The 72,089-nt window shown below is 42.0% G+C and overlaps 1 protein-coding gene, 1 long non-coding RNA gene and 1 pseudogene across 2 annotated transcripts; 2 read left to right on the top strand and 1 right to left on the bottom strand.

Annotated features, from left to right (window-relative positions):
• Positions 1-19,382: 19,382 nt before the first annotated feature.
• On the bottom strand, positions 19,383-36,882 carry LOC139537401 (uncharacterized). Its single transcript, XR_011667524.1, has 4 exons — positions 36,763-36,882; positions 31,483-31,521; positions 31,146-31,260; positions 19,383-19,594 (listed from the first exon to the last, which is right to left on the bottom strand). It is a non-coding gene; the product is annotated as an uncharacterized lncRNA (long non-coding RNA).
• Positions 36,883-37,292: 410 nt separating this feature from the next.
• LOC139537400 (non-histone chromosomal protein HMG-14-like) lies at positions 37,293-40,542 on the top strand. Its single transcript, XM_071338645.1, has 6 exons — positions 37,293-37,512; positions 38,822-38,848; positions 39,038-39,067; positions 39,157-39,192; positions 39,291-39,398; positions 39,570-40,542. Exons 1-6 carry the CDS (start codon positions 37,495-37,497, stop codon positions 39,615-39,617), a joined length of 267 nt encoding a protein of 88 aa, XP_071194746.1. The 5' UTR covers positions 37,293-37,494; the 3' UTR covers positions 39,618-40,542.
• Positions 40,543-50,350: 9,808 nt separating this feature from the next.
• Positions 50,351-71,153, top strand: LOC139536719 (mitochondrial intermediate peptidase-like; annotated as a pseudogene).
• The last annotated feature ends 936 nt before the right edge of the window (positions 71,154-72,089 follow it).

The following is a 72,089-nucleotide window of genomic DNA, read 5'->3' as shown; positions in this document are numbered from 1 at the left end:
ACGGCTGGAATCCGGTGTTGTAGTGGAGAAAAACTGTCCGATATGCTCAGGGTTGATAATGCGCTGTGCAGACTGGCAAGTATTATCCAGGCTAAAAGTGGCTGGTGTCTGTGCTAAAAGGTTAAGGCCTCTAGCAGTGGCTAACAATGACTAAATAGCTAGTAGCTAATTAGCTGGTTAGTTTCTGGTGGCTAGCTTCTGATGGAGGTTCTGGCTATTAGGTCTAAAAATAGAAGATCCGTATCACATTGGGTGAGGCGGGTTGCCGGAAGGTATATTTAATTTACAAATGGAAAAAGAGATTGAAAATATTTTGAAATATATACAAAAAAGACGAAAAATAAAAAATTTACACGGGAGAACGACAAACAACGTCTGCACTGCTACGCCATCTTGGAAAACATGGTCCACATACAACCGCACAGTCGTGAAGAGAGCACGGCAGCACCTCTTTCCCTTCAGGAGGCTGAAAAGACTTGGCATGTGCCCTCAGATCCTCAAAAGGTTCTACAGCTGCACAATCGAGAGCATCTTGACTGGCTGCATTACAGCTTGGTTTGGCAATTGCACCGCCCTTGACCGCAAAGCGCTACAAAGGGTGGTGTGGACAGCCCTGTACATCATTGGGTCCAAGCTCCCTGCCATCCAGGGCCTCTATATCAGGCAGTGTCAGAGGAAGGCCCGGAGAATTGCCAGACTCCAGCCACTCAAGCCATAGTCTGCTACAGTCCGGCAGATGGTACCGAAGCATCGGTTCTCGGAACAACAGGCCCTGAGACAGCTTCTACAGACAAGCCATAAGACCTCTAAATGGCCAGACTGCTAAATAGTCAATTAATGGTCCCCAAACTATCTGCACTGACACTACACACAACCACTATACTTTATTTACACACCATATACACACTCACTTACACACACACACACACACAACACAAACACACACATACACTATTACACTCCTCATTTGCTGCTAATACTCTGTTCTTTATTTTACTCGTATTATTCTATCCAGATGCCTAGTCACTTCACCCTACCTTCTTGTACCTTTACCTCAAGTACCTCGTCCTCTGCACATTTATCTGGTATTAGTACTCCCTGTATATAGCTCCATTCTTGTGTATTTTATTTTATTTCATTTCTTTGGTGTTATTTACTTATTTTAATGTAAAACAATGTACTCTGCATCATTGGGAAAGGTTTGTAAGCAAGCATTTCCCTGTAAAGTCTACACCAGTTGTATTCGCCGCATGTGATAAATAAAATTAGATTTGAACACAACTCAATATCACTTTTACAATACAGTAAAAAGCCTATTAACTTGTCAACAAAATACATGTTGGACTCACGCCTCCAACTAAACCAAAAATAAAAGTTAAACAATAGGATAAATTCAGTGGCTCAGATGAAACTATCCAAGCATTAGATACAACTCTTTTAAATTTTAATATTTGGTTGCGCTGTCAACCAAACACAATTCATTATTACTTTTGTAATAGAGTAAATAGTCTAAAGTTAAGGCTATAGTGTCTTCAGAAAGTATTCAAACCCCTTGACTTTTTCCAATATTTTGTTGTGTTACAAAGTGGTATTAAAATGGATTTAATTATAATTTTTGGTCAACGATCTACACAAAACTCTGTAATGTCAACAACAAAAAATTGTCAACAAATTATAAAAAATATTACACTAACATCTTGATTAGATAAGCATTCAACCCCCTGAGTCAATGCATGTTAAAATTCACCTTTGGCAGCGATTACAGCTGTGAGTCTTTCTGGTTAAGTCTCTAAGATCTTTCCATACCTGGATTGTGCAAGAGTAGCCAATTATTATTTTAAAAAATTGTCAAGCTCTGTCAAATTGGTTGTTGATCATTGCTAGACAACCATTTTCAGGTCTTGACATATTTTCAAGCAGATTTAGGTCAAAACTGTAACACGGCCACTCAGGAATATTTACTGTCTTCATAGTAAACAACTCCAGTGTAGATTTTGACTTCTGTTTTAGGTTAATTTCCTGCTGAAATGTGAATTCATCTCCCAGTGTCTGGTGGAAAGCAGACTGAATTAGATTTTCCTCTATGATTTTGCCTGTGCTTTGCTCCATTCCAATTATTTTTATCCTGAAATTCTCCCCAATCCTTAACGATTACAAGCATACCCATAACATGATGCAGCCACCACTATGCTTGAAAATATGGAGAGTGGTACTCAATAATGTGTTGTATTGAATTTGCCTCAAACATAACACTTTGTATTCAGGACAAAAAGTGAATTGGTTTACCATTTTTTTTTGCAGTATTATTTTAGTGCCTTGTTGCAATCATGTTTATTCTGTACAGGCTGTCAATTAGGTTAATATTGTGGAGTAACTACAATGTTGTTCACCCATTTTCAGTTTTCCCCTACCACAGCCATTAAACTCTGTAACTGTTTTAAAGTCACCATTGGCATCATAGTGAAATCCCTGAGCGGTTTCCTTCCTCTCCAGCAACTGAATTAGGAAGGGCGCCTGTATCGTTGTAGTGACTGGGTGCATCGATACTCAATCCAAAGTGTAATTAATAACTTCACCATGCTCAAAGGGATATTCAATGTATGCTTTTTTAATGTTTACCCATCTACCAATAGGTGCCCTTCTTTGCGAGGCATTGGAAAACCTCCCTGATCTTTGTGGTTGAATCTGTGTTTGAAATTCACTGCTCGACTGAGGGACATTACATATAATTGTATGTGTGGGGTACAGAGATGAGGTAGTCAATCATATAAACACAACCATGTAAACACTATATTATTGAGTCCATGCAACTCATTAAGCAAATCTGTACTCCTTAATATATTTAGGCTTACCATTACAAAGGTGTGGAATACTTATTGACTCAAGACATTTCAACTTTTCATTTTTTATTAATTAGAAAAAGAATCACACTTTGACATTATGGGGTATATTGTTGTGTGTTGGCCATTGACCAACAAATCTCAATGTAATCAATTTTAAATTTAAGCTGTAACATAACAAAATGTTGAAAAAGTCAAGGAGTACTTTCTGAAGGCACTGTACCTTACAAACTAATGTAACAGTATTTATTCAACCTTAAAATTAGTTTCACATTCATGGATGCATTTTGCAATCCAGGTACAGTAATTGGGTTATTAGATGAAGCACAGTAATAACACATTAATTTGTTGTATAAATACAAAATATTTGACATTGTATTGCCATTTTGTTTTGTGTGCATTTAAATGGTTGAAAGTGCAGTGCTAACACATTTAGATGACAACTAAACCAATAATCAGACATTGTGCTTTTAGATGGTTGAAAGCATAATAATAACACATTGGGAATTAAACACACTTCTGTCTGTCCTTTTTGAGTGGGTGAATAAATGACCAAATTTTACCCACATTTCCACGTTGAAATGACGTTGTGTGCCCAGTGGGCAGATTGTTATCCCTCTCTATGCTCTGAGTTTACAGTGTTACCACTTATCTACTCTCTGAGCTTACAGATAGATAAGTGGTTTACAGTGTGTACTACTGCTCTGCAGAGCACAAGCCAGTCATTACACTACTGTCAACCATAGTGATATACAGTGCCTTCGGAAAGTATTCAGACCCTTTGACTTTTTCCATGTCCTCAGCAATCTACACACAATACCCCGTAATGACAAAGTGAAAACAGGGTTTTAGCATTTTTTGTAAATGTATTAAAAATAGATACCTTATTTACATAAGTATTCAGACCCTTTGCTATGAGACTCTAAATTTAGCTCAGGTGCATCCTGTTTCCATTGATCATCCTTGAGATGTTTCCACAACTTGGAGTCCATCAGTGGGTAATTTAATTGATTGGACATGATTTGGAAAGGCACACATCTGTCTATATAAGGTCCCACAGTGCATGTCAGAGCAAAAACCAAGCCATGTGTCGAGGGAGAGATCTGGGGAAGGGCAACAAAAAATCTCTCCAGCATTGAATGTCCTCAAGAACACAGTGGCCTCCATCATTCTTAAATGGAAGAAGTTTGGAACCACCAAGACTCTTCCAAAAGCTGGCCACCCGGCCAAACTGAGCCATCGGGGGAGAAGGGCCTTGGTCAGGGAGGTGACTAGAACCCGATGGTCACTCTGACAGAGCTCCAGAGTTCCTCTGTGGAGATGGGAGAACCTTCCAGAAGGACAACCATCTCTGCAGCACTCCACCAATCAGGCCTTTATGGTAGAGTGGCCAGAGGAAGCCACTCCACAGTAAAAGGCACATGACAGCCCACTTGGAGTATGCCAAAAGGCACCTAAAGGACTCTCAGACCATGAGAAACAAAATGCTCTGGTCTGATGAAAACAAGATTATTATTATAAATTATAAATAACGTTCACTCCCTAAGGTATCTTTTAAGTCTGAGTTTTTCCAACATGTGGCCTGACCCATAAAGACATTTTCCTTTTTCTTACTATATGCTCACCAATTACAAGCCTACATAACCAAAACCCTCTTACAGAAAGAATTCATGCACAAACATACCATTGTTTGTCCAAGCATGGATTTGTGTGTATGCGGGCCTGCATGTGTGTCTGTTCTTCTGGCCTTTTGACTACTCTTAGAAAAAAAAGTGCTATCTAGAACCTAAAAGGGTTCTTCAGCTGTCCCATAGGAGAACCCTTTGAAGAACCCTTTTTGGTTTTGGGTAGAACCCTTTATTTTTGGTTCTGGGTAGAACCCTTTTTGGTTCTGGGTAGCACTACCTGGAACCATATAGGGTTCTCCTATGGGTACAGCCAAATAACCCTTTTTTGGAACCCTTTTTTCTAAGAGTGTAGGTTGTGAAAAAAATTCCCTCACCTGGAGCTTTTGACAATAACCTAGGCAGATGAGAGCCTCCACCGTCAGATGTAGGGAATCACACAGAACAATAGGAAAGAATTACAGAAACTGTCACGATCGTCTATGGGTGAGAGAGAGGACCCAGGCGCAGCGTGTGCAAAATACATTCTCTTTTATTTAGAGAAGGGAAAAACACGAAACGAACACTGAATACAAACTAAACAAAACAACAAACGACCGTGAAGCTAACGACGTAAGTGCATAGACAAGCAACAAACGTTCAACATAGACAATTACCCACAAAACCCAAATGCCTATGGCTGCCTTAAATATGGCTCTCAATCAGAGACAATAAACCACAGCTGCCTCTAATTGAGAACCAATCTAGGCAGCCATAGACATACAAACACCTAGACAAGTCACTGACCCATTAAACGTACAAACCCCTAGACAAACCAAAACACATACATTCCCCATGTCACACCCTGACCTAACTAAAATAATAATGAAAACAAAGATAACTAAGGCCAGGGTGTGACAGTACCCCCCCCCAAAGGTGCGGACTCCGACCGCACAACCTGACATTGAAGGGGAGGGTCCGGGGTGGGCCTTATTATGGCGGCGGCTCGGGTGCGGGACGTGGCCCCCACTCCACCATTGTCAATACCCGCTTTGGTGGCTCTGATAGATCCTGGCTGACTGGCGGCTTTGGAAGATCCTGGCTGGCTGGCGACTCTGGCTGCTCATGGCTGGCTGGCGGCTCTGGCTGCTCATGGCTGGCTGGCGGCTCTGGCTGCTCATGGCTGGCTGGCGGCTCTGGCTGCTCATGGCTGGCTGGCGGCTCTGGCTGCTCATGGCTGGCTGGCGGCTCTGGCTGCTCATGGCTGGCTGGCGGCTCTGGCTGCTCATGGCTGGCGGACGGCTCTGGCTGATCCTGTCTGGCGGACGGCTCTGGCTGATCCTGCCTGGCGGACGGCTCTGGCTGATCCTGTCTGGCGGACGGCTCTGGCTGATCTTGTCTGGCGGACGGCTCTGGCTGATCCTGTCTGGCGGACGGCTCTAGCGGCTCGGGACAGACGGGCAGCTCTGACGGCTCGGGACAGACGGGCAGCTCTGACGGTGCTTGGCAGACGGGCAGCTCAGACGGTGCTTGGCAGACGGGCAGCTCAGACGGTGCTTGGCAGACGGGCAGCTCAGACGGTGCTTGGCAGACGGGCAGCTCTGCGGTGCTTGGCAGACGGGCAGCTCTGACGGTGCTTGGCAGACGGGCAGCTCTGACGGTGCTTGGCAGACGGGCAGCTCTGACGGTGCTTGGCAGACGGGCAGCTCTGGCCGGCTGAGGCACACTGTATGCCTGGTGCGTGGTGTCGGAACTGGAGGTACCGGGCTAAGGACACGCACCTTCAGGCTAGTGCGGGGAGAAGGAACAGGGCATACTGGACCCTGGAGACGCACATTAGGCCTAGTGCGTGGTGCCGGCACTGGTGGTACCGGGCTGGGGACACGCACCTCAGGGCTAGTGCGGGGAGAAGGAACAGGGCATACTGGACCCTGGAGACGCACATTAGGCCTAGTGCGTGGTGCCGGCACTGGTGGTACCAGGCTGGGGACACGCATCTCAGGGCTAGTGCGGGGAGCAGCAACAGGACGCACAGGACTCTGGGGACACACAGGAGGCTTGGTGCGTGGTGTAGGCACTGGTGGTAATGGGCTGGAGACACGCACCATAGGGCTAGTGCGTGGAGGAGGAACAGGGCTCTGGAGACGCATAGGAAGCTTGGTGCGTGGTGCCGGAACTGGTGGTACCGGGCTGGAGACACGCACCACAGGGTTAGTGCGTGGAGGAGGAACAGGGCTCTGGAGACGCACAGGAAGCCTGGTGCGTGGTGTAGAAACTGGTGGTACTGGGCTGGGGCGGGGAGGTGGCGCCGGAAATACCGGACCGTGCAGGCGTACTGGCTCCCTTGAGCACTGAGCCTGCCCAACCTTACCTGGTTGTATGCTCCCCGTCGCCCGACCAGTACGGGGAGGTGGAATAACCCGCACCGGGCTATGTAGGCGAACCGGGGACACCATGCGTAAGGCTGGTACCATGTATGCCGGCCCGAGGAGACGCACTGGAGACCAGACGCGTTGAGCCGGCTTCATGGCACCTGGCTCAATGCCCAATCTAGCCCTGCCAGTGCGGGGAGGTAGAATAACCCACACCGGGCTATGAACACGTACAGGAGACACCATGCGCTCTACTGCGTAACACGGTGTCTGCCCGTACTCTCGCTCTCCACGGTAAGTACAGGGAGTAGGCGCAGGTCTCCTACCTGACTTCGCCACACTCCCTTTTAGCCACCCCCCCAAGACATTTTTGGGGCTGACTCACAGGCTTCCTACCGCCTGGGTCTACCGCCCACCTGTCGATCTCCTCCCACGTAGTGTAGTCCAGTCTTTGCTCCTGTTTCCCTGCTACCTCCTCATACCGCCGCCTCTCGGCTTTAGCTGCCTCCAGCTCTTCACGAGGGCGGCGATATTCTCCAGGTTGAGCCCAAGGTCCCTTTCCATCCAATATCTCCTCCCATGTCCATGAATCCTTTATGCGCTGCTCCCGTTGCTGCTTTACACGCTGCTTGGTCCCGTTATGGTGGGTAATTCTGTCACGATCGTCTATGGGTGAGAGAGAGGACCAAGGCGCAGCGTGTGCAAAATACATTCTCTTTTATTTAGAGAAGGGAAAAACACGAAATGAACACTGAATACAAACTAAACAAAACAACAAACGACCGTGAAGCTAACGACGTAAGTGCATAGACAAGCAACAAACGTTCAACATAGACAATTACCCACAAAACCCAAATGCCTATGGCTGCCTTAAATATGGCTCTCAATCAGAGACAATAAACCACAGCTGCCTCTAATTGAGAACCAATCTAGGCAGCCATAGACATACAAACACCTAGACAAGACGCTGACCCATTAAACGTACAAACCCCTAGACAAACCAAAACACATACATTCCCCATGTCACACCCTGACCTAACTAAAATAATAATGAAAACAAAGATAACTAAGGCCAGGGTGTGACAGAAACAACATATCTTATAAAATACAGAGTTCAAATCAAGAGTATTAAGACAGAGAAAAATGTTAAACATAAAAAATTATATATCAGTAAATGCAGTAGGTACAGTCAATTATATCTTCAACCAGCAGTCAGCAACATGTATGGTAAAACAACAAGTATAAACACCACGTAAGTCAATATCACACTGGACAGGTGTCCCCCCCCCAGTGCAGGTGTCATCATAACCAGAGGCCATCTGAAGAGGTCACACTCCTACTGGGGTGGCATGTGGAGCACTGACGGACAATTGATGAGTGTTGATGGGAGGGATCTGGTCAAGTTTAAAGACAAGCTCAACTAGATACTGTTCTATGTCTCAGGAGCTGTCTGTTACTATAGGGTCATTACACAGCAAAGTAGCACACTATTTATTCCCTGACAAGTTACCTAAGCATTTATAGTCCATGTCCTGGCTGGTACAAATGGAAAGTCAAACACAGATCATTTGTATTTTGAATCCCTACATGCTGTTCACAATGTCTAGGAAAGCTAACTACATCCTAATAATTATCATATATACCACAGTATTTCACAACATTTTTCCAAAAGTAAAATCACTGAGATGTTCCTGGTGATTTTACAGAACTTTATGCAAATAAAGTCACCCACAGGCCAACGTTTGGTGGATCCTGCCTCTGTGGGCAGGAGAAACAAGAACCCCATCTGTCTGTTATTGTAAATCTGTGGCGCCACGCTTTGGCAGGAAAGTGTACTACAGATTTTACGTAATGTAGAAGTAGGGGAGTTTCTCCTTGAGGGAACCTACTAGAGAAATACTAAAAATACTTTCCATAACATGTAGGTAGGTATGCATGTATGTATGTCTGTCTGTAGGTAGGATTGGGTTCTGAACAGAGTTCAGAGCCTGTACTATTTCATATAACCATAGATAACATAATATATGGTCTATACTTGGCATGTAGGTCTCTCACTTATGGGTGGCACAAATTGGGATATGGGGGAAGGGAATGGGCAGGGTATATGCAGGTAGCCTAGTGGTTAGAGCGTTGGGCCAGTAACCGAAAGGTTGCTAGATTGAATCCCCGAGCTGACAAGGTAAAAGAAAAACGTTGTTCTTCCCCTGAACAAAGCAGTTAACCCACTGTTCCTAGGCCGTCATTGTAAATAAGAATTTGTTCTTAACTGACTTGCCTAGTTAAATAAAGGTTTAATTAAAAAATGCAAATTAGTAGTAATTACTATAGTTTAAAAAGGTTTTTGTGGTGTGTAGTGTTTTTGCAGACATTTCTGTAGTATTTACCAGTGTTCTTTTGTGTGTGGATAATATGTTAGTACTTACTACAACTTACTACAAAATTCTATACTAACTACGACACGAGAGGGATACAGTGTATAGTATTCTACAGTTTACAACATAATTCTATAGTAAGTACTGTAGTATTCTATAGTAAACTGTAGCATTTTTGTGGGTAGCCTCTCCCTAAAGTGTAAAGTGAGAAGAAGATTTGCATAGTGAGTTCAGAAAGTATTCAGACCCCTTCTTTTTCCAAGTTTTGTTACGTTACAGCCTTATTCTAAAATGGATTAACTTATTTCCCCCCCTCATCAATCTACACACAATACACCATAACGACAAATCAAAAACAGGTTTTTAGAAATGTTTGCAAATGTATTCAAAATAAAAAACTGAAATATCACATTTACATAAGTATTCAGATCCTTTACTCAGTACTTTGCTGAAGCACCTCTGGCAGTGATTACAGCCTCGAGTCTTCTTGGGCATGACACTACAAGCTTGGCACACCTGTATTTGGGGAGTTTCTGCCGTTCATCTCTGCAGATCCTCTCAAGCTCTTGTCAGGTTGGATGGGGAGCGTCGCTGCATAGCCATTTTCAGGTCTCTCCAGAGATATTTGATCAGGTTCAAGTCCGGGCCACTCAAGGACATTCAGAGACTTGTCCTGAAGCCATTCCTGCTTTGTCTTAGCTGTGTGCTTAGGGTTGTTGTCCTGTTGAAAGGTGAACCTTCGCCCCAGTCTGAGGTCCTGAGCGCTTTGGAGCAGGTTTTCATCAAGGATTTGTATTTGTATTTATTAGGGATCCACATTAGATGCTGCCAAGGCAGCATCTACTCTTCCTGGGGTCCAGCAAAATTAAGGCAGTTATACAATTTTAAAACATTATAACATATTCACAACAGATTTCACAACCTACTAAGTGTGTGCCCTCAGGGCCCTACTCCACTACCAGGTATCTACAACACAAAATCCATGTGTACGTGTGTTTGTCTATAGTGCATATGTTATCGTGTGTGTATGCATTTGTCTGTGCCTATGTTTGTGTGGCTTCACAGTCCCCGCTGTTCCATAAGGTGTATTTTTATCTGTTTTTTCCCAAAATGTACTAAGTGCTGGTAACAGGCCAATTGGTCAGTTATTTGAGCCAGTAAATGGGGCTATACTATTCTTAGGTAGCGGAATGACTTTTGCTTCCCTCCAGGCCTGAGGGCACACGCTCTCTAGTAGGGTAAATTGAAGATATGGAAAATAAGAATGGCAATATCGTCCAATATTATCCTCAGTAATTTTCCATCCAAGTTGTCAGACCCCGGTGGCTTGTCATTGTTGACAGACCCCCCAAAAAATGTCACTTCTCACTTTACAGATTTCAAAATTACAACGTTTGTCTTTCATAATTTGGTCAGATATACGTGGATGTGTAGTGTCAGTGTTTGTTGCTGTTATGTCTTGCCTAATTTAGCTAATCTTGCTAAAGAAAAAATCCCAAAAATAGTTGGCAATATCAGTGGGTTTTGTGATGAATGAGCCATCTGACTCAATGAATGATGGAGCCGAGTTTGCCTTTTTTCCCAAAATATCATTTAAGGTGCTCAAAATATGTATACTATCATTCTTTATATAATTTATCTTTGTTTTCGAAGTGTAGTTTATTTTTATTCAGTTTAGTCTCATCATTTCTCAATTTGCAGTATGTTTGCCAATCAGTTATGTAGCCAGACTTATTTGCCATTCCTTTTGCCTCGTCCTTCTCAACGATACCATTTTTTATTCCTCATCAATCCACAGGGATTTCATAGTTTTTACAGTCATTTTCTTAATGGGTGCATGCTTATTAGTAACTGGGATAAGCAATTTAATAAATGTGTCGAGTGCAGCATCTGTTTGCTCCTCATTACACACCACAGACAAACAAATACACACATATATATATATATATATATACACATATTTGAAGTCGGAAGTTTACATACACCTTAGCCAAATACATTTAAACTATGTTTTTCACAATTCCTGACATTTAATCCTAGTAAAAATTCCCTGTCTTAGGTCAGTTAGGATCACCACTTTATTTTAAGAATGTGAAATGTCAGAATAATATTAGAGAATGATTTATTTGAGCTTTTATTTCTTTCATCACATTCCCAGTGGGTCAGAAGTTTACATACACTCAATTAGTATTTGGTAGCATTGCCTTTAAATTGTTTAACTTGGGTCAGACTTTTCAGGTAGCCTTCCACAAGCTTCCCACAATAAGTTGGGTGAATTTTGGCCCATTCCTCCTGACAGAGCTGGATTAACGAAGTCAGGTTTCTAGGCCTCCTTGCTCGCACATGCTTTTTCAGTTCTGCCCACAAATATTCTATAGGATTGAGGTCAGGGCATTGTGATGGCCACTCCAATACCTTGACTTTGTTGTCCTTAAGCCATTTTGCCGCAACTTTGGAAGTATGCTTGGGATCATTGTCCATTTGGAAGACCCATTTGCGACCAAGCTTTAACTTCCTGACTGATGTCTTGAGATGTTGCTTCAAAATATCCACATAATTTTCTTTCCTCATGATGGCATCTATTTTGTGAAGCGCACCAGTCCCTCCTGCAGCAAAGCACCCCCACAACATGATGCTGCCACCCCCGTGCTTCACGGTTGGGATGGTGTTCTTCGGCTTGCCAGCCTCCTCCTTTTTCCTCCAAACATAACGATAGTCATTATGGTCATACAGTTCGATTTTTGTTTCATCAGACCAGAGGACATTTCTCCAAAAAGTACAATCTTTGTCCCCATGTGCAGTTGCAAACAGTAGTCTGACTTTTTTATGGCGGTATTGGAGCAGTGGCTTCTTCCATGCTGAGCGGCCTTTCAGGTTATGGTGATAGAGGACTCGTTTTACTGTGGATATAGATACTTTTGTACCTGTTTCCTCCAGGATCTTCACAAGGTCCTTTGCTGTTGTTCTGGGATTTAATTGCACTTTTCGCACCAAAGTACGTTAATCTCTAGGAGACAGAATGCGTCTCCTTCCTGAGCGGTATGACGGCTGCGTGGTCCCATGGTGTTTATACTTGCGTACTATTGTTTGTACAGATGAACGTGGTACTTTCAGGCGTTTGGAAATTGCGCCCAAGGATGAACCAGACTTGTGGAGGTCTACATTTTTTTTCTGAGGTCTTGGCTGATATCTTTTGATTTTCCCATGATGTCAAGCAAAGAGGCACTGAGTTTGAAGGTAGGTCTTGAAATACATCCACAGGTACACCTCCAATTGACTCAAATTATGTCAATTAGCCTATCAGAAGCTTCTAAAGCCGTGACATCATTTTCTGGAATTTACCAAGCTGTTAAAAGGCACAGTCAATTTAGTGTATTTAAACTTCTGACCCACTGGAATTGTGAATAAGTTAATTATAAGTGAAATAATCTGTCTGTAAACAATTGTTGGAAAAATTACTTGTGTCATGCAGAAAGTAGATGTCCTAACCGACTTGCCAAAAGTATAGTTTTGTTGAAAAGAAATTTGTGGAGTGGTTGAAAAACAAGTTTTAATGACTCCAACATAAGTGTATGTAAACTTCCTTCTTCAACTGTATGTATGTATGTATGTATGTATGTATGTATGTATGTATGTATGTATGTATGTATGTATGTATGTATGTATGTACGTACGTGCGTGCGGCGACTCCGGGATGCTGGCCTTCTAAAACAAGGACATTTCTAAGTGACCCCAAACTTTTGAACGGTGTGTGTGTGTGTGTGGAAATGCAGAAAATTACATTAATTGTCACCCTTTAATATTAAAGCTGATCTACCCCCACCCCCCGTGCTGTGTGTGTGTGTGTGTGTGCAATATTGCACACGCACACACACAGCGTGGGGGGCGGGGAGGGATAGATCAGCTTTAATATTGCAGGTTGACAATTAATGTAATTTTCTGCATAATTTCCACACACACATACACACACACCTTTCAAAAGTTTGGGGTCACTTAGAAATGTCGTCGGCCGGGCCGTCAATGTAAATAAGAATATGTTCTTAACTGGCTTGCCTAGTTAAATAAACGTTACACACACACCAAAAAGTTATTTTGTTGGCATTTACGTATGTGCCCATTACCAGTAAAACATAATCAAAACCTATTTCTTTCACTTACTTCCTGTGCTGTTTCATTGTTCAGTCATTTCATTCTCAACCAGGATTTCTATGGAACGCAGTTTGGGTCTTCGCGTGTCAAAATAAGCTTGTTGACCAATCAGGACCTGAATATGACTGCACATCACATAATAATTTAACGCCTTCATTATTTTTTAAAGTAGTTATTAGACAATCACTTGTATTTCATATGTCACAACGATTCATCGATACGTATACTATGATGCCGGTAAAGTTGTCTCGCACACCTACAGTGCTGGTCATTAAAAAAGCTAGCTAGCTTATGGATGCAAACAATGTTCTTCCCCAAAAACATAGCAAAACAACAATCTAGATGTCATCATCTAAAATAACCCTATTTTATAAGACAGTTCATATTTGATTAATGGTGGTCGGACCCATCTATGTGAAGCTAACCACAATAAGGATTAGCCACAATAGTAGACTTTGCAGTTAACCTTCAAAATAAAAGTATGGCATGATTCTAATATTTGTATTCATTTGCATCACTGTCAATGACATACTACATTTTGAAGGCAAACCGCAAATTCCACTATTGTGCCTACTCCTTATTGTGGCTAGCTTCACTAGCCAGGTGAAGCTAGCTGGCTGCTTATAACGTTAGCTTTGGGCAACAGGGTTAAGTAGCTGGCTAGCCATTTATTTTCATGAACTGAAGTTCAATTTCAATAGGCAAACAAGTGGCAACCTAACTAATACTTACAAGGATTCCTAAATCATTGCTTAGAATAATGAAAATGACTGCAGTTTCTACTGGTCATTGTTTTCAGGCTGGTTATATTGGTGCTAGCTTGGTACCAAGCTAAAGCTAGCTACCACAGAAGTTGCGGTCGAACAAATTATGCTTTATTACCAACGCGGTATTGTAAACACATCGTTCGTGGCCGATGTTTGCAGACTTTTTTGTACAGTTTTGACAGTGCTACTATATATTTTTTGACACACAAAGACCAAAATTGCATTCCATAGTATGCATGTTGTGATGCTATTACTGTGCAACTCCGGTAAAGAAGCATCTGAAAAATAGCTAACTTGGTAGTGTGTACCGGTGCTCGAACAGTCAGTGAAAGCCAACATCACCCAGGACAGAGAAAGGTTGATTGTCAAGGGCAATGAATTCCGTTATCTTGGCTTTAATGGATTTCGCCTTTGAGTTATCTCGCTGAAATGTTCTTACTCTTTCAAATGACTGCTCGACTTGACTGCTCGATCCACACAGCAGACATTGTGGGCTAGGTTAGGAATGCTGTGTTGCACATGTAGCGCAAAATTTTACGTTGGGTCATTACGCTATGTACCTAGGTTATCTTTTTAGGGATAGGGGGAAGCATTTTCATGAATGAATGCTTGGATGAATAGCGTGCCCAGAGTAAACTGCCTCCTACTCTGTCCCAGATGCTAATATATGCATATTATTATTACTATTGGATGGTAAACACTCTGAAGTTTCTAAAACTGTTTGAATGATGTCTGTGAGTATAATAGAACTCATATGGCAGGTGAAAACCTGAGAAAAATTCAACCAGGAAGTGGGATATCTGAGGTTGGTCGATTTTCAACTCATTGCTTATTGAATTCCCAGTGGGATATGGATCTGTATGCACTTCCTACGGCTTCCACTAGATGTCAACAGTCTGTATAACCTTGAATGAAGCCTCTACGGTGATGCGGAGCTGAATAAGAGGGGAATGAGTCAGTGGTCTGGCAGAGAGCCAGGTCCTGGTCATGTGCATTCCACATGATATCGACTTGCGTTCCATTACTTCTATAGACACAAAGGAATTCTCTGGTTGGAACGTTATTGAATATTTATGATAACAACATCCTAAAGATTGATTCTATACTTAGTTTGACAAGTTTATTCGACCTGTAATATATATTTTTGAAGTTTTCGTCCGACGTTCGCCTGGACCTGCACGAGCGTTTGGATATGTGTACTAAACGTGCTAACAAAAGTAGCTACTTGGACATAAATAATGGACATTATCGAACAAAACAACAATTTATTGTGGAACTAGGATTCCTGGGAGTGCATTCTGATGAAGATCATCAAAGGGAATATTTATAATGTAATTTCGTATTTCTTTTGACTCCAACATGGCGAAGAAATGTTGTTTCTATCTGAGCGCCGTCTCAGATTATTGCATGGTTTGCTTTTTCCGTAAAGTTTTTTTTAAATCTGACACACTTGTTCTTGATGCAACCGCTGTATCTTTAATTCTATGTAAAACATGTATCTTTCTTCAAAGTTTATGATGAGTATTTCTGTTATTTGAGGTGACTCTGCAATTTCTCCGGATATTTTGGAGGCATTTCTGAACATGGCGCCAATGTAAACTGAGATTTTTGGATATAAATATGCACATTATTGAACAAAACATACATGTATTGTGTAACATGATGTCCTATGAGTGTCATCTGATGAAGATCATCAAAGGTTAGTGATTAATTTTATCTCCATTTCTGCTTTTTGTGACTCCTATCTTTGGCTGGGAAAATGGCTGTGTGTTTTTTGGACTTGGCGGTGATCTAACATAATCATATGTTGTGTTTTCGCTGTAAAGCATTTAAAAAAAAATGTTTTTATCGGACACGGTGGGTAGATTAACAAGATGTTTATCTTTCATTTGCTGTATTGGACTTGTTAATGTGTGAAAGTTACATATTTCCCCAAAATATTTTTGAATTTCCCGCGCTGCCTTTTCAGCGGAATGTTGTCGAGGGGTTCCGCTAGCGGAACGTGTGTCCTAGAAAGGTTATATAGGTATGCACGGTAGCTTTGACATCGGTTTTTAACATCGGTGTTAAACTAGACATCTGGCCGATACCGATGTTGGCATTTTTAGCTAATATCGGCCGATTCCGATATGCTCACCGATATATCGTGCATCCCTAGTCTGAATACTTTCCGAAAATACTGTATGTGTGTGAAACATTGATGCATTTAAAGTGGAACTGACAGCATTTTAGCAACATGAAATCTTATTAAAATCTGTTCATATACACCCCCAGGAAGAATTACACTTTTTCTTTTAAATGTTCTGACAAGCAACCACTTAGATATGGACATTTTCATAAATTCTTACAATGTTTAGGAATTACATATACTAAGGAATTTGTGAAAACCCTATAGCAATATAGAGTGGGAAAGTGGCCATGCGTTTGGACCATTAATAGACACTGCAGCAAATAAAACCGAATAAAAACATCAGTCTTGAACAACCATGAAACAACCATGAAAAAGGTAGGCTCTCTCTTCTTCAGTTATGCACATCAACAACAACAAGATCAACAACTAATGCTAGCCAGAGCAAGAAGAGCTAAAATCTAATGAAGGAACATTAGATAAACACTCTCAAACTTTTGAATCTAGTTGGCCGTCAAAATTGCACTGATAAACGATGGGGAATTGTAGCCTCCTCATCCTTCTGCATCTTGCCTGCCAATGCATGCTTGTCCCAGCCAAGCACCCAAGCTAACTAGCTAAAGTTGGCTAGCTTGCTACTTCCAGACACAAATGAGAGAACATCTCAGTCCGACCATTTTACTCACTGTAGCAGAGCTGGTTAGGCTGTTTACATGTTAATTTAGAGCGTTTTTGACTAATTATGATTTTTTTTTGCCTACGTTTACTGACACCGGTCATATTCAGTTGGTGTTGCGCGTTCGTAAATTCATCAGTTGTTCTGCGCTCTGGTACACTCAAACGAGAGTGCTCTTAAATCGGAGTACACAGCCAGAGTGTATTTGCGAACGCAATAGATATGCTAACTGGATAACAGCCTATCAAGTTCTTGCTAGCTAACCAAATGACACCCAAATCTCTACCTGTGTATAGCCACCGAAAAACGATATGAGGGGGAAAAGTCAGTCATTCACCCACTCCTCCAATGGCATAACATGACATCCTCCTAGCTAGCTAACGTTAGGCTCCGTGTTTTTAGCTTACTATATAAATAGATACGCTAGTCTATTAGCCAGGTTATGACTGACTTTTGATCATACATTTGTCTGTTTTTGTCCAGAATATTAAAACGCTGTCAGTTCCACTTTAAACTTTAGGTTACCGGTTACTGTGTGCTAAAAATGAAATGTTTTTTTGCAATGGGAAGTAATACTTCTACATTTTGACTGGGAAATGCTTAATGGTTGCGTTTTTGTATTCTTATGATTGGGACCTACTGGCTTATGTCAGAGTTTATGGACTGCTTATCCTTTAACATCATACTGTGTGTGACTGCTGTCTTTCCATCAGCCCTATGCAGTGGTGCCTGGAGAAGTGGGTATACTCTAATTTTGCCAAAAAGTTCCCAAACGTCCCATCTAGCGAAGGAAAGGCACCCTGTGAAAAACCCTATGTTTTTATGAGTTTTCCAATAGATTTTTGGGATTTTCACTCTCAAAAATCAACACTTTTTATAAAAAATATAAAAAATGTTAAGGTCTAAATCCACGACAATGCTTATACCACATCAATCTGATTGGGTGGGCCTGTCTCCACAGTGGGTGGGCCTCTGTCCACCCAGGCCCATCCATGTCTACGCCCCTGATGCAAACAGTTTATGATGACAATTGCGCATCACAAATAGCCTACTAACACTTCGGGTTACTTTTTAAATACCTGGTTTGCATACCGATTGTTGCATTTGTCAGCATTTACTGGTAGATATCTTAAATTTAAACGTCTTTCCTACCCTACCGGCTACCAATGTCATTCTTCTGTGAGCTGCTCCATGCCAAAACCAGTTGAGAGCTGCACACTTGCTGCCTGCAGATAATATTCTGTTGAAACTAGGGTGTGTGCGGCATGCATGTGAATTTATTTCACGTGCTTTGCGGTTGTGTTGGCTACTTTGTGCAGGATTCCTCCATTACACTACTTTGATACGCATCAGTAGGGGTTAAAACGTGATTATAAGCAATGCCCACTGAAAAAAAAGTAAGCAATACCTGCGTATACCCCTCCACTACATCACTGGCCCTTTGTGTTTTCCAAAAAAATGCACTACTACATGAGTGCGCTGGTATTACGGTTGTTGTCCTTTCAGAATCATGAACCTGTCACACACACGGAAGGTTTATATGTTTGCCACTGCGCAAACATGTCGATATTAGATATTAAGGCTGTAAAGATATTCATGTTTCAAGAAAGAAGTGAATATCTTTGGCCTGGCGAAGCGGTTTTAAGTGATGACTGAATGGAAGCTGATCATTTGTTTTTTAATCCGCTGGTTTCACTGTCCAAAACAAGACCGAGTACAGATGTATCCAACACCGCGACAAATCGTGTACTACAACATTGATCTCTACCATCTCAATTTACATTTGTTGTTTGTTTTGCTTTTTATGCGCTTTGAGATTATTTTCTGTAATGAAAAGCGCTACATCAGTGAAATAAATTATTATTATTATTGCCAGAAAGGAAGATTCCACAGTCTTCATTTAAATTTAGCGGTAAGCATAAGGTTAGCAGTATGGTTAAGGTTAGGTTCAAAATCTAATTTGTAGAAATGGGCAGGGTTTATGACTTCAGGTTATAGATGTGATAACCTGTCACTACATTAACTTTACCGCCCTTGTTTGTTGTTAATGAATGGCAAAGAAACACCCACAAAACATCCACATCGAACCACACCCCCAACACAACTCTTGTTTCGCTTCTGTCATGGCCGCTAGCATTTCTAATGAGCAAAGCCCCAAAATAAGGCCAAATCAGGAAGTTCAGCCCCCCTTTAACTTACAATGCCAAGCACAAATAATGTTTTGCAGGTTTTTATTGATATGTCAAAATAATAATAATTCTGGAAGAGGGTTATAAAGTAGGCAACCGACAAACAAAGATGCACAGCAGAACACTGTTGCATGTAGGTAAAAGAGTGAAATGGCTTGAATAATTTAGAAAAGGAACAAATTGTAGCCATTATTAAGCCAGACTTAGTTCATAAGACATCTTTGAGAAGTCTGATGTAGTTTCATGACGAGGAATGGATTGGTAAAGAAAGAAAATGCTACAAAACAATCCTGATGATTTATTAAAATGTAACAGTGCAGTTTCTCAAAAACATTCAACACAAAAAAATGAACAAAATATCAAGGCCCAGAGTATACAATTGCATAATTTGGTCTCACAGCGTAGACAGTAACGTTCAGGCTGTCAAGCCACTTCTTGGATCATTATAGCCACTACCTTGTTACAAACAACGAGCCGCCATGGGATTCCAACACCATCTGAAACACAGGCACAAGAGCTGGTTAATGAAGAATCATTATACTACCAGTTAGATACAGTCCCAGAGACCAGATCCATGTCATCTAACCTGATTTCTAAACGTAAGCATTCAAGATTCTGAAAGTCACAGATCAAGCTAAAAAATGCAAACCATGAAAATATGACAAATTTACAGGCAGGGACTTATCCGTAGGTATTACTGTTCTCAGAGAAACCGAGACTTTAGGGTTTAAACAGAGCTGAGGAAAAGTTCTCTCCAAAATACACTGAGTGTACAAAACAAGAACATTTCCATGACATACAGTGCATTCGGAAAGTATTCAGACCCCTGTAGATTGACCAGGTGAATCCAGGTGAAAGCTATGATCTCTTATTGATGTCACTTGCTAAATCCACTTCAATCATTGTAGATGAAGGGGAGGATACAGGTTAAAGAATGATTTTAAAGCCTTGGATTGTGTATGTGTGCCATTCAGAGGGTGAATTTGCAAGACAAAATATTTAAGTGCCTTTGAACGGGGTATGGTAGTAGCTGACAGGCCCACCGGTTTGTGTCAGGAACTGCAACACTGCTGGGTTTTTCACATTCAACAGTTTCCTGTGTGTATCAAGAATGGTCCACCACCCAAAAGGACATTCAGCCAACTTGACACAACTGTGGGAAGCATTGGCGTTAACATGGGCCAGCATCCCTGTGGAACGCTTTCGACACCTTGTAGAGTGGGGGGGGGGGGGGCACTCAATATTAGGAAGGTGTTCTTAAAATGTTTTGTATACTCAGTGTATATGACTTTAAAGCTTGGGGAACTGGTATTAATTCTGTTCTCATTGAGCCCATGTAAACCTCCACCTATGAAGCTAAAATCCTTGCTCGGTTCTAGTCAGACTGTTAAAACAAAACAGACATTGAGTTGAATGGATTGAATACAGCGCTCCAGACAACCAGTTTCCCCTGGTGGCACTAACTTTTTCAGTTGGTGGCACTAGACCATGATTTGGTCGCAACCCAACAAAAATATTTTGATATGCAACCTAATCCAGTGATTGTCATGATTGTTAGGTTAACAAATAGGCTATAATTCTTTAGATTTGAAAGTCAAAATTAGGGCACCAGAAGATTCAGATGTTTTTTATTTTCAATTTGCCTTCATCTTCACTCTAATGAACTTATCATCTGCAGCAGAGGAAACTCTGGGTCTTTTCCTGTAGCGGTCCTCATGAGAGCAAGTTTCATCAAATCAAATCACATTTTATTGGTCACATATACATGGTTAGCAGATGTTATTGCGAGTGTAGCGAAATGCTTAGGCTTCTAAATCCGACAGTGCAGCAGTATCTAACAGGTAATATCTAACAATTCCACAACAAAACCTAATACACACAATCTAGTAAAGAAATAAGAATATATAAAATATATGGATGAGCAGTGACAGAGCGGGTAAGATTCAATAGATAGTGTGTGATACAGTATATACATATGAGAAGTAATGCAAGATATGTAAACATTCTTAAAGTAGCATTATTAAAGTGACTATTGATCCATTTATTAAAGTGGCCAATTATATCAAGTCTGTATGTAGGCAGCTGCCTCTCTGTGCTAGTGATGGCTGTTTATCAATCTGGCCTTGAGATTGTCCCAGCTTTGATGCACCTGTACTGACCTCACCTTCTGGATGGTGGTGAGGTGAACAGGCAGTGGCTCGTGTGGTTTTTGTCCTTGATGATCTTTTTTGCCTTCCTGTAACATCGGGTGTTCTAGGTGTCCTGGAGGGCAGGTAGTTTGCCCCCAGTGATGCGTTGTGCAGACTGCACCACCTTCTGGAGAACCCTGCGGTTGTGGGCGGTGCAGTTGCCGTACCAGGCAGGGATACAGCCCGACAGGATGCGTTCGATTGTGCACCTGTAAAAGTTAGTGAGGGATTTTGGTGACAAGCCACATTTTTTCAGCCTCCTGAGGTTGAAGAGGTGCGGTTGTGCCTTCTTCACCACACTGTCTTCGGGCTTGGACCATTTCAGTTTGTCGGTGTACACCGAGGAACTTCAAACTGTCAGCCTTCTCCACTGCTGTCCCGTCGATGTGGATGGGGGGGGGGTGCTCCCTCTGCTGTTTTGTGAAGTCCACGATCATCTCTTTTGTTTTGGTGACATTGAGTGAGAGGTTATTTTCCTGACACCACACTCTGAGTGTCCTCACCTCCTCCCTGTAGTCTGTCTCGTCGTTGTTGGTAATCAAGCCTACCACTGTTGTGTCATCTGCAAACTTGATGATTGAGTTGGAGGCATGCATGGCCATGCAGTCGTGGGTGAACAGGGAGTACAGGAGGGGGCTGAGAACACACCCTTGTGGGACCCCAGTGTTGAAGATCAGCGGAGTGGAGATGTTGTTTCCTACCTTCACCACCTGGGGGTGGCCGGTCAGAAAGTACAGGAGACAGTTGCACAGGGAGGGGGTCAAGACCCAGGGACTCAAGCTTAATGATGAGTTTGGAGGGTATTATGGTGTTGAATGCTGAGCTGTAGTCAATGAACAGCATTCTTACATAGGTATTGCTCTTGTCCAGATGAGATTGTGCAGTGTGATGGCGATTGCATTGTCTGTGGACCTATTGGGGCGGTAAGCAAATTGAAGTGGGTCTAGGGTGTCAGGTAGGGTGGAGGTGATATGGTCCTTGACTAGTCTATCAAAGCACTTCATGATGACGGAAGTGAGTTCTACAGGGCGATAGTCATTTAGTTCAGTTACCTTGGCTTTCTTGGGAACAGGAACAATGGTGGCCATCTTGAAGCATGTGGGGACAGCAGACTGGGATAGGGATTGATTGAATATGTCCGTAAACACACCAGCCAGCTGGTCTGGGCATGCTCTGAGGATGCGGCTAGGGATGCCCTCTGGGCTGGCAGCCTTGCAAGGGTTACCACGTCCAAATGTTTTACTCATGTCGGCCACGGAGGAGGAGAGCCCACAGTCTTTGGTAGCGGGCCGTATCGGTGTCACTGTATTGTCCTCAAAGAAGTGGTTTAATTTGTCTGGAAGAAAGACGTCGATGTCCGTGACGAGGCTGGTTTTCTTTTTGTAATTCGTGATTGTCTGTAGACCCTGCCACACAGGTCTCGTGTTTGAGCCATTGAATTGCGACTCCACCTTGTCTCTATACTGACACTTTGCTTGTTTGATTGCCTTACGGAGGGAATAACTACACTGTTTGTATTCGGCCATATTGCCAGTTGCCTTGCCATGATTAAATGTGGTGGTACATGCTTTCAGTTTTGTGCGAATGCTGCCATTAATCCATGGTTTCTGGTTAGGGAAGGTTTTAATAGTCACAGTGGGTACAACATCTCCTATACACTTCCTTATAAATTCGTTCACCGAGTCAGCATATACGTCAATGTTGTTCTCTGAGGCTAACCGGAACATACCCCAGTCCATGTGATCGAAGCAATCTTGAAGCGTGGAATCCAATTGGTCAGACCAGTGTTGGATAGACCTAAACTCGGGCGCTTCCTGTTTTAGTTTCTGCCTATGGGAGGGGAGTAATAAGATGGAGTCATGGTCAGATATGCCAAAAGGACGGCGGGGGAGTGCCTTGTATGCATTGCGGAAGTTAGAGTAGCAATGGCTGAGCGTGTTGCTCGCTCGTGTATGGCAATCAATATGCTGATAGAAATTAGGAAGCCTTGTTCTCAAATTAGCTTTGTTAAAATCCCCAATCTACAACAAATGCAGCCTCAGGATATATGGTTTCCAGTTTGCATAAAGTCCAGTGAAGTTCCTTGATGGCCGTCTTGGTATCAGCTTGTGGGGCGATACACACCGATGTGACAATAACGGAGGAGAGTTCTCTTTGGAGATAATATGGTCGGCATTTGATTGTGAGGAATTCTAGGTCAGGTGAACAAAAGGACTTGAGTTCCTGTATATTGTTACAATTACACCATGAGTCGTTAATCATGAAATATACACCCCCGCCCTTCTTACCGGAGAGATGTTTATTCCTGTCGGCGCGATGCACTGAAAATCCCGTTGGCTGTACTCACTCTGACAGCATGTCCCAAGCTAGCCATGTTTCCGTGAAACAGAGTATGTTACAATCCCGGATATCTCTTTGGAAAGCAACTCTTGCCCTGATTTCGTCGGCTTTGTTAACTAAGGACTGGACATTAGCTGGTAAGTTGACATCTCTCTGATATCCAATATTTCTTCCTGGCTGTATGTAATAACACTTCAGGTTTTCTGGGCTAACAATGTAAGAAATAATACATTAAAAAACGAAATACTGCACAGTTTCCTAAGAACTAGAAGTGAAGCTGCCATCTCTATCGGTGCCATCTTCCCATCCTAGTGCTTGATGGCTTTTGTGACTGCACTTAAAGAAACTTTCAAAGTTCTTAACATTTTTCAGATTGACTAACCTTCATGCTTTGAGCTGTTCTTGCCATAATATGGACTTGGTCTTTTACCAAATAGGGCTATGTTCTGTATACCACCCCTACTTTGTCACAACACAACTGATTGGCTCAAAAGGAAATACATTCCACAAATTAACTTTTAATAAGGCACACCTGTTAATTTTAAATGCTGGTTGAGAGAATGCCAAAAGTGTGCAAAGCTGTCATCAAGAATCTCAAATATAAAATATATTTTGATTTGTTTAACACTTTTTTGGTTACTACATGTATATACTGTATGTGTTATTTCATTGTTTTGATGTCTTCACTATTATTCTACAATGTAGAAAATAGTAAAAATAAAGAAAAACCCTGGAATTAGTATGCGTGTCCAAACTTTTGACAGGTACTGTAGGCCTAATTAAATTGGCACTAATTCACCACCTCATGAAGTGGGTACTCTAGGGCCCCATAAAAATGGTTCAATTTTTGGCCAAAATCTGTTTAGTTTTATTCCAAACTAAACTTACTTGGTTTTGTTCCAGGATTTTTATCTCCCTTTTTTGTAGAAAAACAACACAACGTGATGTTTTAAGTTCACAACAATGTTTAAAAACCATATCTGGAGACCCTTTATTAGGTCTGGGGAAAAAATATAAGACATTTTGATTTTGGAGTGTCATTACCCTTTAATTCAAGTGGCAACTAGCAATGGGCTGTTGTTAACCAGTGTTTTGTAGTGCACATGTGATGGTAGAGCTTGCTAAACAAATATCCAATGGATTGATGCAAATAATCAGGCATAAACTACTTTCTAGTAAATTAGAAGGTTTTTGGGAAAGCCTTTCTCCATCTACCAGAAGACGGTTATCAACTGCAACAGTGGTAGACATATGCGCAGAACACACAGACACACACGAGACAGGGGCATTCCTGTGTCGTTGCATATTTAGAAAGTTGCAGGAAATACGAATCACTGATGCATTCTGTTAATGTCATGTCTCCCGCTCGCCTAGCGTAGTAGTGACTACCGAACGGCTCCCGTTAAATGCTCATTGGACCCTTTGATCACTCGGCTACACAGCTGATGCCCCCCCGGCCTGTTTCAATAACACGGTACCTAATTTTGTTTATCTGTCGGCCCCAGCCTCGAACTCAGGTCCTGTATGTACCTAACTGACCCGTTCTGCCCATTCATCGCCATTTACCCGTTGTTGTCTTAGCTCTCCCGATCAACACCTGTGATTGCTTTATACTTCTCTCTGTCAAAATGCCTTGTCTATTGCTGTCTAGGCTAGTTCTTATTGTTTTATTTCACTGAAGAGCCCTCAATCCCGCTCCACATGCCTTAGATAGCTCTTTTGTCCCACCCCCCACACATACGGAGACCTCACCTGGCTTAACTGGTGCCCCCAGATACGAATCCTCTCTCATCGTCACTCAATGCATAGGTTTACCTCAACTGTACTCACATCCTACCATACCCTGGTCTGTACATTATGCCCTGAATCTATTCTATCACGCTCAGAAATCTGCTCCTTTTATTCTCTACTTCCAACGCACTAGACGACCAGTTTTTATAGCCTTTAGCCGTACCCTTATCCTACTCCTCCTCTGTCTCTGGTGATGTAGAGGTTAACCAAGGCTCTTTAGCCCCCAGTACCATTCCTATTCCCCAGGCGCTATCATTTGTTGACTTCTGTAACCATAAACGCCTTGGTTTCATGCATGTTAATGTCAGAAGCCTCCTCCCCCAGCTTGATTTATTCACTGCTTTAGCACACTCCGCCAACCCTGATGTCCTAGCCGTGTCTCAATCCTGGCTTAGGAAGTCACCAAAAGAAATTTCCATCCCCAACTACAAAATTTTCCGCCAAGATAGAACTGCCAAAGGGAGCAGAGTTGCAATCTACTGCAGAGATGTTCTGCAGAGTTCTGTCATGCTATCCAGGTCTGTGCCCAAACAGATCCTCCAGCTCCTACTTTTAAAAATCCACCTTTCCAGAAATAAGTCTCTCACTGTTGCCGCTTGTTATAGACCCTCCTCAGCCCTCCGCTGTGCCCTAGACACCATATGTGAATTGATTGCCCCCATCTATCTTCAGAGATCTAACTGTTAGGTGACCTAAACTGGGATATGCTTAACATCCCGGCCGTCCTACAATCTAAGTTAGATGCCCTCAATCTCACACAAATTATCAAGGAACCTACCAGGTACAACTCTACATCCGTAAACACGGGCACCCTCATAGATATCATCCTGACCACCCTGCCCTCTAAATACACCTCTGCTGTCTTCAACCAGGATCTCAGCGATCACTGCCTCATTGCCTGCGTCCGTAATTGGTCCGCGTCAAACGACCACCCCTCAACACTGTAAAACGCTCCCTAAAACACTTCAGCGAGCAGCCCTTTCTAATCAACCTGGCCCGGGTATCCTGGAAGGATATTGACCTCATCCCGTCACAAGAGGATGCCTAGTTATTCTTTAAAAAGTGCTTTCCTCACCATCTTAAATAAGCATGCCCCATACAAAAAATGTAGAACTAAGAACAAATATAGCCCTTGGTTCACTCCAGACTTGACTGCCCTTGACCAGCACAAAAACATCCTGTAGCGTACAGCATTAGCATTGAATAGCCCCCGCGATATGCTTCCCCTTTTCGGGGAAGTTAGGAACCAATATACACACAGTTAGTTAGGAAAGAAAAGGCTAGCTCTTTCAAACATAAATTTGCTTCCTGTAGCACAAATTCCAAAAAGGTTTGGGACACTAAAGTACATGGAGAATAAGAGCACCCTCTCCCAGCTGCCCACTGCACTGAGGCTAGGAAACACTGTCACTACCGATAAATCTACGATAATCGAAAATGTCAATAAGCATTTCTCTACGGCCGACCATGCTTTCCACCTGGCTACCCCTACCAACAGCACTGCACCCCCCGTAGCAACTTGCCCAAGCACCCCCCCCTCTACACTTCTCCTTCACACAAATCCAGATAGCTGATGTTCTGAAAGAGCTGCAAAATCTGTACCCCTACAAATCAGCTAGGCTAGACAATCTGTACCCTTTCTTTCTAAAATTATCCGCCGAAATTGTTGCAACCCATATTACTAGCCTGTTCAAACTCTCTTTCGTCTCGTCTGAGATCCCTAAAGATTGGAAAGCTGCCGCTGTCATCCCCTCTTCAAAAAGGGAGACACTCTAGACCCAAACTGTTACAGACCTATATCTATCCTGCCCTGCCTTTCTTCGAAAGCCAAGTTAACAAACAGATTATCAACCATTTCAAATCCCACCGTACCTTCTCCACTATGCAATCTGGTTTCCAATTGATCATGGTTGCACCTCAGCCACGCCCAAGGTCCTAAAAGATATCATAACCGCCATCAATAAAAGACAGTACTGCGCAGCAGTCTTCATCGACATGGCTAAGGATTTCGACTCTGTCAATCACCGCATTCTTATCGGCAGACTCAACAGCCTTGGTTTCTCAAATGACTGCCTTGCCTGGTTCACCAACTACTTCTCAGATAGAGTTCAGTGTGTCAAATCGGAGGGCCTGTTGTCCGGACCTCTGGCAGTCTCTATGGGGGTGCCACAGGGTTCAATTCTCGAGCCGACTCTTTTCTCTGTATACAGTGAGGGAAAAAAGTATTTGATCCCCTGCTGATTTTGTTCGTTTGCCCACTGACAATGAAATGATCAGTCTGTAATTTTAATGGTAGGTTTATTTGAACAGTGAGAGACAGAATATCAACAAAAAAATCCAGAAAAACACATGTCAAAAATGTTATAAATTGATTTGCATTTTAATGAGGGAAATAAGTATTTGACCCCTCTGCAAAACATGACTTAGTACTAAGTGGCAAAACCCTTGTTGGCAATCACAGAGGTCAGATGTTTCTTGTAGTTGGCCACCAGGTTTGCACACATCTCAGGAGGGATTTTGTCCCACTCCTCTTTGCAGATCTTCTTCAAGTCATTAAGGTTTCGAGGCTGACGTTTGGCAACTCGAACCTTCAGCTCCCTCCACAGATTTTCTATGGGATTAAGGTCTGGAGACTGGCTAGGCCACTCCAGGACCTTAATGTGGTTTTTCTTGAGCCACTCCTTTGTTGCCTTGGCCGTGTGTTTTGGGTCATTGTCATGCTGGAATACCCATCCACGACCCATTTTCAATACCCTGGCTGAGGGAAGGAGGTTTTCACCCAAGATTTGACGGTACATGGCCCCGTCCATCGTCCCTTTGATGCGGTGAAGTTGTCCTGTCCCCTTAGCAGAAAAACACCCCCAAAGCATAATGTTTCCACCTCCATGTTTGACGGTGGGGATGGTTTCTTGGGGTCATAGGCAGCATTCCTCCTCCTCCAAACACGGCAAGTTGAGTTGATGCCAAAGAACTCAATTTTGGTCTCATCTGACCACAACACGTTCACCCAGTTGTCCTCTGAATCATTCAGATGTTCATTGGCAAACTTCAGACGGGCATGTATATGTGCTTTCTTGAGCAGGGGGACCTTGCGGGCGCTGCAGGATTTCAGTCCTTCACGGCGTAGTGTGTTACCAATTGTTTTCTTGGTGACTATGGTCCCAGCTGCCTTGAGATCATTGACAAGATCCTCCTGTGTAGTTCTGGGCTGATTCCTCACCATTCTCATGATCATTGCAACTCCACGAGGTGAGATTTTACATGGAGCCCCAGGCCGAGGGAGTTTGACAGTTCTTTTGTGTTTCTTCCATTTGCGAATAATCGCACCAACTGTTGTCACCTAATCACCAAACTGCTTGGCAATGGTCTTGTAGCCCATTCCAGCCTTGTGTAGATCTACAATCTTGTCTCTGACATCCTTGGAGAGCTCTTTGGTCTTGGCCATGGTGGAGAGTTTGGAATCTGATTGATTGATTGCTTCTGTGGACAGGTGTCTTTTATACAGGTAAGAAACTGAGATTAGGAGCACTCCCTTTAAGAGTGTGCTCCTAATCTCAGCTCGTTACCTGTATGAAAGACACCTGGGAGCCAGAAATCTTTCTGATTGAGAGGGGGTCAAATACTTATTTCCCTCATTAAAATGCAAATCAATTTATAACATTTTTGACATGCGTTTTTCTGGATATTTTTGTTGTTATTCTGTCTCTCACTGTTCAAATAAACCTACCATTAAAATTATAGACTGATCATTTCTTTGTCAGTGGGCAAACGTACAAAATCAGCAGGGGATCAAATACTTTTTTCCCCTCACTGTATATCAATGATGTTGCTCTTGCTGCTGGTGATTCTCTGATCCACCTCTATGCATACGACACCATTCTGTATACCTCTTTGGACACTGTGTTAACAAACCTCCAGCCGAGCTTCAATGCCATACAACACTCCTTCCGTGGCCTCCAACTGCTCTTAAATGCTAGTAAAACTAAATGCATGCTTTTCAACCGTTCGCTGCCCGCACCCGCCCGCCCGACTAGCATCACTACTCTGGATGGTTCTGACTTAGAATATGTGGACAACTACAAATACCTAGGTGTCTGGTTAGACTGTAAACTCTCCTTCCAGACTCACATTAAGCATCTCCAATCCAAAATTAAATCTAGAATCGGCTTCCTATTTCGCAACAAAGCCTCCTTCACTCATGCTGCTAAACATACTCTCGTAAAACTGACTATCCTACCGATCCTTGACTTCGGCGATGTCATTTACAAAATAGCCTCCAACACTCTACTCAGCAAATTGGATGTAGTCTATCACAGTGCCATCCGTTTTGTCACCAAAGCCCCATATAAAAAAAGCAGCATTCCCCAAGTTAGGATGGCTTTCACTTCAGCAGTAATAAATTCATGAACTTCTTTGAGGAAAAGATCATGATCATTAGAAAGCAAATTAGACTCCTCTTTAAATCTGCGTATTCCTCCAAAGCTCAGCTTTCCTGAGTCTGCACAACTCTGCCAGGACCTAGTATCAAGAGACAATTAAGTGTTTTAGTACTATATCTCTTGACACAATGATGAAAATAATCATGGCCTCTAAACCTTCAAGCTGCATACTGGACCCTATTCCAACTAAACTACTGAAAGAGCTGCTTCCTGTGCTCGGCCCTCCTATGTTGAACATAATAAACGGCTCTCTATCCACCGGATGTGTACCAAACTCACTAAAAGTGTCAGTAATAAAGCCTTTTCTTCCAGTTCTCTGCTGCCAATGACTGGAACAAATTGCAAAAATCACTGAAGCTGGAGACTTATATCTCCCTCACTAACTTTAAGCATCAGCTGTCAGAGCAGTTTACCGATCACTGCACCTGTACACAGCCCATCTAAATAGCCCACCCAACTACCTCATCCCATTTTTTGCTCTTTTGCACCTCAGTAGTTCTACTTGCACATCATCATCTGCACATCTACCACTCCAGTGTTCATGCTAAATTGTAATGATTTCGCCACTATGGCCTATTTATTTTCTTACCTCCCTAATCTTACTACATTTGCACACACTGTAAATAGATTTTTCTATTGTGTTATTGACTGTACTTTGTTTATGTGTAACTCTGTGTTGTTGTTTTTGTCGCACTGCTTTGCTTTGTCTTGGCCAGGTCACAGTTGTAAATGAGAACTTGTTCTCAACTGGCCTACCTGGTTAAATAAAGGTGACATAAAAAAATCTAAAAATGTCTTATTATACACTTGGGAAAATGTATAAATGTTTTAATGAGTTCAATGGATTGAACACAATTTCCTACCAAGTTCAACCCTACTACCCAATGAGGCCTAGTGCACTCGTAATGGCCGACGCACAGCTCCGTATTTCAAAGCCATATCATATATCTCGATTGTAAAAGTGTGAACCAGGCACAGCAGCAGGGCAGACACTTTCATTACAGGAATCATGCACTTCACTGTTAGACCAAATAATGGTTTTATGTGCAAAAAAAATAACGTTTTGAGTGAGGTGACCAGGTAGAATGTACAGCTCGCACCAGTGTGACCAACAAAAAATGTAACTTGCAAAGCCAAGTCAAAGGGTAACAAAATATAACTATATGGTCGCAGTCTGGAGCCCTGGAAGAGCATTAATACAATAGCGCACTACATAAGGAGCCATTGAAGACGCAACCCCGCCTGGTGTTAAGAGCCCCTCTCAGGGCAGGCACTGTAATCTGGCTTACCTGCTACTCCAGATGGGAAGGCCACCATTCGCTCTAGAGGAGAAAAGCCACTTACTGGGCAGAACCGTCACTGGGTCAGCATAGTACTTCCAGATCAGAGACATCATCAGCACGCCTGGGAGAGACAGAGGGAGGACGTCACTCTCTGCCACTTGCTCCCATTGGACTGTGCATCTGTCCGTCATCATCCATAGTCCCACATCTATTAAATATTTGTATAGTTTCCTATTGCAAGATTGTGAAATAAGCCTAGCTACTATGAAAATATACCAATTAATTTGTATTATATATATTTTAGGAGTTTATACTCCATATATCTCAGGTTTACATCGCTTACCTTACTTGACGGTGGCCTGCTGACCATTTCTGGAATTAACTGGGGGAAGAGAGAAAAATACAAACTTCAGGCAACAAACTGATAACAGAGTGTGGTTTCTGACACAGAGACACAGTATCACAGTGGAACTCTAAGGCCAACAGGTGAGACTGTACGACAGCTGGTTAGAAGGGGTGGAGACGTCAGCAGAAGTGTTGCCCCTCAAAGAAGCTTTGATCAAGCCACAGGAAGTGTCTCACGTCAAGGTCACCTTTACCTTCCTTCATCCACCTCAAGCTCTATCCTGAGGATTATGGGAGATTTCTAATTTAAAACCCTCCATGTATTCATACTGATCGCTGCATTTACTGCATCACAATTAATTTAAGGGCGCTAACACCCTAAAGATATGAAAACTTCTCCATCAAATTATTTCACTGTGCCATTGTGCTTGGGTTTCACATTTGAAATGATAGAGTGGTAGAATTATGTTTGACTCCAGTGAAAACAGAAATATTCAGCACATTCTTCCCTTAAAATAAATCTGCATGGGGTATAGTATCTACAAGTATATATTAGTTCCATTTGGACAAAATAATGGTCCTGTATTTGGTCACCACTGGTCCGTGGAAGTGGTGTGCTGCTAAATGGCATGTTCTTGAAAGGGAGCCCCTTTCCTTCCTCTGTTACTATCAGGGACTCAAGAGATCGAGCGGGAAAATTAGAAAACGGAGAGGGCAAGAGAAGGCCGATGGCAACAGGCTGCAGCTGTGACAGAGGCCTCCTAAGTGAACACTCAGAGCGGTTATCTGAAACCCTCCTGGCAACCACTCCCTCCCAACCCTGTTTTTTTCTTTTTTTTCTTCTCCACATCCTTTTTAACATACATGTACAAAGTCCCTTATAGAAAGATGGAGCAAATTGTGCAGTAGAGTTTTCCCGCCTACTAAACCAGCTTAGAGCAAGGAAGGAAAAATTGGTGATATTAACAAGGCCATACCTCCACCATGTCTCGTTATACTAATAGTGTTTTTAATGGTAAATATTCTATAGGCTACATTTAATTTGACAAAAATCTCTAGAAGGGAACAATGCATACTTGTATGTGTGGACTTGAGATAAAAACAAATATTGGTTATGGGGCTTTTTGTTGTGACATCTTTAGAACATAGATGGGCAACTGGTGGCCCGCAGATCAATTAACCAAAACGAAAAAATAACATTACAATTAGGAGAGGGAAGCAAGCAAGACTTTTACACATCAGCAGTTTTTCCTCGTTATGTCATTCACTGAGTCACTCAATTAGCCCATGTCAGCAAAACATTTTTTTGATTGGTAAGTTAGTCTAGCGGCCAGCTATCTAAAATAAAATCCTGGTCTTGCTTTGTCATTATTGGGTATTGTGTGTAGACTGATGACGTGAAAAAACTATTTAATCAATTTTAGAATGAGGCTCAACAAAATCAAGGGGTCTAAATACTTTCGAATGCACTACTGAGCGCTCTGGAGCAGGTTTTCATCAAGGATCTCTCTATACTTTGCTCCGTTTATCTTTCCTTCAATCCTGACTAGTCTCCCAGCCCCATGCCACTGAAAAACATCCCCACAGCACGATGCTGCCACCACCATGCTTCACCGTAGGGATGGTGCCAGGTTTCCTCCGGAACGTGACACTTGGAATTCAGGCTAGAGTTCAATCTTGGTTTCATCAGACCAGAGAATCTTGTTTCTCATGGTCTGAGTCCTTTAGGTGCCTTTTGGCAAACTCCAAGCAGGCTGTCATGTGCCTTTTACTGAGGAGTGGCTTCCATCTGGCCTGATTGATGGAACGATGCAGAGATGGTTGTCCTTCTGGAAGGTTCTCCCATCTCCACAGAGGAACTCTGGAGCTCTGTCAGTGACCATCGGGTTCTTGGTCAACCCCCTGATCAAGGCCCTCCGATTGCTCAGTTTGGCCAGGCAGCCAGCTCTAAGAAGTGTCTTGGTGGCTCCAAACTTCTTCCATTGAAGAATGATGGAGGCCACTGTGTTCTTGTGGATCTTTAAAGCTGCAGAAATGTTTTGGTACCCTTCCCCAGATCTGTGCATCAACACAATCCTGTCTGGGAGCTCTACGGACAATTCCTTCAACCTCATGGCTTGGTTTTTGGTCTGACATGCACTCTCAACTGTGGGACCTTATATAGACAGGTTTGTGCCTTTCCAAATCATGTCCAATCAATTGAATTTACCACAAGTGGACTCCAATCCAGTTGTAGAAACATCTCAAGGATGATCAATGGAAACATGATGTGCCTGAGCTCAATTGAGTCTCATAACAAAGGGTCTGAATACCTATGTAAATAAGGTATCCGTTTTTAATTTTCAATACATTTGCAACATTTCTCATTATGGGCTAGTGTGTAGATTGATGAGGGAAAAAAATATTTCATTCATTTTAGAATAAGGCTGTAACGTAACAAAATGTGGAAAAGGGAAGGGATCTGAATAATTTCCGAATGTACTGTAGGTAGGAAGTAGGAGCAACCAAATATCATTTTTGGTGAGTTTGGACATTTAAAAGTGAATGAGACATTGTGCACATGAAGAGTACTGGCTCTGGAGCAGCATGTGTACACGCTGTGTCTGTGTGGAGTCTGGAGTCGCTAGGGCAACGGGCCTGCCTGCTCTGAGAAGATGGGGGAGAAGTAGACAGCCAAGAACGGAGAGGAGAAAAAAAAACAGAAGAATATAAAAAAAGATAGCAGTGGCAGCTGTACAGATAACGCATTTAAAGGGCTTTGACTTCTCAAACATGGCATAAAGTCAACAAAATATGATGTCCAGCCACCTTATTAATTCAGCCACTTAGATAAGTCGCAAGTTAAACGTAGGGTACACGTTAACGCAGAACAATTAGTTTTCACACAGGAAAAAAAGAAAATGCATAAGAAATATCTTCCTGTGTTTTGTAAACACAGATCTGAAATGCTTCTTATTTAAATTTCTACTCAGCATCAGACTCATTTGGTTGCACCTCTCCAGAATTCACAAACATCATTCTATCAGCAGACAGCACTCTGTCTTATGTGTAGCTAATTTTCTATGGTACTTTTCTGTGTAGCCAGCCTACTTTTCTCTGGTAAAATGCAAGATTAACTTTGAGAAAAAAGTTAGGAAATGTAGCTGGCTACATTATTTCTATTATAAACAGAAGTATGGTCATGTATAGTTTTTGCAAAAAATATATTGCTTTTTCATTGTAAGCTAATTTAGCCTACTTGTGTGGATGCCAGCCAAATAGAGTTGCACTTCTGTTGTCATCTGATGAAAATTAATGTATTTTTTGTGAAGGAAAACTATAGTTCAGGTCCCTGATCACTCTATTGAAGTAAAAATAACACAGTTGACTTTCAGTATAAAACAGGACCCCTGTCAATACACAGTTGGACCTGCTCCCGCTTTGTGCTATTTACAAACAAACATGACTGGCTCAACTGTTCTAGGGAACTATGGTAAACTCAAAATGAAAAACACAATCTGCTTTATATTCTAACCTATTGCTCAAGTTGAATGCAGGTATTGAATTAATAAGTAGCTGAACTTAAAATAAATAGTTAACGGTTTTGAAAAAAACATCCAGTGGCTATTTCCAAATACCCTGGTATATGGTATACTGTCCTAGCTGTATAAAATTCTCTCTTTTCTAAACGGATGATTGCGTATCCATCGGCCCCTCAAAAGTTCAACACATCTGAACTTTCTGTCCGTAGAAATTGTATGGATATGAAAGCGTCATCTCTGCCGACTGTCAATGTATGACTCCCATTGAGAAAGCATTGGAAATCAGGGATACTGATGAAATCAACATGCCATTCTGGCCTTGCCCTAACAGTGAACTGTGCAATAAGGTATCATCACAGGGCATTATGTTATCAAGCTGCAGGTTGCTAGCACAATAAAGGAATTAGCACCAATCCATGGCAGATTGGGGTCACGAATGGCACAGCGGTCTAAGGCACTGCATCTCAGTCCTAGAGGCGTCACTACAGACCCTTGTTCGATTCCAGGCTGTATCATAATCGACCGTGATTGGTTGTGTTTGTGGATCTGAGAAGATTTAAATTATACTTATGGGGGAAACTCCCTTGGATCAACATCACTTTGTCATAGCACTTAACTGCTTGCCCATCCATTCCACATGTGATGTCGTTTAACAGATTTCTGTGTACAACACTGAACAAAAATATAAACAACATGTAAAGTGTTGGTCCCATGTTCATGAGCTGAAATAAAAGATCCCAGACATTTTCCATATGCACAAAAAGCTTATTTCATTAAAATGCACACATTTCTTTACATCCCTGTTAGTGAGCATTTCTCCTTTGCCAAGACAATACAGCAAGATCATTACACAGGTGCACCTTGGGCTGGGGACAATAAAAGGCCACTCTAAAATGTGCAGTTTGGTCACACAACACCACAGATGTCTCAAGATTTGATGGAGTGTTTTGCATGCTGACTGCAGGAATGTCCACCAGTGCTGTTGCCAGAAAATGTAATGTTAATTTCTCTACCATAAGCCACCTCCAACATCGTTTTAGAGAATGTGGCATTTCGTCCAACCGGCCTCACAACCGCAGACCATATGTACGGTGCCGTGTGGGCGAGCAGTTTGCTGATGTCAACATTTTGAACAGAGTGCCCCATGGTGGCGGTGGGGTTATGGTATGGGCAGGCATAAATTACAGACAATGAACACAATTGCATTTTATCAATGGCAATTTGAATGCACAAAAATACCTCTAACAAAATCCTGAGGCCCATTGTTTTTTTGGGAGGGGGTATCTGTGACCAACAGATGCCAAATCTGTATTCCCAGTCATGTGAAATCCATAGATTTGCGCCTAATGAATTTAATTCAATTGACAGATTTTCTCATATGAACTGTAACTCGGTAAAATCAATGACATTTTTGTTTTTATATATTCCCAAATGTGGCATTTACCCTTATATCAGGGAGACGTCTTACTCTTTAGTCTGCAACGCTTATGGTGCTAAAAAGAGCCAGGAAGGATAGTCATAAGGTTGAAGAGCAGATGACAGTTTTGGAAAGGGAGATCAACTCTGAGTCACAATCACCAGCCAATAAATGTTTGCGGGTCTTTGTCAATCTCTTCCAGTAGGAGAACGAACATCATGTTCCCTGTGCTAGACTATTACAGAGAAACATGTCGACACAACTTCAGAGTTTGAACACAGCTTTACCGGTAAAACTGGGCTACAATTTGTAAACGTTACCGATGGAATTATATACTCACATAGGAGGAAATTGACGGTAACAACCTTTTGACAAGGTTGCAATAGCAACCAGACCTACCCGGTCGCCATTTTCCTTTGATTATTTACAATAGCCGTCGCTAGGGAAGCACACACCCCTCTCTTTCTACCCGGTGCTGGGTATTTGTACTGAATATTTTGTATTTTTGCCTAGTGAAGTAGGACTGTTGTCTATATTTGTCTAAAATACATGTATCAAGATAATGCATTGTTGGTAGCCTAATGTTCTGATAATAATGGGTATTGTGTGTAAATTTAGGGAATATCCATATGTGGAGCTTGCAGTTCTAACCTTTTGCAAAAAAAAAGGTATATGGGCAAAACGATATGGAGATAAAAATAAAAATGTGTCATGGTTACCCCCTGATGACTGCTCATCTAAAGACAAATACATATAGATCTGATTGCCATGTAAAATTATCCACACAGGTATCTCGCTATGATTTGAAAATGTGTTGACGGCTCCTAAAGCCAATCAATGGCTACCAGGGGCGGAGAGTAGCTTGTCCGTCAGATTGATGCTATAATGAATTCAATAGGGAGGGAGGGGGAGAATCCAATCCGGTTTGAGCTAGTTTTTGTTCCAATGGAACATTAAGGTTTGCTACGCTGTAATAGAACGTAGTGTTTGAATCTTATACCAACATACAGTATTTTTCTTGCTCCGTTTTGGAACAGTTCCCTCTTTATTTGAACAAATACGCAAAACAGCCATGCCTAAAAGGAGCAAAGTAAGTGGAATATGTTTTATTGGTTGTATATATCCTTTGATAGATAAAACAAATGCATTTATTTTTGCATGTAAAATGTAGCCGCATATCCATGTTTTGTTCCGCTCCGCTGCAACATCGTTGCACTGCTGTGTTCAGTCAGGAGTTTAAAATGTATCGGTCTGTTTTGATTTGGGGAAGTGGCGGGTTTTCTACTTTTTCAAGCTGTGATTTTAGTCTTCGAAAATTAGGACTGGTTACATGTTTGGTACCTAATATTTACTCTATCAGATCAATTTCAAATTGGGGTTTTGTCACGTCTTCATTGTGGTTGTTTACAAATACATTAACCTATAAAAGGACAAAGAGGTGTAGATCGCTAACTACGTCGTAAGATGGCGATTCTGCAGAAATAAAGTTGGTGACCGATTTTTTTTTACTAGGCAAAGTCTATTGCACATAACATTTAGATTACATTGCATTTACACTTATTGAAATACTGCATCATTAAAATATAACTTAATTGTTGGTAGCATATAATGCTCAACGCACGGTGGGCGGTATGCACATGCAGAAGACTGCTTCTAGGGCGCTTTGAAAAGGGCACGAAGACTTGTGTCATGGCTGCCCTTGTGAGCAAGGCGAGAACTGACGACGTTTTTCTTATTTTGCAATATAAAAGTTCATAGTTACACAACGTAAAATGCGTTAAAGTGCGCTAATGTAACATGCTGCATCGTTAAAATATTTGGTTTAATTACATTTCCGTGTGCCCTTTTGTTGGCTCGAGCCAATTCTGGGTTATGCAATGGCGATTCGTCGACATCACAGAGGCGCTCTTGTTGCTGGGTATTCTAGTAGATTCTGTAACCATTTGGAGAATCGCTGAGGATCTCGGAGTTTGAAATTCGAATGAATGGCGGGAACGCATAGTAGACTGTCTGGTCTGAGTAGCGAGCACAGTCATGTTGCCTGGCAAATCCCATTCATCACGAGTGAATGAATGCGTCGGGAGTAGGCGGAGTCGGTATTCCCCTCTCCGTAGAGATTACAGGCAACATGGTATAGGCAATGGGAACATGATCTGAGCAAGTTCACACTATTATCCGTTTATTAGGTAGTTTGTGGGTGATGTAAGTGGAAAAAATAAGCAGTTATAACGAGACTGTGACCATAACACGCTGCAATGCTTTTCCTTACCTCCCTACGCCTTTTTTGGATTACATAATTCCCCTAATACTTTTGGCATTTAAACTGCCCCTCCCCCAGTAAAACCCACCTAGCACGGTTGCCCTGCTGAGCTGTCACTAACATTTTATTATTATTATAGGCAAACGCTGATGTTGAGGCAGCAGAGGTGAGTGATAAACATCTTACTCAAATATAATGTGTGTTGTATTTAATCACGGTGATCACTGGTTGTAAGAATTTAAATGTTCAAAATACAATTCCATTGTTCTGCCACCAGGGGTCAGCAGCAACCCATGTCAAACGTTGCTCCCGTTTTATGAGTAAATAATTGGTATTTTCTTTTGAAATATTTCAGCCTAAGAGGAGATCTGAGAGATTGGTAAATGTGAGTAGTACACACCATTATTGACACTTTAATTAAAGATGCACCCAAAAACAGAATTTCAGCTAAGAATCACAAATCTTTCATTGCAGAAACCTGCAATTGCAAAGGCAGAACCCAAGCCAAAGGTGAGGAAATGCAGACATTTCAAATGTACATTTAATAGTAAATTAATTGCAATTAAGGACTTACGGTGTCTTATCCCATTAAACATATTTATTTACAGAAGGAGAAGGCAGCACCTAAGCCCAAGAAGGCTAAAGAGGTGAAGAAGACCGAGCCTGAAGAGAAGGAGGTGCCCGCAGAGAATGGAGAAGCCAAAGCTGAGGAAGAGGTAAGGTGCTGCTGGAATATGTAGGCATTTTGTCTTATAAGGACAAGAAAAACACATCAAATTGATAGTTTATGACCTTATACTGTTTTAAACATAAGATATTGAATGTAAATTATAAATAAGTTCTCTCAACTATTGCAACTGTTTTATTCCGTTATGTTTTAATTTTAGGCACCAGAAGAACCTGAACAGAAAGAGGAGGAAGAGGCGGCCGAATAACATCTCTCAAACCACATCTTTTATCAGTGCTCCCTGTACCTCTTTTTCTTGTACAATTCAGGGGTATATTTTTATCGACTATTTTCTAAATGCAGGTTTTTTAGTAGTTTGATTGTAGAAACACATTTTTTTATGAAATAAAAAATACAATTGGAGATGGGGATTTCATTGCATCCCATGTTTTTACATCTCTGGAACAATTACGGTCATTGTAAATGTCAACGGTTTTTATTTTCGATATGGGAGAGGGGTGGGAATGGGACAGGTTACTACACCAAGAACATGCAAGCACGTCGTTTACAGGATCCGGTCAAAACAACAGAGCTTGTCTGAGAGACTAACATTCCATAGGCTATATGAGGGACGGTATATGTAACCTGCATTGTGTGGTGGGGATGAATTAACTCAAGGGGGAACACATTGTTTTATTGTTTATAATGAGGAAAACATTTTAGAATGTTTAAGCTGTGTTCCATATGTTAACTCTTGTACTCATTATGTTTTTCTTTACCATTCTGCTTAATAAACCTATTCCCTAGTACTGGGGTTCCTCCCTATCAGGCCTGTGCATTGGGTGTAATTGGTTGTCTCTGTTCTGTGATAGCATTGCAATAAATTTGTATAGCTGCTATTAAAAGGGATTTTCAACTTTCTATATGCAGTGTGTAATGGTACATTGTGAGTATGGTAAAAATGGGATTGTGTTCTTAGCCAAGCTAAAGACGTACATAAGTGTGAAATATACTGACGATTATGGTTCCTTGGATTGTACATCCATTTGAGCTGTCAAATACACAAACCAGCAGTAGCAATATTCATGTGGGGTTTAGGTATCAAGTACAAGTGTACAGTTCTTTTATCCTTTGTTTATAGATGTATCTGTGTAATGATTGGTATAAACAAACCAATAAAAATTTGGTTGTAATTGTTTTTTTCTCTGTGTGATGGAAATAGACAATGTGTGAGTCCAAATAATCATGTAAAAACGAAATTATTTTAGATGCTACATATTACATATGTAATGCAGTAGCTAAATAATACCAGTTCTGAGACTGACATGGCAGCAGCTAGTATCTGTCCTTGACATGAAAATAACGTTTTTGGTTATTAGACTCCTGTCAGACTCATTCCATGGGCACATTGTTTTCACTCCACCCTTTTACTTGATTGATCAATTGAGGTGGCTGATTAGTAATAACTCCCCTCACCTTGTTTAGGTTTCAATTGGACACAAATTGAAAGAATAAAACCAGAAGACACTCACTGTGAGGGAGCTCAGACACAGAACAAATACATTAAAGGAGCTGTATGTAATATTTTTGCATCGTAATGTCATATCTACAGAAATAGTGGAACATTAGTGTTTCACAACATTTCATCCCCCAAAACGTTATTGGGCTCAACCAAAAGTGCATTCTAATGGTGCAGCCTTCTTTTTTGGTAAAAAAAGATTGTAAAATTAACGGGGGCTAGCAAATTTCTTGTCAAATGGACTGGGGCTGAGAGATGTTAGAAGTTTGCCCATTGCTGGCCCCCGATAATTGTTTACCAATAAGAAGGCTGCACCATTAGAATCCAATTTTGTGTGGCTCCAAAACATTTTTTGTGGAAAAATATTGTGAAACTATCATTCCACTATTACTGTAGATACTGTATATTAAGGACATTTTCTGAAATTACAATGGAAACATATGACATATAGCTAATTTAAGTACCGTAGGGCTGCAAGAAAGAAACTCACCATATATTCAGTACATTAAGAAGTGTGTATCACACCTAGAACAAAGGTTAGCACATATACTAAACAAAAATATGAATGCACCATGTAAAGTGTTGGTCCCATGTCTCATGAGCTGAAATTAAAGATCCCAGAAATGTTCCATATGCAGAAAAATATTATTTCTCTCAAATTTTGTGCACAAATTAGTTTACATCCCCTCAGCTGATGAAACTGAGGAGTATTTCTGTCTGTAATAAAGCCATTTTGTGGTGAAAAACTCATTCTGATTGGCTGGGCCTGGCTCCCCAGTGGATAAATTGACTGATTTCCTTATATGAACTGTAACTCAGTAAAATCGTTGAAATTGTTGCATGTTGCATTTATATTTTTGTATAAAATCATGTTGATCTAGTTCAGGGTTTCCCAAACTCGGTCCTGGGGCCTTCCCTAGGTGCATGTTTTCGTTTTTGCCCCAGCACAACACAGCTGATTCAAATAATCAACATTTGATAATGAGTTGGTTATTTGAATCAGCTGTGTAGTGCTACTGGTTGTCTGTGCGGTTGGTCCTTATTTTGACAAAATATCCACAGGAATGTATTACTAAACCGACTTCAAAACACGAGTCTCTGTATGTGGCTCATAATTTTTTTGTTAATAACCAACGGCACGTGCACAAGGTATGCACATGCACGCGATTCACACTTTGAAACCTTAAATCTTGTAGGAGTTTACATGGTTTTGCGCATGTGCCAGGTGATAGAAAACTCAATCTGGCAGTACCAGAGTTCTGAAAAGTCAGTTTAATGATACTTTACTGTTGATATTTTAACCAGAATAAGGACCAACAGACCAACGACATACCAAACTCACAACTCCAGTTTTCTACTCATATGTATATCATTCCTGTAAGACAAAAAAATGAAAGCATGGCACATTGCACAAGCCCTGCGCATTTCAAATGGCTGTGTTCCTATGGGAATTTGCAAATGTTTAGAGCGCCACCACTACGAAATCTGGTTTGGGTTGTACTACAATATGCTAAAATTACTGAATGGATTTTCAAGCCTTACATCTTAAAATGACCCTAATTACATCTTAAAATGACCCTTGCTGTGGCGGGGGCATTCTTATGACATCGCCAAACACATTCGTGGCCGCCTGATAGGTTCAGAAACCGATGGATTGGGCCAGAGCCAGAAGACACGTAGGTAACACGGCGGTTTGAAAATTCATCATTGGCTTTTATACTCTGATTGGTGAGAGACGATCCAATCGAGAGGCGGCCAAAGGAAGAATTGGCTTTGGGGGTGACCAGTGAGATATACCTGCTGGAGCGCGTGCTACGGGTGGGTGCTGCTATGGTGACCAGTGAGCTGAGATAAAGTGGGGCTTTACCTAGCAAACACTTGTAGATGACCTGGAGCCAGTGGATTTGGCAACAAGTATGAAGCGAGGGCCAGCCAACGAGAGCGTACCAGTCGCAGTGGTGGGTAGTATATGGGGCTTTGGTGACAAAACGGATGGCACTGTGATAGACTGCATCCAATTTGCTGAGTAGAGTGTTGGAGGCTATTTTGTAAATGACATTGCCGAAGTCGAGGATCGGTAGGATGGTCAGTTTTACGAGGGTATGTTTGGCAGCATGAGTGAAGGAGGCTTGGTATGCGAAATAGGAAGCCGATTCTAGATTTAATTTTGGATAGGAGATGTTTAATGTGAGTCTGGAAGGAGAGTTTACAGTTTAACCAGACACCTAGGTATTTGTAGTTGTCCACATATTCTAAGTCAGAACTGTCTAGAGTAGTGATGCTGGACAGGCGGGCGGGTGCAGGCAGCGATCGGTTGAAAAGCATGCATTTAGTTTTACTAGCATTTAAGAGCAGTTGGAGGCCACGGAAGGAGAGTTGTATGGCATTGAAGCTCGTCTGGAGGTTAGTTAACACAGTGTCCAAAGAAAGGCCAGAGGTATAGAGAATGGTGTCGTCTGCGTAGAGGTGGATCAAAGAATCACCAGCAGCAAGAGCGACATCAATTGACGTACACAGAGAAGAGAGTCGGCCCGAGAACTGAACCCTGTGGCACCCCCATAGAGACTGCCAGAGGTTCGGAAAACAGGCCCTCCGATTTGACACACTGAACTCTATCAGAGAAGTAGTTGGTGAACCAGACGAGGCAGTCATTTGAGAAACTAAGGCTGTTGAGTCTGCCAATAAGAATGTTGTGATTTAAAGAGTCGAAAGCCTTAGCCAGGTCGATGAATACGGCTGCAGAGTAATGTTTCTTATTGATGACGTTTATGATATCATTTAGGACCTTGAGCGTGGCTGAGGTGCACCCATGACCAGCTCTGAAACCAGATTGCATAGCGGAGAAGGTACGGTGGGATTCGAAATGGTCGGTAATCTGTTTGTTAACTTGGCTTTCAAAGATCTTAGAAAGGCAGGGTAGGATAGATTTAGGTCTGTAGCAGTTTGGGTCTAGAGTGTCTCCCCCTTTGAAGAGGGCCTTTCCCTCTTCAGTTTTCCAATCTCTGGGAATCTCAGACGATACAAAAGAGAGGTTGATCAGGCTAGTGATAGGGGTTGCAACAATTTCGGCAGATCATTTTAGATAGAGAGGGTCCAGATTGTCTTGCCCGGCTGATTTGTAGGGGTCCAGATTTTGCAGCTCTTTCAAAACATCAGCTATCTGGATTTGGGTGAAGGAGAAATGGGGGAAGCTTTGGCGAGTTGCTGTGGGGGTTGCAGTGCTGTTGGGGTAGCCAGGTGGAAAGCATGGCCAGCCGTAGAAAAATGTTTATTGAAATTCTCAATCATAGTGGGTTTATCGGTGGTGACAGTGTTTCCTAGCCTCAGTGCAGTTGGCATCTGGGAGGAGGTGCTCTTATTCTCCTTGGACTTTACAGTGTCCCAGAACTTTTTGGAGTTTGTTTTATTTTATTTATTTTATTTAACCTTTATTTAACCAGGAAGGGCTCATTGAGATTTAAAATCTCTTTTTCAAGAGCGTCCTGGCCAAGATAGGCAGCACCAAGTCATTACAAAAAATTACAGACAGACAACATGAAAAACTACAAGTAATCTAGTAAAAACCATTGAGTTCACAAGAGTATAACAATATCAAAAACAGCAAATTAAAAACATTGACAGGTCAGGGAATCAGCCTCAAAATCCTTCATCAGTGATTTAAAAACACCAATCGGGACAAGTTCTTCCAGTTTAAAATTATTTTGTAAGGTGTTCCAAGACGATGGCGCAGAGTACATAAAAGACCTTTTACCAAATTCAGTTCGGACATTTGGAACAGTTAGCAGGATAAAGTCTAGCGAACGAAGAGAGTACCCACCACATTTCTGAACAATAAAAATGCCCAAATAAAAAGGTAGTAAACCCAAAATGGCTTTGTAAATAAAAGTATACCAGTGACTGAGCCTACGAGTGACTAGAGAAGGCCAGCCAACCCTGGTATACAAAGTGCAGTGGTGCAGGATGCAAATTTCTGTTTGAAAAAGCTAGCCTTAGCTTTCCTAACTGCCTGTGTATATTTGTTCCTGACTTCCCTGAAAAGTTGCATATCACGGGGGCAATTCGATGCTAATGCTGTACACCACAGGATGTTTGTGTGCTGGTCAAGGGCAGTCAGGTCTGGAGAGAACCAAGGGCTATATCTGTTCCTGGTTCTACATTTTTTGAATGGGGCATGCTTATTTAAGATGGTGAGGGAGGCACTTTTAAAGAATAACCAGGCATCCTCTACTGACGGGATGAGGTCAATATCCTTCCAGGATACCCGGACCAGGTCGATTAGAAAGGCCTGCTCGCTGAATTGTTTTATGGAGCGTTTGACAGTGATGAGGGGTGGTCGTTTGACCGCAGACCCATTATGGATGCAGGCAATGAGGCAGTGATCGCTGAGACCTTGGTTGAAGACAGCAGAGGTGTATTTGGAGGGCAAGTTGGTTAGGATGATATCTATGAGGGTGCCCGTGTTTACGGATTTGGGGTTGTACCTGGTGGGTCCATTGATAATTTGTGTGAGATTGAGGGCATCAAGCTTAGATTTTAGGATGGCTGGATTGTTAAGCATGTCACAGTTTAGGTCACCTAGCAGCACGAGCTCTGAAGATAGATGGGGGGCAATCAATTCACATATGGTGTCCAGGGCACAACTGGGGGCAGAGGGTGGTCTATAGCAAGTGGCAACGGTGAGAGACTTGTTTCTGGAAAGGTGGATTTTTAAAAGTAGAAGCTCGAATTGTTTGGGTACAGACCTGGATAGTAAGACAGAACTCTGCAGGCTATCTCTGCAGTGAATTGCAACCCCGCCCCCAACAAAAATTGTATCTGTTCAACAGGGGTGGATTTTTATTTTGTCAAACTTTATTTATTGCAACAAATTATGAAACGGTGTTTTTCGAATAAATGATGATCGGCAAATAATTTTTAAGGTATGCAGGGCAGGTGATGTCATTTCGTACCTATACAACTCCACTCTACATTTCATTCTAAATGCCTACTGCTTGCCAAAGAAAAACAGTTAACTGTTTAATTTTTGACAATATTTGTATAATGTTTCTTTGCAGGACAAGGATTATCCTTACTTTCAAGAAGGCCTGAAATGCTTTTTCTGGTTGGCTGGATGCAAGTCTTACCATCCAATTATATCAGATCTACAGGTGAAGTGGAGGACCTGTTGGACTGTATATTCTTAGGGTTTTCTTAGCACTTAATGTGTTCTTTCCCAGGTGCTTGTAACGGCACAGATGACAGACAAGTACGATTCCAGTTGAGGTGGTTTAATGATGCTGATTCGCATAGAGCAGGAACAGCACAGCACAGTGTATGGGCTAATGCATTTTAAGTGTGTGTGTGTGGTTCAGAAAGTAAAAGGAGAAAATAAATACTATAGTAAATGGCAGGTATAATATTAATACAACCTTAATACATAGGCTATTACCAGTGCTTAAATCCCTTTTCTGGAATGCTATTAATATTTTTCATAAATAAAACAACATCATTTTTATTTATCTTAAACAGCCAAAAAGCCAGTGTTTCTATGTCAAACGATTTTGTTATATTTCAATCATCTGTGATTTATATAAGTGTAATATTGGGATGCAAACTCAAAATTGAATACATTTCAAGTCTATATCTGACAGGGTACAGGTGTCCTATTTTTTTAAGACCATAACCATGTGTGTGAGGTGTACTTTTGTTACTAAGAAACACTGTGTGACCCTGATTTAGCTGATTCAGCCTACTGCTGAAAAAAGGTTAATTTGTAAATTGTAAGAGGCCAGAACAAAAAGTGAGGTGAGGGGGGATGACCTTGGGAGCTCTGAGGTACCGGAACGCATATATATATATGCATATACAGTTGAAGTCGGAAGTTTACATAAACTTAGGTTGGAGTCATTAAAACTAGTTTTTCAACCACTCCACAAATTTCTTGTTAACAAACTATAACAAGTCGGTTAGGACATCAACTTTGTGCATGACACAAGTAATTTTTCCAACAATTGTTTACAGTCAGATTATTTCACTTATAATTTACTCTATCACAATTCCAGTGGGTCAGAAGTTTACATACACTAAGTTGACTGTGCCTTTAAACAGCTTGGAAAATTCCAGAAAATTATGTCATGGCTTTAGAAGCTTCTGATAGGCTAATTGACATAATTTGAGTCAATTGGAGGTGTACCTGTGGATGTAGTTCAAGACCTACCTTCAAACTCAGTGCCTCTTTGCTTGACATCATGGGAAAATCAAAAGATATCAGCCAAGACCCCAGAATTGTTTTTGTAGACCTCCACAAGTCTGGTTCATCCTTGGGAGCAATTTCCAAATGCCTGACGGTACCACGTTCATCTGTACAAACAATAGTACGCAAGTATAAACACCATGGGACCACACAGCCGTCATACCGCTCAGGAAGGAGACGCGTTCTGTCTCATAGACATGAACATACTTTGGTGCGAAAAGTGCAAATCAATCCCAGAACAACAGCAAATGTCCTTGTGAAGATGCTGGAGGAAACAGGTACAAAAGTATCTATATCCATAGTAAAACGAGTCCAATATCGACATAATCTGAAGGCCGCTCAGCAAGGAAAAAGCCACTGCTCCAAAAACGCCATAAAAAATCCAGACTACGGTTTGCAACTGCACATGGGGACAAATATCTTACTTTTTGGAGAAATGCCCTCTGGTCAGATGAAACAAAAATAGAATTGTTTGGCCATAATGACCATCGTTATGTTTGGAAGGAAAGGGGGGAGGCTTGCAAGCTGAAGAACACCATTCCAACCATGAAACACGGGGGTGGCAGCATCATGTTGTGGGGGTGCTTTACTGCAGGAGGGACTGGTGCACTTCACAAACTAGATGGCATCATGAGGCAGGAAAAATATGTGGATATTTTGAAGCAACATCTCAAGACATCAGTCAGGAAGTCAAAGCTTGGTCGCAAATGGGTCTTCCAAATGGACAATGACCCCAAGCATACTTCCAAAGTTGTGGCAAAATGGCTTAAGGACAACAAAGTCAAGGTATTGGAGTGGCAATCACAAAGCCCTGACCTCAATCCCATAGAAAATTTGTTGGCAGAACTGAAAAAGTGTGTGCGAGCAAGGAAGCCTAGAAACCTGACTCAGTTACACCAGCTCTGTCAGGAGGAATGGGCCAAAATTCACCCAACTTATTGTGGGAAGCTTGTGGAAGGCTACCCTAAAAGTTTGACCAAAGTTAAACAATTTAAAGGCAATGCTACCAAATACTAATTGAGTGTATGTCAACTTCTGACCCACTGGGAATGTGATGAAAGAAACAAAAGCTGAAATAAATCATTCTCTCTACTATTATTCTAACATTTCACATTCTTAAAATAAAGTGGTGATCCTAACTGACCTAAGACAGGGAATTTTTACTCTGATTAAATGTCAGGAATTGTGATAAACGGAGTTTAAATGTTTTTAGCTAAGGTGTATGTAAACTTCCGACTTCAACTGTATATATTTTTTCTAATAATACAATCTAAAAAAACGTTAGCGTAAATTATTGCATGCATATCATCCCATTTGCGTAGTGGCACAGAGCAGTAGAGTAGAGGCACTTAGTAGGGAACATAGAGTAGTTGCACACATAGGGAACATTTTTAGTAGCCTGGGGCCTGGGATAGAATTGACCTTTTTATAAATGCATTTCAAGCAATTCCACTTCATTTTAAATAACTGGAGACTTTGGCAGAATATTATTTTATACCACACAAATTATCGAAATGACAGGCTACTTTGACACAGACAAACTGAGAAGCTCAGATCAATAAAACGACCTTGTCTTGAACCAATCAATAGCCTAGGCCTAGGTGGGTGGAGACACATATTGTAGGCTACAATATGAGGAGGAAACTATAGTCCTAAAAATGCTTTCCAGTTTCACTGACTCACCCAATGATGTGCAGCTCACTCACTGGTAATGGCAGATGGCTCGTGCCAAAAGCCTCTCTCTCTTGTTTTACTTTGTAAAACAATATTTGGAAGTTGATTTTGATAGTCTACAACAGACAGATTAGTCTTCTCTTTTCAGCAGGAGCCATTTGCTTTCCAACCTGTGTTTTACCATGATTGTATTTGAAATATTGCCAAAGGCCTGTTTTGTCTACATGCTGTTTGTTCACTGACAGATTTGACAGAGTTCTGGGCTTTAGGCCATGCCTTGTTATTGGGCTACAACCATAGCTATGCAATTTGTTTTTTAAAGAAGCTATTGATCCTTTGTGGCTAAATTATAGGCATTCTCATGGTGTAGTAGGCTATTCTGAATAATTGAATTTCTTTCTGAACAGACAGCAGTAATTCTATAACTTTGGTAAATTTATTTTTAATTTAACAGAACCCTTTGCACGGCTATGATTATATAGGGAAATAAAGGAGGAAGCACAACGCCAGAAAGATGAGAGTTGCAGGCTCATGTATATCAGAGCGGAGAGAGATTATAGAAAGTGAATCTCACTCTAGTTCTTTTTGAGATTCTGGAGCGCTTCTCACACAGCCATGTGTTAGTCTCAAACATTGTAACCTATGTTGCGCAAACCATAAACCCGGGCCAGCACAACCCAAATCAACATTAAAAAAAAATAATGTAGCATTGCAAAAAGTGAAAATAATTTTGTCATGAGAGGTACCAGATCCAGCCAAATAGGTTCTGGAACGAAACAGTCCAAAATGGAGAGGTGCCAGATCCTGTTCCAGCAGAATCCGGGTCAAATTAAGCACTGGCTATAAACATTAATATGGCTACCATAGGTTATGTGCTGCACAGGACAATACAGCCTAACATGGCTGTGACTTCAATAATGAAAGATCAGAGGGATGCAGCCACACAGCACTACAATGCAGCACCATCATCCTCACACAACTGCATGAACTTGAATGCATCTACACAATCAAATACCCACATAAACTATACACACATATCTATAGTTTCAGATTTTTGAAACTAACCCAAGATAGACCAGAGCCTGTCATTTTCAATGAGAGCAAATTAATCATAGTGGGCAGAACAACTAAGGAGGTGGGCAGAGCCAAGCACGAGCTAGTGAGATCCTATTGGCCATTCTAGCATTTATTTGCATATTTCCGTTGGGGAAGGCTTACCAGCTTTCAGGAGATGCAGCTCATTTGGGAAACTCTCTCCCTGGGCTCTTTTGAAGATGACTGTCTCAGCTTCTTGGTAGTCTTCTGTGGAAGGGTCACCACCCTGACCTGCCACCCCATGTAGCACTTCCATAGTAACTTCTAGAAACTCCTTCCAGGTAGTACACTGGCTCACATCTGGGTCTTGGGAACCAGCAACTGCATTGACATCGATGTAGGATTGCTTCCCGAGTTCTGATGCGTCCTCCGCAGGATGAACATTTGGCTTAGCTGACCACTCATCTGGACTTTGAAGGAGGAATGGTGGTCCTTGGCTCCATCTGTTGGGCAAGACTCTGCAAGGTATTTCAAAGTCTTGCCTCTCATGATGTCGTATACAGGATTCCTCGCCGAATCCACATAACACCATGCACAGAGATCTGTTAGCTCTTGAATCTTGGCCACTTTGGTGCCTACAAAAACTTTAAAGTGTCAGGACTCCGACTGCAGCCACAACAGCATGATTGTGGAATCTGTCCACAAGATGATGGCCCTGCCAGAATACATCCGGCATTGCTTCTCCATAGACAGCAGCTCCATCCAGATAGGCCTCAATTCAGACTCTCCTGATGAACTGGTGTGTTTTTGTGTTTGCAGGTGTGCGTGCAACCCACAGGTTTATCTCTGTACATAATTAGTGGTCTTCCATCTACCATCCCATAGTAGGAAATGGTATTGGGCATGATGGTTTGCTGTGCAGTAGCCTATAGTTATTATATGCTTGTCCTTTTCTCTGAGGTGCGAGAGGCTGCTTATAAAATCTTCCTCTTCCCGAATTCAAGTCTGCTGCTTTGTGTGGATGACCTGCTGGCTTGTAGGAATAACCTAGCCAACTTAGTGGGCTATGAATCTTTTGCACACAGGGCTTTAAAGGGAACCATGGCCAGGACCCCAGGTAAAGCACTCTGGCCATTAGCCTAATTTCTTAGTGCTCCGCTGCTTGTATAAACTATTTCATTGACTTTGATTCTACAAACAGAGAAGTGTGTACTGTGTTGACCAGTGTGTTGTGTATGTTTTGTTTGGCAGAGACTGTCATGAAATTCCTTGAATTGCGGACAGACAAACTCTCCGGAGTCAGATACCCAGACACTGGCATGACCACTCTGTACAACAAATAAATGTTTTGTACATGTGGCACATGCTCACACAATAATGTCCCTATTTTGCATTTCAGAACTGCCAAAGATTTTAACCTGATGAGGGACATGAAGATGAAAATGAACTCAAGAAGTATTGTGAGTCATCTTATAAATGCATTTAATCAGCTCTGTTCTGACATTCATGTTTAGGAGATTAAGACAATCCTTTCAATAGTTTTTTATCTCAGGAACTCATGCCAAGGGACCACCCCTACTTCAGCGGTGCTGTGTTGGCAGAGAGGTAAGATACCTATACAAAGGTCTATATAGTTCTGTAATAACCCTATGTGTATGTTCTCAGTGGACAGAATATAAGGACAAGGAATCGTAGGGAATATCCTAAATAAACAATTTAATGATTGACAGGAGTACCTGAGCTTTATTTTCTACTAAAATGCCTCTAGGGGGGGCTTGTGTATTGCTTAATGTGATTCAGAAAACAGTCTGTGATAAGGCTATGTTATGAGTGTATGTGTGTGTGCAAGTATAAGATAGATCCCTGCCTGTACAGTCCTTACTTCTCCCTGGGGGCCTGCATGGAGGGCCTCAACATGCTGTTTAGTCAGCTGCTGGGGGTCTCCTTCCAGAATGAACAGCCCATGGCAGGGGAGGCGTGGAGCGAAGACCTCCGCAAGATGGTGAGAGAACAGTCTGTCTGTCTGTATGACACTCAACACCAATGTCTGGGGGCCCCTTTGAGTGAATCAGCAGAAAATGTAATAGTTGCTGCTTGGCTTTTTGTCATTTTAAAGTCTCGTTACTGTGCTGTTTACCTAGCTGGGGATGGATTTTATTTCAAGCAGTGCTGCATGTCCGTTGGTTCACAGGCTGTTGTCCCTGAGGCAGAAGGTCTTCAGGGATACATCTACTGTGACTTCTTCCGAAGGCCTGACAAACCACACCAGGTAAGACAAGCGGCTGTAGAAATACTGTCTAAAGCCTCTGCTACAGTAAGACACCAGTGCTGATCATACCAAGGCCTTTTCTGTGCCCCCAGGACTGCCACTTCACCATCCGAGGGAGTGTCTGAAGGAGGATGGGGAGTACCAACACCCTGTGGTTGTCCTGATGCTGACGGGATTTCCCTTCTGTCATTTTTGCATGGTATATTTCGAGTTCTATTTTTGGCTAGCGCTAAGGTGGCGCAAATGTCATACACACATTAGTTTGCAATTTTGTCGTGTAAAAACTAGCGCAGTGGCATTTTCCAGCCCTAGTGGCAAGTTCGGCAATTTACCTGTCTAACAATCACTCGCTTGTGCTGAGGTGGGAAGGGTGGCAATATTATGAAGTGTGTCCTTAAAGACAAGCTAAAAGTTACAATTTCATGCAGCACTTAAGGGAGGTTTTCAGACCCAACAAAAGCAGGTCTTAAAGGTAACACAGTTGATAATGGCATGGATTTTGAGAGCAGCGGCGCAGCCTATACTGCCGTGACGCACAGTGCCCACGGAAGGAGAGATGTGCCTTTTGTGCTGGTGAATCTTGTATTTAGAAATAATACAAATATATGGTTTCCCCCATTTTGTTTAATTTGATTAAAATCCAAGCATAGCCTACCCTCACCTTAATCAAGACTGGTTTAGCAGCATGGCATAAGTGCATATTTTTTATCCTGGCCATTAGCCAAAAGTAGCCTGTGAATAAAAGGGTTTTAAATGGTCTACTGAGAGTGCTTTGAAATATTTGAGTTTATTTCCCTCATACTTTTTCATTATTCACAATTCGCATACCTGCATTTCGCTTGTTCAAATAGGCTATCCATCTCCCTTTTCAAAGAGCTCCCCTCGTCCGACAAAGACACGCTCCTCCAAACTATTCAGTCCTCCTATAATGACATATTAACTGTAGTTTTTTTTGAGAATCTGCCTCGCACATAGGTAATGATATAATTGACAGGAGCCCAGTATTTTGTATAGATGTGCAAATGCTATGCGAAAAAACATTTAAGCCTACGTTTGCACACAGTGCCATGGAACGAGAGAAGTGGTTTATGATATCATGCTTCTGATCTGATCCTATTTAGAAAGATTGTTGTTGGTTTAAAAAACAGATTGATTGGTTTTCGTTTAATTTGATTAAAAACCAAACTTATTAGAAAGAATCACTGTCCATAGTCTTAAATTGCCTTGTCTGTGTTATATGCCCACGGGGAGCAATTATGGTGCCTGTAACTGTATTTAGACATAGCCTATTTAAAACAAGTTGTTTTGTTTTTATTAGATATTTGATTAGAATTATACATAGTCTTTTTAGGCCTTATCAATAGCCTAGTGAATACAATTTAGCTTTTTGACTAAGTTTGGCATGTCGATGTCCAGACTGCAATTTACAGTAGGCCTAGCCCCTATATACAAATGAATGCTATAGCCTAAGTTTAACAATGTATTTCCATATCAAAGCAATTAGAACAATATGGACTGCAAACGTTCAACATATTTCGCATATATGGGGCAGGCTATTTAACAAACTAGGCTGTCATTATAATGGACCAACATTCTAATTGGAGTTGATGACAACGCAATACATAAAAGACTGTAAATACACAACTTGAACCAACCACATATTTAGGCATGGAGCACATTTTGATTGGCCAGTGAGGGGCCAAGCCTCAACACCCTATGCTCGACACACCCACAATTTAATTATTCATAAAAATGTTGATCCACCACCAGCTACTGCGCCCGTAATTCCAGTTGTGAAAATAGCACAAATATTTGTGACACCCCCCCGAACCTATAACACTACCACCAGAGCAAAAATTTACCGTTGCGTTATCTTTGCTAAAATAGAGCTCTTCGTGTATATTTGCTTAATAGACACATTTATCCAGTGAACTACCGTAAATGACTAATAGGCTTAGTCTTCTTGTATTTGTATGACCTCCTGCGATACAGGGCTAGCATTGCATGCTACCGTGAAAAATGTACTACATAGTAAAGTTGGTAAACAAGCTCTTTTGTGAGAGGTTTAGTAAACAAGCTCTTTAGTGAGAGACTCATCTTCTCCTGACAATGGTCTTTTCCAGGAACTAGATGCTCGACTGACTTTGCTAATGGAGTTCTTTGCCACAGACTATCGGGTGGTGAATCAGTTTGCACGGCACTATCAGACCGGACAGGTGGGCAACACAAGTTCATACCCGTCTTCTGTAACTTTCCCTCTCACACAGTCCTTCTTAACATTATGGAATCTATGTAGATGGAGTAGCATTAGTTCTTTAGCTGTTTGTCTACTGCTGTGGTTCACAGATAAGGTATCTGTCCTAAGCTGTCCTATCAGACTGTCTATTATAATACTGTAGACTTTGGCAGTCCTTTATTTAATAGTTACGTGACGTATCACTAGATCTCCATAAGCTATGAACCAAATGCACTTGGCTGCACTTGAACACGTTGGGTTGTGTCATGGTTCTGAATCAGACTGAAAGTCTGTTGATTACACAGACCACAAACATGAGCACTTACTTTTTTTTGTAAGATTATATTTGATATTTTATCAACAATACCAAACATACACATACAAACGACAACATCATACAAATGTACTGTTGTATCCTCATACCAAAGTCAAGCTAATAGCAAACGTTTCACTTAGCCAAATCTTGAAGGCACGCAGAGGTTCACCACAGAGAAGAAGTCGATAGATGGGTGTTTTTTGTTTGTCTCAGAATGATTTGTTTCTATTTCAGCCCCTGCCCAAGAGCATGGTCTCCTTTGTGAATCCAAGAGAATCTGTGGGGCTGCAGACACTCAGCTTCAAGTAGCCACAGTGGCAGTGTCTGTGTCTAGCAGTTTTGTTGGTTGTACCACAACCAATGGGAAAACTATAATTTTACTCATTAAATAATTGGCATGTTTATTTTTTCACAGGTTTTTTTTATGCTGTTTTGGATCAAGTGTATCATGGCAAGCCAAAAAATCGGTCAACGACAGACATTCTAAAAGAGTTGCAAGACAAATTCTATGGACTACCTTACATTCCAAATACTGTACGTGCATAGATATCTGAGAGTGAGTCTCATTATGGAAACTGTGGATGATATAGTGATCTGTGAATGTCAGATCAACTATTCTCTCCCTGATATAAACCACCCGCTCTGTACCCCTGCCCTCCTAGTGTGTGTGAGAGAGTTATTACCCAGAGAGGAACATAAAACATAGAATAGAATAACCCAGAGACCTCTAGAGGCTATTTCACAGTTGTAATCACAGTTGTGGGGGGAAATGCCCATAAGAATGATTGTGCTCCCTGAAATGGCTGAAAAACACAGCTAACCAATCTCTACTCCAAGAGACAATTTTCTTGTCCATTCCATATGTTTTGTTATTAAATAGCAGAGCTCAAATCTTCCTTGGGGTATATTTAAGATAAAAGTAGTTTCCCAAATGCGAAAAGACATATAATAGCGAAACTCAAAAATAATTTAGGTTGGACTACAAAATGATGCTGCTCTTCTGACAATGTACAGTAACAGTCAAATGTTTGGACACATCTACTCCTTCAAGGGTTTTTATTTACAGTTCAAGTCGGAAGTTTGCATACACCTTAGCCAAATACATTCAAATTCAGTTTTTCACAATTCCTGACATTTAATCCTAGTAAACATTCCTTGTTTTAGGTCAGTTGGTATCACCACTTTATTTTAAGAATGTGAAATGTCAGAATAATAGTAGAGAGAATGATTTATTTCAGCTTTTATTTCTTTCATCACATTCCCAGTGGGTCAGAAGTTTACATACACTCAATTAGTATTTGGTAGCATTGCCTTTAAATTGTTTAACTTGGGTCAAACTTTTAGGGTAGCCTTCCACAAGCTTCCCACAATAAGTTGGGTGAATTTTGGCCCATTCCTCCTGACAGAGCTGGTGTAACTGAGTCAGGTTTCTAGGCTTCCTTGCTCGCACACACTTTTTCAGTTCTGCCCACACATTTTCTATAGGATTCAGGTCAGGGCTTTGTGATGGCCTCTCCAATACCTTGACTTTGTTGTCCTTAAGCCATTTTGCCACAACTTTGGAAGTATGCTTGGGGTCATTGTCCATTTGGAAGACCCATTTGCAACCAAGCTTCCACTTCCTGAATGATGTCTTGAGATGTTGCTTCAAAATACCCACATCATTTTCCTGCCTCATGATGCCATCTATTTTGTGAAGTGCACCAGTCGTTCCAGCAGCAAAGCACCCTCACAACATGATGCTGCCACCCCCGTGCTTCACGGTTGGGATGGTGTTCTTCCTGTTCTTGCAAGCCTCCCCCTTTTCCCTCTAAACATAACGATGGTCATTATGGCCAAACAGTTCTATTTTTGTTTCATCAGACCAGAGGACATTTCTCCAAAAAGTACGATCTTTGTCCCCATGTGCAGATGCAATCCGTAGTCTGGCTTTTTTTATGGCGGTTTTGGAGCAGTGGCTTCTTCCTTGCTGAGCGGCCTTCGGGTTATGTCGATATAGGACTCGTTTTACTGTGGATATAGATACTTTGTACCTGTTTCCTCCAGCATCTTCACAAGGTCCTTTGCTGTTGTTCTGGGATTGATTTGCACTTTTCACACCAAAGTATGTTCATTCCTGAGCGGTATGACGGCTGTGTGGTCCCATGGCGTTTATACTTGCGTACTATTGTTTGTACAGACTATTGTTAGTACCTTCAGGTATTTGGAAATTGCTCCCAAGGATGAACCAGACTTGTGGAGGTCTACAATTTTTCTGAGGTCTTGGCTGATATGATTTTCCCGTGATGTCAAGCAAAGAGGCACTGAGTTTAAAGGTAGGCCTTGAAATAGATCCACAGGTACACCTTCAATTGACTCAAATGATGTCAATTAGCCTAAACTTCTGACCCACTGGAATTGTGATACACTGAAGTATAAGTGAAATAATCTGTCTGTAAACAATTGTTGGAAAAATTACTTGTGTCATGCAGAAGTTGATGTCATTACCGACTTGCTTCCGACTTCAACTGTATTTGTACTATTTTCTGCATTGTAGAATAATAGGGACGACATCAAAACTATGAAATAACACTATGATGAAACTGGCTCTCATGAGGACCACCACAGTAAAGGAAGACCCAGAGGTACCTCTGCTGCAGAGGATAAGTTCATCAGAGTTACCAGTCTCAGATTGCAGCCCAAATAAATGCTTCACAGAGTTCAAGTAACAGACACATCTTAACATAAACTGTTCAGAGGAGTCTGCGTGAATCAGGCCTTCATGGTCGAAATGCTACGAAGAAACCACTACTAAAGGACACCAATAAGAAGAGACTTGCTTGGGCCAAGAAACACGAGCAATGGACATTAGAACGGTGGAAATCTGTCCTTTGGTCTGATTTTTGGTTCCAACCGCCATGTCTTTGTGAGATGCACAGTAGGTGAACAGATGATCTCTGCATGTGTGGTTCCCACCGTGACGCATGGAGGAGGAGGTGTGATGGTGTTGGGGTGCTTTGCTTGCAACACTGTCGGTGATTCATTTAGAATTCAAGGCACACTTAACCAACATGGCTACTACAGCTTTCTGCAGCGATACGCCATCCCATCTGGTTTGAGCTTAGTCATTTGTTTTTCAACAGGACAATGACCCAACACACCTCCAGGCTGTGTAAGGGCTATTTGACCAAGAAGGAGAGTGATGGAGTGTTGCATCAGATGACCTGGCCTCCACAATCACCCGACCTCAACCCAATGGAGATGGTTTGGGATGAGTTGGACCAAAGAGTGAAGGAAAAGCAGCCAACAGGTGCTCAACATATTTGGTAACTCCTTCAAGACTGTTGGAATAGCATTCCATGAAGCTGATTGAGAGAATGCCAAGAGTGTGTGCAAAGCTGTCATCAAGGCAAAGAGTGGCTACTTTGAAGAATCTCAAATATAAAATATATTTTGATTTGTTTAAGACTTTTTTGGTTACTACATGATTGTGTTATTTTAATAGTTTTGATGTCTTCACTATTATTTTACAATGTAGTAAATGGGAAAAATAAAGAAAAGCCCTTTTGACTGGTACTGTTTAAACTTTTTATTTACAGTTGGAAAATGTAGTGTTTAATTTCAGGTTTTTTAAGTTTATAGAGTTTTCATATCTGTGCCTGGTCCACACAGGCAAAATCACAGATCGTTGCAGTGACCATATGGAATCACTTTTACCCCGGTCTTTGTTTGGAACTGTGACATTCAGCCAGCCTTTTGGTAGGTCCTTACCTGTCATTGACTGTGAGAAGCAAAAGGGAGGGTTCCCACTGGGTTTGGCTTATAACAAGCCCCCACACAGACAGCCGAGCTATCATCATCAAAACGAGATTGTGTAGGAGTTAGAAATAACTGGCCAGAGAAAGAATACACAAAATCATTCCCCAAGAGATGATAAGCACTGCATGTCTTATTTACACTGCATCCGGAAAGTATTCACGCCCCTTTTTCCACATTTCGTTACGTTACAGCCTTATCCTAAAATTGATGAAATAGTTTTTTCCCCCTCATCAATATACACACGATACCTCATAATGACAAAGAAAAAACAGGTTTTTAGATTTTTTTTGCACATTTATAAACAAACAACTGAAATATCACATTTACATAAGTATTGTTGGGTTCTGAGAATATGAAAATATACTTATTCATGTCACTGATGGAGTGCCAAGGTTGAGGGTCAACACCAGAAGTTAAGGGTTATAGGAGGACGGTATATAGTGGGTGCAACTAAGCTTGGAATGTGTTGAGTGCAGGGAAGCGAGTACATGTGGCAGGCATTGATAAGGGGAGACGGGTGGAGATCTTAGAACCTAACATTGTCACTGAGGGAGAGAGTGTAATGTATAATGTTTACATTATGTCAGGATATGTTATTGTTAGCCATCAGGGATCCTCTGGAAGGAGAAGAGACACGGTCTGGTATCAATAACTATGACAGCCTTGACTTGGGGAGGAGTGAGCACTTTGGGGTAGAGGTCAGGTTAGATGAAGTGAGGAAGAACAGATATCACTAAGATTCTGTCTAGCAACAGAGATGCATTGTGGAGGAGGAGACTCAGCCTAGGAGAAAGGGTTAAATATTAGTGCTTGTGTGAAATGTTTTTTGTCTGAATTACAGCTGTATCGACCCTTTGGGAAGAATTAAACTTGGTTATGCTTCTCTAGTGTCCGTGAGTTATTTACTCAAAATTAGAACCGAACAGTATTCAGACCCTTTTTAAAAATGTAACTAGGCAAGTCAGTTAAGAACAAATTCTTATTTACAATGACGGCCTACCCCGGCCAAACCCTCCCCTAACCTGGACGACGCTGAACCAATTGCGTGCCGCCCTGTGGGACTCCCTATCACGGCAGGTTGTGATACAGCCCAGGATCAAACCAGGGACTAGTGATGCCTCTAGCACTAAGATGCAGTGCCTTAGACCAGGCACCCTCATAGATATCATCCTAACCAACTTGCCCTCTAAATACACCTCTGCTGTTTTCAACCAAGATCTCAGCGATCACTGCCTCATTGCCTGCATCCGTAATGGGGCAGCGGTCAATCGACCTCCACTCATCACTATCAAACGCTCCCTGAAACACTTCAGCGAGCAGGCCTTTCTAATCGTCCTGGCCCGGGTATCCTGGAAGGATATTGACCTCATCCCGTCAGTAGAGGATGCCTGGTTATTTTTTTAAATGCCTTCCTCACCATCTTAAATAAACATGCCCCATTCAAGAAATGTAGAACCAGGAACCGATATAGCCCTTGGTTCTCTCCAGACCTGACTGCCCTTAACCAACACAAAAACATCCTGTGGCGTTCTGCATTAGCATCGAACAGCCCCCGTGATATGCAACATTTCAGGGAAGTTAGAAACCAATATACACAGGCAGTTAGAAAAGCTAAGGCTAGCTTTTTCAAGCAGAAACTTGCTTCCTGCAACACAAACTCAAAAATGTTCTGGGACACTGTAAAGTCCATGGAGAATAAGAGCACCTCCTCCCAGCTGCCCACTGTACTGAGGATAGGAAACTCTGTCACCACCGATAAATCCACTATAATTGAGAATTTCAATAAGCATTTTTCTCCGGCTGGCCATAATTTCCACCTGGCTACCCCTACCCCGGTCAACAGCACTGCACCCCCCACAGCAACTCGCCCAAGCCTTCCCCATTTCTCCTTCTGCCAAATGTTCTGAAAGAGCTGCAAACCCTTTTTACTAGCCTGTTCAACCTCTCTTTCGTGTCGTCTGGGATTCCCAAAGATTGGAAAGCAGCTGCGGTCATCCCCTCTTCAAAGGGGGGGACACTCTTGACCCAAACTGCTACAGACCTATATCTATCCTACCCTGCCTTCAGAGCTGGTCATGGTCCTAAACGATATCATAACCGCCATCGATAAGAAACAATACTGTGCAGGCGTATTCATTGACCTGGCCAAGGCTTTCGACTCTGTCAATCACCACATCCTCATCGGCAGACTCAATAGCCTTGGTTTCTCAAATGATTGCCTCGCCTGGTTCACAAACTACTTCTCTGATAGAGTTCAGTGTGTCAAATCGGAGGGCCTGTTGTCCGGACATCTGGCAGCCTCTATGGGGGTGCCACAGGGTTCAATTCTTGGGCCGACTCTCTTCTCTGTATACGTCAAGGATGACGCTCTTGCTGCTGGTGAGTCTCTGATCCACCTCTACGCAGACGACATCATTCTGTATATTTCTGGCCCTTCTTTGGACACTGGACAACCCTCCAGACAAGCTTCAATGCCATACAACTCTCCTTCCGTGGCTTCCAACCGCTCTTAAATACAAGTAAAACTAAATGCATGCTCTTCAACCGATCGCTGCCTGCCCCTGCCCGCCCGTCCAGCATCACTACTCTGGACGGTTCTGACTTAGAATATGTGGACAACTACAAATACCTACGTGTCTGGTTAGACTGTAAACTCTCCTTCCAGACTCACATCAAACATCTCCAATCCAAAGTTAAATCTAGAATTGGCTTCCTATTTCGCAAACAAAGCCTCCTTCACTCATGCTGCCAAACATACCCTCGTAAAGCTGACCATCCTACCGATCCTCGACTTCGGCGATGTCATTTACAAAATAGCCTCCAATACCCTACTCAATGAATTGAATGCAGTCTATCACAGTGCCATCCGTTTTGTCACCAAAGCCCCATATAAAAAAAGCAGCATTCCCCAAGTTAGGATGGCTTTCACTTCAGCAGTAATAAATTCATGAACTTCTTTGAGGAAAAGATCATGATCATTAGAAAGCAAATTAGACTCCTCTTTAAATCTGCGTATTCCTCCAAAGCTCAGCTGTCCTGAGTCTGCACAACTCTGCCAGGACCTAGGATCAAGAGAGACAATTAAGTGTTTTAGTACTATATCTCTTGACACAATGATGAAAATAATCATGGCCTCTAAACCTTCAAGCTGCATACTGGACCCTATTCCAACTAAACTACTGAAAGAGCTGCTTCCTGTGCTCGGCCCTCCTATGTTGAACATAATAAACAGCTCTCTATCCACCGGATGTGTACCAAACTCACTAAAAGTGTCAGTAATAAAGCCTCTCTTGAAAAAGCCAAACCTTGACCCAGAAAATATAAAAAACTATCGGCCAATATCGAATCTTCCATTCCTCTCAAAAAATGTTGCAAAAAAGCTGTTGCGCAGCAACTCACTGCCTTCCTGAAGACAAACAATGTATATGAAATGCTTCAGTCTGGTTTTAGACCCCATCATAGCACAGAGACTGCACTTGTGAAGGTGGTAAATAACCTTTTAATTGTGTCAGACCGAGGCTCTCCATCTGTCCTCGTGCTCCTTGACCTTAGTGCTGCCTTTGATACCATCGATCACCACATTCTTTTGGAGAGATTGGAAACCCAAATTGGTCTACACGGACAAGTTCTGGCCTGGTTTAGATCTTATCTGTCGGAAAGATATCAGTTTGTCTCTGTGAATGGTTTGTCCTCTGACAAATCAACTGTACATTTCGGTGTTCCTCAAGGTTCCGTTTTGGGACCACTATTGTTTTCACTATATATTTTACCTCTTGGGGATGTCATTTGAAAACATAATGTTAACTTTCACTGCTATGCAGATGACACACAGCTGTACATTTCAATGAAACATGGTGAAGCCCCAAAATTGCCCTCGCTAGAAGCCTGTGTTTCAGACATAAGGAAGTGGATGGCCGAAAACTTTCTACTTTTAAACTCGGACAAAGCAGAGATGCTTTTTCTAGGTCCCAAGAAACAAAGAGATCTTCTGTTGAATCTGACAATTAATCTTGATGGTTGTAAAGTCGTCTCAAATAAAACTGTGAAGGACCTCGGCACTACTCTGGACCCTGATCTCTCTTTGGACGAACATATCAAGACTGTTTCAAGGACAGCTTTTTTCCATCTACGTAACATTGCAAAAATCAGAAACTTTCTGTCCAAAAATGATGCAGAAAAATGTATCCATGCTTTTGTTACTTCTAGGTTAGACTACTGCAATGCTCTACTTTCCGGCTACCCGGATAAAGCACTAAATAAACTTCAGTTAGTGCTAAATACGGCTGCTAGAATCCTGACTAGAACCAAAAAAAAATATCATATTACTCCAGTGCTAGCCTCCCTACACTGGCTTCCTGTTAAGGCATGGGCTGATTTCAAGGTTTTACTGCTAACCTACAAAACATTACATGGGCTTGCTCCTACCTATCTTTCCGATTTGGTCCTGACGTACATACCTACACGTACACGTACGGTCACAAGACGCAGGCCTCCTAATTGTCCCTAGAATTTCTAAGCAAACAGCTGGAGGCAGGGCTTTCTCCTATAGAGCTCCATTTTTATGGAATGGTCTGCCTACCCATGTGAGAGACGCAGACTCGGTCTCAACCTTTAAGTCTTTACTGAAGACTCATCTCTTCAGTGGGTCATATGATTGAGTGTAGTCTGGCCCAGGAGTGTGAAGGTGAACGGAAAGGCTCTGGAGCAACGAACCGCCCTTGCTGTCTCTGCCTGGCCGGTTCCCCTCTCTCCACTGGGATTCTCTGCCTCTAACCCTATTACAGGGGCTGAGTCACTGGCTTACTGGTGCTCTTTCATGCCGTCCCTAGGAGGGGTGCGTCACTTGAGTGGGTTGAGTCACTGACGTGATCTTCCTGTCTGGGTTGGCGCCCCCCCTTGGGTTGTGCCGTGGCGGAGATCTTTGTGGGCTATACTCGGCCTTGTCTCAGGATGGTAAGTTGGTGGTTGAAGAAATCCCTCTAGTGGTGTGGGGACTGTGCTTTGGCAAAGTGGGGTTATATCCTTCCTGTTTGGCCCTGTCCGAGGGTATCATCGGATGGGGCCACAGTGTCTCCTGACCCCTCCTGCCTCAGCCTCCAGTATTTATGCTGCAGTAGTTTGTGTTGGGGGGCTAGGGTCAGTTTGTTATATCTGGAGTACTTCTCCTGTCTTATCCGGTGTCCTGTGTGAATTTAAGTATGCTCTCTCTCTTTCTCTCTTTCTTTCTCTCTCTCGGAGGACCTGAGCCCTAGGACCATGCCTCAGGACTACCTGGCATGATGACTCCTTGCTGTCCCCAGTCCACATGGCCGTGCTGCTGCTCCAGTTTCAACTGTTCTGCCTGCGGCTATGGAACCCTGACCTGTTCACCGGACCTGCTACCTGCCCAGACCTGCTGTTTTCAACTCTCTAGAGACAGCAGGAGTGGTACAGATACTCTTAATGATCGGCCATGAAAAGCCAACTGACATTTATTCCTGAGGTGCTGACTTGCTGCACCCTCGACAACTACTGTGATTATTATTATTTGACCATGCTGGTCATTTATGAAAATTTGAACATCTTGGCCATGTTCTGTTATAATCTCCACCCGGCACAGCCAGAAGAGGACTGGCCACCCCTTATAGCATGGTTCCTCTCTTGGTTTCTTCCTAGGTTTTGGCCTTTCTATGGAGTTTTTCCTAGCCACCGTGCTTCTACACCTGCATTGCTTGCTGTTTGGGGTTTTAGGCTGGGTTTCTGTACAGCACTTTGAGATATCAGCTGATGTAAGAAGGGCTATATAAATACATTTGATTTGATTTGATTTGATATACTACCCACCACTGCGACCTGTACGCTCGTTGGCTGACCCTCGCTTCATACTCGTCGCCAAACCCACTGGCTCCAGGTCATCTACAAGACCCTGCTAGGTAAAGTCCCTCCTTATCTCAGCTCGCTGGTCACCATAGCAACACCTACCTGTAGCACGCGCTCCAGCAGGTATATCTCTCTGGTCACCCCCAAAGAAAATTCCTACTTTGGCCGCCTCTCCTTCCAGTTCTCTGCTGCCAATGACTGGAACGAACAACAAAAATCTCTGAAACTGGAAACACTTATCTCCCTCACTAGCTTTAAGCACCAGCTGTCAGAGCAGCTCACAGATTACTGCACCTGTACATTGCCCATCTATAAATTACCCCAAACAACTACCTCTTCCCCTACTGTATTTATTTATTTTGCTCCTTTGCACCCCATTATTTCTATTTCTACTTTACATATTCTTCCACTGCAAATTTACCATTCCAGTGTTTTACTTGCTATATTGTTTTTACCTTGCCACCATGGCCTTTTTTTGCCTCTACCTCCCTTATCTCACCTCATTTGCTCACATTGTATATAGATTAATTATTCTACTGTATTATTGACTGTATGTTTGTTTTACTCCATGTGTAACTCTGTGTTGTTGTATGTGTCGAACTGCTTTGCTTTATCTTGGCCAGGTCGCAATTGTAAATGAGAACTTGTTCTCAACTTGCCTACCTGGTTAAAACCTGTTTTTTTTAAAGACCGCTGCTCCACTCAGTACTTTGTTGAAGCAATTTTGGCAGCGATTACAGCCTTGAGTCTTCTTGGGTATGACTTTTCAAGCTTGGCACTCCTGTGTTTGGGGAATTTCTCTCAATCTTCTCTGCAGATCCTCTCAAGCTCTGTCAGGTTGGATGGGGAGCGTCGCTGCACAGCTATTTTCAGGTCTCTCCAGAGATGTTCGATCGAGTTCAAGTCTGGGCTCTGGCTGGGCCACTCAATGACATTCAGAAACTTGTCCTAAGCCACTCCTGCGTTGTCTTAGCTGTGTGCTTAGAGTCGTTGTCCTGTTAGAAGGTGAACCTTCGCCCCAGTCTGAGGTCTTGAGCGCTCTGGACTAGATTTTCATCAAGGATCTCTCTGTACTTTGTTCTGTCATTCTTTGCCTCGATCATGATTAGTCTTCCAGTCTCTGCCCCTGAAAAACATCCCCACAGCATGATGCTACCACTACCATCCTTCACCGTAGGGATGGTGCCAGGTTTCATCCAGACATGACACTTGGTATTCAGGCCAAAGAGTTCAATCTTGGTTTCATCAGACCAGAGAATCTTGTTTCTCATGGTCTGGGTCCTTTAGGTGCCTTTTGGATAACTCCAAGCAGCTATCATGTGCCTTTTACTGAGGAGTGGCTTCTGTCTGGCCACTCTACCATAAAGGCCTGATTGGTGGAGTGCTGCAGAGATGGTTGTCCTTCTGGAAGGTTCTCCCATCTCCACAGAGAAACTCTAGAGCTCTGTCAGAGTGACCATTAGGTTCTTGGTCACCTCTTTGACTAAGGCCCTTTTCCCCCGATTGCTCAGTTTGGTTCTCCCATCTCCACAGAGAAACTCTAGAGCTCTGTCAGAGTGACCATTAGGTTCTTGGTCACCTCTTTGACTAAGGCCCTTTTCCCCCGATTGCTCAGTTTGGCCAGCTCTAGGTTGAGTCTTGGTGGTTCCAAACTTCTTCCATTTAAGAATGATGGAGGCCACTGTGTTCATGTGGACCTTCAATGCTGCAGACATTTTTGGTACCCTCCCCCAGATCTGTGCCTCTACACAATCCTGTCTCTGAGATCTACGGACATTTTCTTCGACCTCATGGCTTGGTTTTTGCTCTGGCATGCACTGTCAACTGTGGGACCTTACATAAACTGGTTTGTGCCTGTCCAATCAATTGAATTTACCACAGGTGGAATCGAATCAAGTTGTAGAAACATCTCAAGGATGATCAATGGAAACAGGATGCACCTGAGCTTCATTTCGAGTCTCATAGCAAAAGGTCTGAATACTTATGTAAATAAGGTATTTCTGTTTTTTTTATTTTTTTTATACATTTGCAAACATTTCTAAAAACCTGCTTTCGATTTGTCATTATAGGGTATTGTGTGTAGATTGTTTAGGAAAAACATGTATTTAATACATTTTAAAATAAGGCTGTAACGTAACAAAATGTAGAAAAAGGGAAGGGGTCTGAATACTTTCCGAATGCACTGTATGTTCTGTAGCCAATTTTGGGTGAAATACTTTCCTTTGTGTAAGCCATATTTGAGAAGGTGCCTAGGAGAGTTAAAAAAATATACATTTTCCAATATAGTGAAAATAAGTGTCTTTAGTTGTAACTGGTACTCTGTCTCAAGGCCTGGCAGCTGAGATTCAATCACCTCATTGGCTACAGTGTGAAGTACTACTCCTACCTCATGTCGCTTGCTGTAGCCTCCATGGTGTGGAGGCAGTGCTTCCAAAAAGAGAAATTCACCTGTCCATGTTGTAAAAGCAGATGTTCTATTTTCTCAAAGGTCTTATATGTCTGGTCTGCCATGTGAGGTCTCTGCTATTTGACTTTAAAGAAATCTCTACTACCTCATAAATGGATTCACTCACACTAGTCTGTACATGACAGTAACAACCCACATATACTCACACCCACATATACTATATCACTGTAATTTCCTTTATTGGACATCAGGGGATTTGTGTTTAGAAATGCAGGATTGTTTTGCCTGGAGTGTTTTGACTTTCTTAGAATACATTTTGTCTCTGCTCTTTTCATCATGGGGGCTTGTAGAGTGGCAGACTACAGTTCCCTGTCAGTTGCAGTGAAAGCACAGCTCAACCCCCATGCACACTAAGCCAGTACAGTATTCACAGAGGCAGCCATATCCTCATCTGTCTGGCATAAACCCCAATCCTCTCGCTTTCCACTTTTCTTCTTTCAAGCCCTCTCTCCCTCTCTACCTGTCTCTCAATCTCTGCCTACTCACCCCCTCCACTTAATCTCCCCCACAGGGAGATGGGAGAGCACTATTGCAGGGCGATGCTAGCTCATGGCAGTAAGGAGCCTATGCTTATGGTGCAAGGTAAGGAGCTCACTCAAACTCACCCTTTTCTTTGCCAGCTACCTTCCTCCTTCTCCTTACTACTTAGGGTTCTTGCACACTCTTTGCCCTCCTATGGTGATATGCTGGGTTTTGCATTTACAATCATTAGTTCCTTCCCCAGGTCACCACTCCTATATGTATAGTATGATCAACTGATTTAATTTTGGCATTGCCATCAATGCATAGCGCTTGAAGTTTATTTTGCTAGTGCATATGGATGAGGCGCAGGCCTCGGATACTTCAAAATCTTAATTATAGGGGTATGTATGATGATGGCAGTTGCTTTGCCCTGTGGTTGGATACAGGTAAGGGCTGCTACTGTGCTACTCTCTGATGCCTCCCAGGTTATCCTGAAACCACTGTAAATCTCAAAACAGGAAGCTTTAACGTGTGTTTTTCATGTCAACAATCAAGTTTTCAAGATGTAGAACTTTCAAAATACAGAAATACAGCCAGTATGATTTCTGTATTTTGAAAGTTATATACAATTCAAGTCGGACGTTTACATACACTTAGGTTGGAGTCATTAAAACTTGTTTTCCAACCACTCCACAAATTTCTTGTTAACAAACTATAGTTTTGGCAAGTCGGTTAGGACATCTACTGTGTGCATGACACAAGTAATTTTTCCAACAATTGTTTACAGACAGATTATTTCACTTATAATTCACTATCACAATTCCAGTGGGTCAGAAGTTTACATACACTAAGTTGACTGTGCCTTTAACCAGCTTGTAAAATTCCAGAAAAGGATATCATGGCTTTAGAAGCTTTCTGATAGGCTAATTGACATCATTTGAGTCAATTGGAGGTGTACCTGTGGATGTATTTCAAGGTCTATCTTCAAACTCAGTGCCTCTTTGCTTGACAAAAAATTGTAGACCTCCACAAGTCTGGTTCATCCTTGGGAGCAATTTCCAAACGCCTGAAGGTACCACGTTCATCTGTACAAACAATAGTACACAACTATAAACACCATGGGACCACACAGCCATCATACCGCTCAGGAAAGAGACGCATTCTGTCTCCTAGAGATTAATGTACTTTGGTGCGAAAAGTGCTAATCAATCCAGGAACAACAGCAAAGGACCTTGTGAAGATGCTGGAGGAAACAGGTATAAAAGTATCTATATCCACAGTAAAACGAGTCCTATATCGACATAACCTGAAAGGCCACTCAGCAAGGAAGAAGTCACTGCTCCAAAAACGCCATAAAAAAAGCCAGACTATGGTTTGCAACTGCACATGGGGACAAAGATCTTACTTTTTGGAGAAATGTCCTCTGGTCTGATGAAACAAAAATAGAACTGTTTGGCCATAATGACCATCGTTATGTTTGGAGGAAAAAGGGGGAGGCTTGCAAGCCGAAGAACACCATCCCAACCGTGTAGCACGGGGGTGGCAGCATCATGTTGTGGGGGTGCTTTGCTGCAGGAGGGACTGGTGCACTTCACAAAATAGATGGCATCATGAGGCAGGAAAGATATGTGGATATTTTGAAGCAACATCTCAAGACATCAGTCAGGAAGTTTGGTCGCAAATGGGTCTTCCAAATGGACAATGACCCCAAGCATACTTCCAAAGTTGTGGCAAAATGGCTTAAGGACAACAAAGTCAAGGTATTGGAGTAGCCATCACAAAGCCCTGACCTTAATCCTATAGAGAATTTGTGTGCAGAATTGAAAAAGCGTGTGTGAGCAAGGAGACCTACAAACCTGACTCAGTTACACCAGCTCTGTCAGGAGGAATGGGCCAAAATTCACCCAACTTGTTGTGGGAAGCTTGTGGAAGGCTAACCAAAACTTTTGACCCAAGTTAAACAATTTAAAGGCAATGCTACCAAATACTAATTGTGTGTATGTAAACTTCTGACCCACTGGGAATGTGATGAAAGAAATAAAAGCTGAAATAAACCATTCTCTCTAATATTATTCTGACATTTCACATTCTTAAATGTGTTCCTTCCAAACAACTCAACTGTAGTTTCATCTGTCCACAGAATATAGAATAGAGCGCTGTGGAACGTCCAGATGCACTTTTGCAAACTTCAGACGTGCAGCAATGTTTTTTTGGGCGACAGCAGTGGCTTCTTCTGTGGTGACCTCCCATGAACAACATTCTTGTTTGGTGTCTTACGTATCGTAGACACGTCAACAAAGATGTTAGCATGTTCCATAGATTTCCGTAAGTCTTTAGCTGACACTCTAGGATTCTTCTTAACCTCATTGAGCATTCTGCGCTGTGCTCTTGCAGTCATCTTTGCAGGACAGCCACTCCTAGAGAGAGTAGCAACAGTGCTGAACTTTCTCCATTTATAGACAATTTATCTTACCATGGACTGATGAACATCAAGGCTTTTAGAGATACTTTTGTAACCCTTTCCAGCTTTATGCAAGTCAACAATTCTTAATGTTAGGTCTTCTGAGATATCATTTGTTCGAGGCATGGTTCACATCAGACAATGCCTCTTGTGAATAGCAAACTCATTTTGTGAGGGTTTTTTATAGGGCAAGGCAGCTCTAACCAACATCTCCAATATCGTCTCATTGATTGGACTCCAGGTTAGCTGACTCCTGACTCCAATTAGCTTTTGGAGAAGTCATTAGCCTAGGGGTTCACATACTTTTCCCAACCTACTCTGTGAATGTTTAAATGATGTATTCAATATAGACAAGAAAAATACAATAATATGTGTGTTATTAGTTTAAGCACACTATGTTTGTCTATTGTTGTGACTTAGATGAAGATCAGAACAAATATTATGACCAATTAATGCAGAAATCCAGGAAATTCCAAAGGGTTCACATACCTTTTCTTGCCACTGTATATGGCAGCGCTTTCATTTTCAATTGTCGTAGTTACTCGATCAGATTCTGAGAGTGTTGACATGCATCATGGGGAATGAACCTCTTAGTAGCTGTCAGCATGACATGAGTATAGCCCAAGCTGAGATGTGTTACAATACAGAACAAGCACAGCTAAGCAATGGTGTATTACAGGCCAATTTAACATGATTACATCTAGTTTAATTTCTGTAATATGAATGAACTCAAACACTCAGAGTTAAAACAATAGATAAAGAACACAAAAGAATTAAGATTTTCTATCCTCCAAACAAGTTAAAAAGGTTCTTCATAGAAGTCCTTGTAAGTCCTTTGTATCTAAATCTCTCCCTCTCTCCTGGCCTGTTCCATGGTTTGTAGGCATGCTTCAGAGGTCCCCTACCATTGAAGAATTAGTGGACGCTCTAGTAGTTGACCTGGACACAGACTCTGTAACCTGCTGCGATGATTCCTCAAGAGCGAATCCTACTTTTGTATTTTACCTACAGCGAATTACCACCGGAAATTAGGGGCAGTGCCCCTCTCCACTTACCTCATCCTACACACAAAGCGAATGTCAAAGGTCCTTCCTCGAATGCTTACGTCCTCTGTCTCCACTTCCCTCTGACTTGTTTAAGCAGGCAAGAAGAGGACACAAGGAATTAAGGAAGGACTTTTGAGATTCACCCGTCCCACACACACATACCTATCCCTCAGTGTCCTTATTTAATCTTCACATCTGGAGACTTGCATCTCAATACTTTGAAAAAGCCTCTTTTGACACACTATCCCTTTCTGGATAGGCGATAGTAATATGATGGAAGCCATAATGGCTGCATTATTACCTGAGTAGTAAAGGATGTATTGAGAAACAGCCTCAGATGCAGAGAATGGAAGTGCGTAATGACTGAATGGTGGCCTGAAATAAATTGATATTTAATATACAAATTTAAGTGCAATTCCGCTGCAGTGTCCTAGTGAGAATGACGGAATGAAGTGTGTATAATATTGTATTTTATGACTTGTGATGCGTCCTTATCCCAATGTGAATAATGAACCCTTATAAAACCTGCATGTTGCCAGTGTCAACCCTATATTGTGTTGTCTACTGTCATTTGCCATCTGAACAGCTAGTGTCCTCGCGTGGTAGGCAATCACTTCATTACTCTAGCTAAGGGTTTAAGCTATTGAATAAATCATTCTTGAATACTCCTTTTATGAGTCAGACCGACAGCAGCCGGATTCCTGAAACAAGTGAAAGAGCTGTGGGGCTGCCAGTGTTTAGACATGGAGGATAAGGGCATGGAAGGTGTGTGGGTTGTCTGTCTGTCAGGGGGTCTGGAGGGGCTGCAGATAAATGAGACTCACTGGAGCAGTAAGAGGCATCTGGCACTGTGCTGGCCTCTCCAAGAGCTCTACTCTATTCTCTGGGTTTCCCTCATACTAAAAAACACCATTAAAACAATGGGTAACACTTGACACCCTGCTCGTTATGCCTTCATGACAATGACGTAAACATGTCATATTCATTCTTTTAAATTACAAGATTTAGAATGTATTTACATACACGTTACAGATGATTCCGAAAAGACACATTCCAAGATAATTTGTCAAATTTAAAGCTGGAATCCGTAGTGGTGAAACACGCAATATTGCAACAACAAAAACGTTACTTCAAATGACAAACACAGGCATCATTGCATATCATTGCATGCGTGAAAGAACAGCAGAGTATGTACTATAATTATTTTTACCACGAGGCAGGATGCGCCTCTGCCCCGTTTAAATAAAACAATAACAAATACACCTTGTGCGCCCAGTGGCGCTGTTTCAACTTTTGCAGATGTTAGCTTTAAACGTATACTATATCAGACCCGGCCCGCACATTTTGGTAATGTCAATGAAATATA

Source organism: Salvelinus alpinus, chromosome 13 (assembly GCF_045679555.1).
Source record: "Salvelinus alpinus chromosome 13, SLU_Salpinus.1, whole genome shotgun sequence".
Classification (NCBI taxonomy): domain Eukaryota; kingdom Metazoa; phylum Chordata; class Actinopteri; order Salmoniformes; family Salmonidae; genus Salvelinus; species Salvelinus alpinus.
The sequence above is the reverse complement of the archived record's forward strand: the minus strand, read 5'-3'. Positions and strand labels throughout refer to the sequence as shown.

What these genes read in the sequence shown, in the direction of transcription:
- LOC139537400 (XM_071338645.1), top strand. An exon ending in CTGATGTTGAGGCAGCAGAG is followed by an intron (nt 38,849 to 39,037) that starts GTGAGTGATAAA and finishes GAAATATTTCAG; the next exon opens with CCTAAGAGGAGATCTGAGAG. An exon ending in GATCTGAGAGATTGGTAAAT is followed by an intron (nt 39,068 to 39,156) that starts GTGAGTAGTACA and finishes CTTTCATTGCAG; the next exon opens with AAACCTGCAATTGCAAAGGC.